At 41.7% G+C, this 72,089-nt stretch overlaps 1 protein-coding gene across 1 annotated transcript; it reads left to right on the top strand.

Moving 5' to 3' along the window:
* The first annotated feature begins 32,734 nt into the window (after nt 1-32,734).
* On the top strand, nt 32,735-48,821 carry LOC108719144 (B-cell differentiation antigen CD72). The gene is made up of 9 exons (XM_018267815.2): nt 32,735-32,840; nt 37,107-37,223; nt 37,922-38,014; nt 41,867-42,200; nt 44,639-44,910; nt 46,012-46,050; nt 46,792-46,946; nt 47,608-47,708; nt 48,542-48,821. Exons 1-9 carry the CDS (start codon nt 32,777-32,779, stop codon nt 48,765-48,767), a joined length of 1,401 nt encoding a protein of 466 aa, XP_018123304.2. The 5' UTR covers nt 32,735-32,776; the 3' UTR covers nt 48,768-48,821.
* The last annotated feature ends 23,268 nt before the right edge of the window (nt 48,822-72,089 follow it).

The following is a 72,089-nucleotide window of genomic DNA, read 5'->3' as shown; positions in this document are numbered from 1 at the left end:
CCCTCTCTTGGTAGGAATCCCATAACCTGACTGCCCTTACAGTAAAGAACCCCTTCCTATGCTGATGGTGAGATCTCCTTTCCTCCCCACCAATGAATCACTCATTCCCCCTCTCTTGGTAGGGAATCCCATAACCTGACTGCCCTTACAGTAAAGAACCCCTTCCTATGCTGATGGTGAGATCTCCTTTCCTCCCCACCAATGAATCAGTCATTCCCCCTCTCTTGATAGGGAATCCCATAACCTGACTGTCCTTACAGTAAAGAACCCCTTCCTATGCTGATGGTGAGATCTCCTTTCCTCCCCACCAATGAATCACTCATCCCCCCTCTCTTGGTAGAGAATCCTATAACCTGACTGCCCTTACAGTAAAGAACCCCTTCCTATGCTGATAGTGAAATCTCATAGAGAGCAGTGGAGAGAAATGGAGTATCTTGATCCAACCGAGCTCCGCAAAAGAAATCTTGGAGGGGACCCAGCACACATACAGAAGACAAGACTTCCTTCCATCGTCCCCTCCACCCACTCACTGTAAATAAGCATTTGGGCAGCAACATTTAATAAGGGAAAATATCATATGGCAGATGCCTCAGTTGTGGGTGGCCAAGGGGGGATTGGATGGTGGGGTTTGCTGTACGGTAGTTACACCACTGATAGAGACATTATTTGCACTGGGCAATTTATTCCCATGATGCTTCAGCTTTTAATGGATCTTTCTGCCTCTTCGTGTGCCCCAAGAACATCTGCCCATGTTTGAATATTAACCTGAACTCATTCCCAAGGTCCATGTCATTGATTCTTCTGTTGAGAACATATGGGGGTCTCTATTGCTCCATGTGCCATTGTCAGGGGGCTTCCCATTCCCATTATTAGTTCACAGGGACATATTGGAACCACTTTATAAATAGTGAGGAGGAACTTTACTGAATGGAATTTGCTCCAAAGGAGAAATGTCACATTTATTTAAATGCTGAATGTAAATAAATATAAAGAGATGTAATTATACAGGTTGTGAGTCGTCTGTGAGTATTAAGGAATTGCACAGAATAGTAGGAGTGGGAGCAGGTTACTATTGGTTTAATACAAGTTTGCATTTAACAATATGTGAGTAAATTTTATCCACACAGTATCTTCTCTTGTCATATTTATTAAGTTAATTATACAACGGAAATTTGCTGCACTAATTCCATTTTCACTTTCTGTTTAGCTCAGCTATAAAAACTAGTAATTTAAATGGAAACCTTTGCACTAATTAAAATTTTGCTTAGTAGTAAAACTATAATTTTTTTACTTTTATTCCTAAGCAGAAGAACATCAGCCTCTTTCTTTCTCCTGACAACTTCCTTGACTACTTGCTGGTCAGACTGGTGGGAAACTGACCAGCAGGTGGCGCTGTTGGAACAAAATTCATTCATATTAACAGCACATGTATCCCTTAATATCTTGGATAAGTAAAAAAAGTAACAATAAAACTAGTGTTTTGACTGTCAGGGTCACTGACCCCCATCTGAAAGGTTATGAAGAGCCAAAAGAAACCTAAATAAAAATGAAAAACTATTCAAATGTTGCTAAGAACTGGCCGTACTATTACATGCTAAACATTAAATTAAAGGTGAACTAGCCCTTTAATATATTTGTGATATTTAATGTGGTAACTTGTGTGTGTAGAGTGTGTGTAGCACAGCAGGTGGTGTGGAAACTTCTGAGAATAGTGAGTGTGTGTCTGTACATCCGGCCGCTGTATTTCTGACCAGTCTATTTGCAGCCGGGGGTTTCAGTTCATATTTGTACATTTTATCTGCGGGGCTCAGTGATAATGGACAATGTAACCGACCCTGGGAGAGTGACGTGTCCAATCAAAGGCCGAAAATGTAAGTGATCGATTTGTATTATTCATAAAGCTGCCTGTCATGTCTCTACTGTGTCACATTAAATAGAATTATGTATCACAATCATATAGTCTCTGAACTTGCCCCAGCTCCATGTTATAGGGAATTTTATTTCCCCTTTATTATATACTATAATACAGGGGAGCCCAAAAGGTAGATGGGGATCACTGTTAACAAACAGCTTGTCTATATCATCCTCCTGTTTCATTCTTTTCATTCACTTATTTATTATATTAAGGTTATATAAGAAATAATTTGTTAAATATCCATTTTCACATAAATCATTTCTATCAAAGGTATAAATCAATATTAAAGTCATATTTTCCATGGAGGAGAATGCTAACAAAGCTTTTATGAATGTAGATCATAATGGGAAATTATGACTAAAAGTAGACCTCTCATTAGTAAAGTACGGACACTCCTGCTTTAATGCATTTCATTCAGCAACATTCATTCTCATTGCCAGGCCAAACAGTCACAAATCAAGTTAAATATCTGTACTAATGTATATTCAACTGCTGAAGATAAAGAGGTGGAATTAGTTCCTATCTCCAGAACTGTCAGTTGTAGGACTCAGCAGATGACACCCAGGAGTGACGATAAATAAGACAATGGGGCAGATTTACGTAGGTGTCAATTTTCACCTGTGAAGGCTCAGCCACACTTTGCTCAACTTTGTCAGGCGTTAATTCACTTATTCATCAAAATGCAAAGTTACATCTCGGCCGACGAACGCTGGTGAAGTTTCGCCATTATTTCAAAGCAAACTTTTGCTAGCGTTACTTTCTTCCTAGTGAAACTTCATTAATACACTTACACTTAGGGGCCGATTCACTAACTTCGAGTGAAGGATTCGAAGTAAAAAAAACTTCGAATTTCGAAGTGTTTTTTGGGCTACATCGACCATCGAATGGGCTACTACGACCTTCGACTACGACTTCGAATCGAACTATTCGAACTAAAAATCGTTCGACTATTCAACCATTCGATAGTCGAAGTACTGTCTCTTTAAGAAAAAACTTCGACCCCCTAGTTCGCCATCTAAAAGCTACCGAACTCAATGTTAGTCTATTGGGGAAGGTCCCCATAGGCTTTCCTAAGTTTTTTGATCGAAGGATATTCCTTCGATCGTTGGATTAAAATCCTTCAATCGTTCGATCGCACTATTTGCGCTAAAGTCCTTCGACTTCGATATTTGAAATCGAAGGATTTTAATTCCCAGTCGAATATCGATATTTATCGATAAATATCGAATATCGAATACTCGATATTTGACCCTTTGTGAATCGGCCCCTTAGGTCAATGTGAATAGGGCGGGTACATATAGGTCATATATATATATATATATATACGTCTTTATTAGAGATGTTGGTGCAAATGAGTGAAGCGACCTCTTATTAGTACACGTCCAAGAAAAATAAAGACAAAAGATCCTCTAATGCCCTAGACATGAGCCCATCCTAAAACAAATGCCCCTCAAATGGTTTAAAAAAATTTAAAAAAATATCTAACAGTTACAACTTTTAAACATAATCAAACATTAAAATATGAAAAACATTTTTTTACTGTTTTTCATATGTTTTTAGCATACAGGATATGATGTCACTGACACAAGCTTGAGGAGGATGTAGCCTCATCTTATCTTAAACTCTGGCGAAAGGGGTAACGTAATGGAATATTCACACTTTAGTGAATTTGTGAACAAAAATTTACCTGGCGAAAAGGCACGAAACTTCTCTAGCGATGAACTCTAACGCCAGCGAAAATTGTCCTCTACGCCTGATAGTAAATTGGCGATGTATCTGCAAAGTGTTGTTTTGGTGAATTTATCGCTAGCAATGGCCACTTTGCCCTTTACTAAATTTGCCCCAAATAATCTGGACAATATTCTAGTTTATTTGCTCAGATTCTGGGAAAATACTGTATTTTGCTCAGTGAGTAGTGATGAGGGAATTGTTTTGCCAGACATGGATTTGCAGTGAAATTATGCGGCTCAAGACAAAAATGTTGTCGAGACAAAAGAGACGCCAAAAGAAAAAAAAAAAACGCCTATTGACTTCAATGCATTATTTGCAGTTTTGCAAATTTTTTGGCAAAGGCAAAGCAAAATGGCACAAAGTTGCCCATCATTAGTGAGTGAATGTACCTATGTGTATCCAGCATTAAAACAATGAAGATACAGCGAAGATTAACGGGAATGTTCACCTTTAAATTAACAGTTATTATGATATAGAGAGGGATATTCTGAGACAATTTGTAATTGGTTTTCATTTTTTATTATTTGTGGTTTTTGACTTATTTAGCTTTTTATTCAGCAGCTCTCCGGTTTGTAATTTCAACCATCTGGTTGCTAGGATTCAAATTCCCCTAGCAACCATGCACTGATTTGAATAAGAGAATATGAATAGTGAATAGGAGAGGCCTGAATAGAAAGATGAGCAAGAAAGAGTAGCAATCTAAAAAACAATCTAAAAATTAAATCCTCAGCAAAAAATATATTATTATTGCTACTTTTTATTCCTCCTTCTATTCAGGCCTCTCCTATTCATATTCCAGTCTCTTATTCACATCAGTGCATGGTTGCTAGGGGAATTTGGACCATGGCAGCCAGATGGCTGAAATTACAAACTGGAGAGCTGCTGAATAAAAAGGTAAATAACTCAAAAACCACAAATAATAAAAAATGAAAACCAATTGCAAATTGTCTCAGAATATCCCTCTCTACATCCTACTAACAGTTAATTTAAAGGTGAACAACTCCTTAATCCAATTGCCTACTGTGGTGAAAGCACAACAATTGGTAATACCCAATGGGAAATATATATTTACCGTAATACTTATTAGGCACTTGGGCATTCAGTTAATATAATAACTTTATTCTTTTTCATGTCTTACTATAGACAAAGTTCCCAGTGTTCTGATATGTAGATGTAACATGGGGGAAAACTGGTGGCACAAAATAAAATGTCAATATGTCTTTCTGTAAATATTGTTGAGTGAACTATAAACAGGCTTTCTATGTATTTAACTTTATATATATGTGATGTAGTAAGCCACTTTATTTCTAACCTTGTTCTATATACTTGTCAGCCTTCAATTACAAACAAGGGAAACTTGTGCTCACCACTCATTTTTAAAACCATAAAGTGGCAATGAGGCTGTGACCACAAAATTCACATAGACAAATACAAGAGTCCTCTGCACCCATTATTATTTTTTTTTTTTAAGTATTGATTTTTCAAGAAAAGTCAAATATTCCATGCTTATGATATTGCATATTCACATTATATAATAAAGAGCTGGTAGAACAATAAATATAAACACTGTCTCAGGTCTGTATTACGAGCATATTCTGTTCTGGATATCTTCATACATCATACATCATACATCATACATCATACATCATACATCATACATCATACATCATACATCATACATCATACATCATACATGCTGTAACCTAAATAAACAAACAAAAAACAAAGCTACACCTTGCAGAATTACGATTACTGTTTTGATTGGTTAAATATTGTACATTACACAATTTAGCAATTCTAATGTCCGATTTCCATTTCTAAGGAAACATCTTGTTAGAGATTAAGAATATACGGCATCTAGGGATGAACCGAATAAAGGATTTGGTTCGGGATTCTGCCTTTTTCACCAGGATTCAGATTCGGCCGAATCCTTCTGCCCGGCTGAACCGAATCCGAATCCTAATTTGCATATGCAAATTATGGGCAAGAAGGGAAATTGAGTGACTTTTTGTCACAAAACAAGGAAGTAAAAGATGTTTTCACCTTCTCACCCCTAATTTGCATATGCAAATTCAGATTCAGTTCGGTAATCGGCCGAATCTGCCAAAATGGATTCGGGGGTTTGGCCGAATCCAAAATAGTGGATTCAGTGCATCCCTAACGGCATCAACATCTCAACATATACAACCTGATTATCTTTGGAATTAGTTAGGAATTCTGTGGTTTTGCCAGTAGGGTTCCCAAATAGCTAAGAACGTATGTGTCCTATTTTGAGTATATACAATTATGCTTTCAAAGATCATATTTGAAATAAGTTTTCTCGGAACCTCTTGAATAGATGGGAAACCCAGCCGATTTCCATTTAGCCCCTAACATTATTAAAGCCACTGTTAATATATGATTAACCAATACCTGTGATGATCTAGAAATATTTTCAATCAACCCATTATTAGGGATGTAGCGAACGTCGGAAAAAAAGTTCGCGAACTTGCGCAAAAATGCGAGCGGTTCGCGAACGGTTCGCGAACCCCATAGACTTCAATGGGAAGGCGAACTTTAACATCTAGAAAAGACATTTCTGGCCAGAAAAATGATTTTAAAGTTGTTTAAAGGGTGCAACGACCTGGACAGTGGCATGCCAGAGGGGGATCAAGGGCAAAAATGTATCTGAAAAATCTGCCTGTGTGTGCTTGGAAGAGATAGTGTAGGGGGAGAGCTGTTAGTGATTTCAGGGACAGATGATAGTAAGTTTGCTGGCTAGTAATCTGCTTGATACTGCTCTGTATTGGAGGGACAGAAGTCTGCAGGGATTTGAGGGACATTTTAGCTTAGGTAGCTTTGCTGGCTAGTAATCTACTGTTCTCTTTAAACAACTGCCATACGTTGACCTTGTAGGCATTGTTTGCCCAGTTTTTTTGGACGCAGCCACTGAAGCACAGTTGCCAGAAAAAATATGCCATATAAATGCTGAAAATAGTAATTTTTCGCCATACGTTGACCTTGTAGACATTGTTTGCCAAGTTTTTTTGGTTGCAGCCACTGAAGCACAGTTGCCAGAAAAAATATGCCATATAAATGCTGAAAATAGTAATTTTTCGCCATACGTTGACCTTGTAGACATTGTTTGCCCAGTTTTTTTGGTTGCAGCCACTGAAGCACAGTTGCCAGAAAAAATATGCCATATAAATGCTGAAAATAGTCATTTTTTGCCATATACGTTGAGTCAACGTATGGCAAAAAATGACTATTTTCAGCATTTATATGGCATATTTTTTCTGGCCTCTGTGCTTCAGTGGCTGCGGCCAAAAAAACTGGGCAAACAATGCCTACAAGGTCAACGTCGTTGACCTTGTAGGCATTGTTTGCCCAGTTTTTTTGGCCGCAGCCACTGAAGCACAGAGGCCAGAAAAAATATGCCATATAAATGCTGAAAATAGTCATTTTTTTGGTCGCAGCCACTGAAGCACAGTTGCCAGAAAAATTATGCCATATAAATGCTGAAAATATAAATTTTTTTGGTTGCAGCCACTGAAGCACAGAGGCCAGAAAAATTATGCCATATAAATGCTGAAAATATGCATTTTTTTGGTTGCAGCCACTGAAGCACAGAGGCCAGAAAAATTATGCCATATAAATGCAGAAAATATGCATTTTTTTGGTCGCAGCCACTGAAGCACAGTTGCCAGAAAAATTATGCCATATAAATGCTGAAAATATAAATTTTTTTGGTTGCAGCCACTGAAGCACAGAGGCCAGAAAAATTATGCCATATAAATGCTGAAAATATGCATTTTTTTGGTTGCAGCCACTGAAGCACAGAGGCCAGAAAAATTATGCCATATAAATGCAGAAAATATGCATTTTTTTGGTTGCAGCCACTGAAGCAGAGAGGCCAGAAAAATTATGCCATATAAATGCAGAAAATATGCATTTTTTTGGACGCAGCCACTGAAGCACAGTTGCCAGAAAAAATATGCCATATAAATGCTGAAAATAGTCATTTTTTGCCATACGTTGACCTTGTAGACATTGTTTGCCCAGTTTTTTTTGGTTGCAGCCACTGAAGCACAGAGGCCAGAAAAAATTAAACCAGTAGGGTTTGCACCCTAGTTTGTAACGGTGGCGGAGGGAGGAGGAGGACGCTAAAGGACAGCTGTGTTTGGAGTCATGAGGCTTGAAGAGAAGGACAGCTGCATAGAAGTCAGAACAAGTCTTCCGGCGTGCAGTAACCCTCCGAGATCCACCCCTCATTCATTTTAATAAAGGTCAGGTAATCGACACTTTTGTGACCTAGGCGAGTTCTCTTCTCAGTTACAATCCCTCCTGCTGCACTGAAGGTCCTTTCTGAGAGCACACTTGAGGCTGGGCAAGACAAGAGGTTCATGGCAAATTGTGACAGCTCTGGCCACAGATCAAGCCTGCGCACCCAGTAGTCCAGGGGTTCATCGCTCCTCAGAGTGTCGATATCTGCAGTTAATGCCAGGTAGTCCGCTACCTGCCGGTCGAGGCGTTCTTTGAGGGTGGATCCAGAAGGGTTGTGGCGCTGCCTTGGACAGAAAAACATTTGCATGTCTGACGTTACAGACTGGCCAAAGGGCTTTGTCCTTGCAGGTGTGCTCGTGGCAGGATTACTGGCACCTCTGCCCCTGGAATGTTGATGAGTTCCTGAAGTGACATCACCCTTAAAAGCATTGTACAACATGTTTTGCAGGCTGGTTTGTAAATGCCGCATCTTTTCGGACTTGTGGTATGTTGGTAACATTTCTGACACTTTATGCTTGTACCGAGGGTCTAGTAGCGTTGCGACCCAGTACAGGTCCTTCTCCTTAAGCCTCTTGATACGGGGGTCCTTCAACAGGCATGACAGCATGAAAGACCCCATTCTCACAAGGTTGGATGCAGAGCTATCCATCTCCGCTTCCTCATTATCAAGGACTGCATCATCCACGGTCTCCTCCCCCCAGCCACGTACAAGACCAGGGGTCCCCAAAAGGTCACCACTAGCCCCCTGGGAAGCCTGCTCCTGTTGGTCCTCCTCCTCCTCCTCCACAAAGCCACCTTCCTCCTCTGACTCCACTTCTGGCACCTCTCCCTGCGTTGCAGCAGGTGCCTGGGTTCGTTCTGGTGATTCCGACCAGAAATCGTGCGCTTCCAGCTCCTCGTCACGCTGGTCTACAGCCTCATCTGTCACTCGTCGCACGGCACGCTCCAGGAAGAAAGCGAAGGGTATTAGGTCGCTGATGGTGCCTTCGGTGCGACTGACCATATTTGTCACCTCTTCAAAAGGTCGCATGAGCCTGCAGGCATCGCGCATAAGCACCCAGTAACGGGGGAAAAAAATCCCCAGCTGTGCAGATCCAGTCCTACCACCCAGTTCAAAAAGGTACTCGTTGACGGCCCTTTGTTGTTGCAGCAGACGTTCCAACATAAGGAGCGTTGAATTCCAGCGAGTCTGGCTGTCAGAAATCAAACGCCTGACTGGCATGTTGTAGCGCTGCTGAATGTCAGCAAGGCGTGCCATGGCTGTGTAGGAACGTCTGAAATGGGCCGACACCTTTCTGGACTGGGTGAGAACGTCCTGGAATCCTGGGTACTTGGAGACAAAACGTTGGACTATTAAATTTAACACATGTGCCATGCAGGGCACATGTGTTAAATTGCCCAGTCTCAACGCTGCCAACAGATTGCTTCCATTGTCACACACCACTTTTCCGATCTGCAGTTGGTGTGGGGTCAGCCACCGATCGGCCTGTGACTGCAGAGATGACAGGAGTACAGATCCGGTATGGTTTTTGCTTTCCAGGCACGTCATCCCCAAGACAGCGTGACAACGGCGTACCTGGCACGTCGAATAGCCTAGGGGGAGCTGGGGGTGCACAGGTGTGGAGGAGGAGAAGGAGGACCCAGCAGCAGAGTAAGAAGAAGAAGAGGAAGAAGACGAGGTAGAGAGCGATGGAGGAGTAGAGGTGGTGGCATAACCGCGTGCAATCCATGGCGGTGACACCAACTCCACTGTTGTTGTTGAGCTACCCATTCCCTGCTTCCCAGCCATTACCAAGTTCACCCAGTGGGCAGTGTAGGTGACATACCTGCCCTGACCATGCTTGGAGGACCATGCGTCAGTAGTCATATGGACCTTTGGCCCAACACTAAGTGACAGAGATGCGGTAACTTGGCTCTGCACATGTTGGTACAGGTGTGGTATTCCCTTTTTAGAAAAAAAATTGCGGCTGGGTACATTCCACTGCGGTGTCCCAATTGCTACAAATTTGCGGAAGGCCTCAGAGTCCACCAGCTGGTATGGTAAAAGCTGGCGGGCTAAGAGTGCAGACAAGCCAGCTGTCAGACGCCGGGCAAGGGGGTGACAGTCAGACATTGGCTTCTTACGCTCAAACATGGCCCTCACAGAAACTTGGCTGGTGGCAGATGACTGGGAATGGGAACAGGTGGTCAAGGTGGAAGGCGGAGTGGAGGGTGGTTCAGACGGGTCAAGGAGAGCAGAGGTAGAGCAGTAAGATGCTGGACCAGAAGGAGTGTGGCTTTTAGTTTGCCTGTTGCCTTTGAGGTGTTGCTCCCAAAGTGCTTTGTGCTTGCCGCTCATGTGCCTTCGCATAGAAGTTGTACCTATGTGGCTGTTGGGCTTACCAAGGCTCAGTTTCTGACTGCACTCATTGCAAATTACAATGCTTTTGTCAGAGGCTGTTGATAATTTTATTGCTATGACCTCGTTATATGGAAGGCAAAACATCGAGATAAGGCTATTTCAAATAAAATGAGGTTTATTGAGTTTAACAAAGAATTTTTAATGGTTTTGCCTTGGGAAAATGATCATGTTACACCGAAGTGTCCCACGAGCATTTTGCCAAAGACATTCCACTTTTCACAAGCTTTTATAGATTAAAATGGGAGTACACATACATACGTTATATAACTTGAACCCTCCCAAAATGTTGGAAGAGGACTGATGTTCTTAGCTACAGATATTGCACTGAAAATAGTTTCCCACTTACAACTGTCCCTCAGCCTTGCAGTTCTTTATCTGTTAAAAGCAGACACAGGGAGGAATCAGCAAATGAAGAAAACACTTCTGTAAAAAGGGGCCTCATCTAGTATCTGCTGACACTCTGAATTCTGTCAGTAACTTACAAAGTGACCTCTCATCACTGGGTGTCATTAATAAGAGAATAAATAAATGGGGGAACATCACCCCTCCCTTCACCTTTCCTGCCTTGGGCATGTGGTTATTGCTGAGTCAGAATGATAGGGGCATTTGTTATTAGACTTTATTATTCTTACACTCTGACACATAACCATTTGTCCGTCATTGGAATAGGCTGTTCTCATATAAATGTGGTCATATAAAAATATATTATCAAGGCACACACATTAAAAAAATCCCACACTGCTGACTTTTTGGAAGTGTGCGATCTGGCGGTAACAGTAGAAGTTGGCGGTATTGGCGGCAATGGCGGGTGCGTTGGCCGGCTGAACACAGGTGCCGATACATGTTGTTGCCCTACTGATCCCTGCGGGCTGTCCTCCCTGCTTCTTCTAAGTCTTATTCTCCTACTGCCTCTCTGACTCTCCGTCTCTCCATCTGAACTACCCTCCTCTTGCTCTCTTCTACTAGGCACCCACAAAACATCAATCTCCTCATCATCATTCTCCTCAGATGCATCAATTTCTTCTGACACATCACAGAAGGAAGCAGCAGCGGGGACCTCCTCCTCATCACTCATTATGTCCATCTCTGTCGTGTTCTCTGCCAGAATTAAATCTGGTGTAACGTCCTCATCTCCTTCATCTTCTTCTGGCAATAATGGTTGCGCATTACTCAGTTCAAGAAACTCATGGGAAAATAACTCCTCTGACTCCAGTGAAGAAGGGGCACCGGTGGTGGAGGAAGTGTTACGTGGGGTGGCCATAGCAGTGGAGGATGAGGAGGATGTTGTGGTAAAGTTAGAAACGGTAGAGGATGGGGTGTGCTGTGTAAGCCAGTCAACTACCTCTTCAGCATTTTGGGAGTTCAGGGTCATTGGCTTTTTAAAACTGGGCAATTTGCTAGGGCCACAGGATTGCATAGCAGCACGGCCCCTAGCACGGCCTCTGCGTGGTGGCCTGCCTTTGCCTGGCATTATTTTTAAAAAAACAACAACAACAAAAACTCAGTTGGTTTTTCTGGAAACGATAATACACACAGCTAGATGGCAGTTTGAAGAAAACAGTGTGCAAATAATGCCTACAAGATCAACATATACACTACTACAGCGGTGGATACGGATTACGTAAAATATATGAATGCTACTTGAAAAAAAGTAACTCAAGTGGTTTTTCTAGAGACGATAATATTATCAATATTTAGACAAAATGTGAACAAGCTCACACAGCTAGATGGCGGTTTGAAGAAAACACTGTGCAAATAATGCCTACAAGGTCAACGTATACACTACTACAGCGGTGGATACGGATTACGTAAAATATATGAATGCTGCTTGAAAAAAAGTAACTCAAGTGGTTTTTCTAGAGACGATAATATTATCAATATTTAGACAAAATGTGAACAAGCTCACACAGCTAGATGGCGGTTTGAAGAAAACACTGTGCAAATAATGCCTACAAGGTCAACGTATACACTACTACAGCGGTGGATACGGATTACGTAAAATATATGAATGCTGCTTGAAAAAAAGTAACTCAAGTGGTTTTTCTAGAGACGATAATATTATCAATATTTAGACAAAATGTGAACAAGCTCACACAGCTAGATGGCGGTTTGAAGAAAACACTGTGCAAATAATGCCTACAAGGTCAACGTATACACTACTACAGCGGTGGATACGGATTACGTAAAATATATGAATGCTGCTTGAAAAAAAGTAACTCAAGTGGTTTTTCTAGAGACGATAATATTATCAATATTTAGACAAAATGTGAACAAGCTCACACAGCTAGATGGCGGTTTGAAGAAAACACTGTGCAAATACTGCCCACAAGATCAACGTATACACTACTACAGCGGTGGATACGGATCTCGTAAAATTTATTATGGCTGCTTGAAAAAAGTCACTCCGGTCTTTTTTCTGGAGACGGTAATATTATGGATATTTAGACAGAATGTGAACAAGGTCACACAGCTAGATGGCAGTTGGTTGAATAACACACTGGGCAAAAAATGCCTACAGGGCAAATAATGCCTAAAAGGTCAATTTATACACTAATACAGCGATGGATACGGATTACGTAAAATATATTATGGCTGCTTGAAAAAAGTCACTCCGGTGTTTTTTCTGGAGACGGTAATATTATGGATATTTAGACAGAATGTGAACAAGGTCACACAGCTAGATGGCAGTTGGTTGAATAACACACTGGGCAAAAAATGCCTACAGGGCAAATAATGCCTAAAAGGTCAATTTATACACTAATACAGCGATGGATACGGATTACGTAAAATATATTATGGCTGCTTGAAAAAAGTCACTCCGGTGTTTTTTCTGGAGACGGTAATATTATGGATATTTAGACAGAATGTGAACAAGGTCACACAGCTAGATGGCAGTTGGTTGAATAACACACTGGGCAAAAAATGCCTACAGGGCAAATAATGCCTAAAAGGTCAATTTATACACTAATACAGCGATGGATACGGATTACGTAAAATATATTATGGCTGCTTGAAAAAAGTCACTCCGGTGTTTTTTCTGGAGACGGTAATATTATGGATATTTAGACAGAATGTGAACAAGGTCACACAGCTAGATGGCAGTTGGTTGAATAACACACTGGGCAAAAAATGCCTACAGGGCAAATAATGCCTAAAAGGTCAATTTATACACTACTACAGCGATGGATACGGATTACGTAAAATATATTATGGCTGCTTGAAAAAAGTCACTCCGGTGTTTTTTCTAGAGACGGTAATATTATGGATATTTAGACAGAATGTGAACAAGGTCACACAGCTAGATGGCAGTTGGTTGAATAACACACTGGGCAAAAAATGCCTACAGGGCAAATAATGCCTAAAAGGTCAACTTATACACTACTACAGCGATGGATACGGATTACGTAAAATATATTATGGCTGCTTGAAAAAAGTCACTCCGGTGTTTTTCTGGAGACGGTAATATTATGGATATTTAGACAGAATGTGAACAAGGTCACACAGCTAGATGGCAGTTGGTTGAATAACACACTGGGCAAAAAATGCCTACAGGGCAAATAATGCCTAAAAGGTCAACTTATACACTACTACAGCGGTAGTAAAATAAAAAAAAGTAAAATAAAAAAAAATGAATATTAAAAAAAAAAAATTAAAGTTGGTGCTGCTGAACTACTAGGAGCAGCAGATTAGCACACCAGTCCCACTCCCCAACACTGCTAGACTAATAGCACTGGGCTCTTATAGTAGTAGTAGTAGTAGTAGTAGTAAAACAACAAAAAAATAAATAAAAGCAGTCCTTACAAGGACTACTGTTATTGCAGCAGTCAGCAGATGAGATCAGAAGCAGGACAGCTGCCCACTGCAGCTACATACAGAGCACTGCAGTAGAAGGTAGATTACTAGCCAGCAAAGCTACCTAAGCTAAAATGTCCCTCAAACCCCTGCAGACTTCTGTCCCTCCAATAACAGAGCAGTATCAAAACGATTACTAGCCAGCAAACTTTCAACTGTCCCTGAAATCACTAACAGGCAGCAGCTCTCTCCCTACACTATCTCTTCAGCACACACAGGCAGAGTGAAAAAACGCTGCAGGGCTTCGGTTTTATAGGGAAGGGGAGTGGTCCAGGGGAGAGCTTCCTGATTGGCTGCCATGTACCTGCTGGTCTGGGGTGAGAGGGCAAAAAAAAGCGCCAACAATGGCGAACCCAAAATGGCGAACGTCGCGCGACGTTCGCGAACTTCCGGCGAGCGCGAACACCCGATGTTCGCGCGAACAAGTTTGCCGGCGAACAGTTCGCGCCATCTCTACCCATTATTAATACATTAATGACATTGAAACCTTTTGTGCCTTAAGCTACTAAATATGCCTTACCCTTTAAACAAAACAGGGATTGATTGCAGGTAAAACTTCGTCCCTGTGTAAAATGTATAATGAAGCAATTGAATTCTTAATGAATCAGATAAAATTTGAGAGTAGGACTGGCCAGATATGGGATGACTTTGACGTAGTTGTTCAGCTTAAATATATTGTAATATATGTGTAGGGGGCCCTCCGGTGGAATTAAAGGGCAAGTACACGAATTTTCCAACTTTGAAGAAAAATAACTTTTATTCACACGGGTCACAATGTACTCACACAGTGCACTTCAGGACATCACCAGGGACACATTCAGGATTTACAAGAAGCCTCCAAGTTTGCCAGGATCCACGAACCCAACCAAGGTCTTTTGCACCACCTAGTCGGTCAGGCAGTCCGTCACACGACCTGCGACCCTCCACCTCGCCCCGACTCAGGACTTTTACTGTGTGCCACCTCCCTCCTTCAGCCAGGCCGACACCGCTTCCATGCCTCACTGACCTTTCCGGGTAGGACTTTTCCTTGACCTTCTTCTTGGGTTGTCCGCTAGACCCTGCCTAAGCACTTGGTCCCTCACTTTGGCTGAACCACGGCTTCTAAGCCTCTAATGCTCCTCGTTGGGGTAACAACTACCCGTTCTCACTTAGCTATCACTAGCTAGCTTAAGTACCTAGTACTTTTACTTATATTTCCTTAGCACTGTCTACTTCTAGACTTCACGACATCCAACTCTCAACAACACCGTGGGTGTGTCTCCCCTTTAAATACTTTTCCTTCTAGCATTAACTACCCACTAGCTAAACATGTGTTTCCCCAACTCTTGTGCATGTGCCTATCACTCCTTAACACATGAACCATTCCAACTGTAATACAGCCACATTTAAACATTACATGAAGATTTTCAAACACAATTAAATCACATACACATTTAACATTTCACATTCATACAACTTACATAATTCACATGCAATTTTACATACATCACTCGAACACCCTCTTACATATGGACAAACAATCCCCGTTTTGTTTAAAGGGTAAGGCATTTTTCAGTAGCAGTAGCACAAAATGTCGCTGTCTTAAATATATTGATAATGGGTTGAGTCTCTCATATTAGTCTTAAATCACATCAGCTGCCGGCAGCTTCTTTTCCTACACAACTCTCTATACCCTCATTGCTCAAACCTAGCGAAGCACTCACCCCAAATCTCCCCCTAACTGACCTTCAGACTGGGCCCCCTTAGCTCATAACAAGGTTACAGATATATAGAAACATTGGGGTGTCACCCTGCTATAGTTCCAGGGGTACCCAGGGTACAAATAAGCACTCACCCCAAATCTCCCCCTAACTGACCTTCAGACTGGGCCCCCTTAGCTCATAACAAGGTTACAGATATATAGAAACATTGGGGTGTCACCCTGCTATAGTTCCAGGGGTACCCAGGGTACAAATAAACACTCACCCCAAATCTCCCCCTAACTGACCTTCAGACTGGGCCCCCTTAGCTCATAACAAGGTTACAGATATATAGAAACATTGGGGTGTCACCCTGCTATAGTTCCAGGGGTACCCAGGGTACAAATAAGCACTCACCCCAAATCTCCCCCTAACTGACCTTCAGACTGGGCCCCTTTAGCTCATAACAAGGTTACAGATATATAGAAACATTGGGGTGTCACCCTGCTATAGTTCCAGGGGTACCCAGGGTACAAATAAACACTCACCCCAAATCTGCCCCTAACTGACCTTCAGACTGGGCCCCCTTAGCTCATAACAAGGTTACAGATATATAGAAACATTGGGGTGTCACCCTGCTATAGTTCCAGGGGTACCCAGCGTACAAATAAGCACTCACCCCAAATCTCAGACTGGGCCCCCTTAGCTCATAACAAGGTTACAGATATATAGAAACATTGGGGTGTCACCCTGCTATAGTTCCAGGGGTACCCAGGGTACAAATAAACACTCACCCCAAATCTCCCACTAACTGACCTTCAGACTGGGCCCCTTTAGCTCATAACAAGGTTACAGATATATAGAAACATTGGGGTGTCACCCTGCTATAGTTCCAGGGGTACCAGGGTACAAATAAACACTCACCCCAAATCTCCCCCTAACTGGCCTTCAGACTGGGCCCCCTTAGCTCATAACAAGGTTACAGATATATAGAAACATTGGGGTGTCACCCTGCTATAGTTCCAGGGGTACCCAGGTTACAAATAAACACTCACCCCAAATCTCCCACTAACTGACCTTCAGACTGGGCCCCCCTTAGCTCATAACAAGGTTACAGATATATAGAAACATTGGGGTGTCACCCTGCTATAGTTCCAGGGGTACCCAGGGTACAAATAAACACTCACCCCAAATCTCCCCCTAACTGACCTTCAGACTGGGCCCCCTTAGCTCATAACAAGGTTACAGATATATAGAAACATTGGGGTGTCACCCTGCTATAGTTCCAGGGGTACCCAGGTTACAAATAAACACTCACCCCAAATCTCCCACTAACTGACCTTCAGACTGGGCCCCCTTAGCTCATAACAAGGTTACAGATATATAGAAACATTGGGGTGTCACCCTGCTATAGTTCCAGGGGTACCCAGGGTACAAATAAACACTCACCCCAAATCTCCCCCTAACTGACCTTCAGACTGGGCCCCCTTAGCTCATAACAAGGTTACAGATATATAGAAACATTGGGGTGTCACCCTGCTATAGTTCCAGGGGTACCCAGGGCACAAATAAGCACTCACCCCAAATCTCCCCCTAACTGACCTTCAGACTGGGCCCCCTTAGCTCATAACAAGGTTACAGATATATAGAAACATTGGGGTGTCACCCTGCTATAGTTCCAGGGGTACCCAGGGTACAAATAAACACTCACCCCAAATCTCCCCCTAACTGACCTTCAGACTGGGCCCCCTTAGCTCATAACAAGGTTACAGATATATAGAAACATTGGGGTGTCACCCTGCTATAGTTCCAGGGGTACCCAGGTTACAAATAAACACTCACCCCAAATCTCCCACTAACTGACCTTCAGACTGGGCCCCCTTAGCTCATAACAAGGTTACAGATATATAGAAACATTGGGGTGTCACCCTGCTATAGTTCCAGGGGTACCCAGGGTACAAATAAACACTCACCCCAAATCTCCCCCTAACTGACCTTCAGACTGGGCCCCCTTAGCTCATAACAAGGTTACAGATATATAGAAACATTGGGGTGTCACCCTGCTATAGTTCCAGGGGTACCCAGGGCACAAATAAGCACTCACCCCAAATCTCCCCCTAACTGACCTTCAGACTGGGCCCCCTTAGCTCATAACAAGGTTACAGATATATAGAAACATTGGGGTGTCACCCTGCTATAGTTCCAGGGGTACCCAGGGTACAAATAAGCACTCACCCCAAATCTCCCCCTAACTGACCTTCAGACTGGGCCCCCTTAGCTCATAACAAGGTTACAGATATATAGAAACATTGGGGTGTCACCCTGCTATAGTTCCAGGGGTACCCAGGGTACAAATAAGCACTCACCCCAAATCTCCCCCTAACTGATCTTCAAAATATGTGACATCACAGCATTATTATTATTAATGTTATTCTGATATTACACCATTACAATGCTTATTTATTTGGAGAAGAACACAGATGATTATGAATCTCCCCTTTCCCCCCAGTGGTACAGCCTTGTTTAGTGTGTGGCACTTATCTGCTCCTGATGGCCACAGTCATATGGATACGATTTAACTGTAAGTAATTCCTTTCCATTTTACCATAATTATTGGGGATAAATGAATAAAAAGTCAGGGTCATGAACAGCTTTTTAATATAAGCTATCTGTGAGTAAGTGTATCTATGAGTAAGTGTAAGTGTGGGTATCTGTGAGTAAGTGTATCAATATGTTTCTATGAGTACAGTATTTGTGAGTAGGTGTATCTATGAATATCTTTAAGTGTTTCTATGAGTATGTGTGAGTAAGTGTGAGTTTCTGTGAGTAACTATCTATGAGTATGTGTGAGTAAGTGTGAGTATCTGTGGCTAAGTGTATCTATGAGTATCTGTAACTGTGAGTAAGCATATCTGTGAGTAAGTCTGTCTATGAATATCTGTAAGTGTGAGTATCTGCAAGTGTTTCTATGAGTATATGTGACTAAGTGTGAGTAAGCATGAGTATCTGTAAGTAAGTGTATCTATGAGTATCTGTAAGTGTGAGTAAGAATGAGTACCTGTGAGTAACTGTAAGTGTGAGTATCTGTAAATGTGAGTATCTGTAAGTGTTTCTATTAGTATCTGTGAGTAAGTGTGAGTACTTGTGACTAAGTGTGAATAACTGTGAGTAAGTGTGAGTTTTGTGAGTTTGTTAATCTCACCAAAATAATTGCAGTTTGTTGGGGGATTTGGCAGGATGGGGGTTAATGGGGGTTAATGAGGGGCTTCCCTGCCGCTTATTCAGATAGTAAATATATTTGTTTTTGTTTCAGTTCCTCATAGTGTCAGAGATACAGTATTATCTATTGTCTATTCTCTCCCCAACTCTACATCAGACATTTGCCCACGACCTACTCACCCCTGATAATAATATTCCCTTTCATAATGTCATATATTTAATATTAAGTCCCAGTGCCAGTCCCACAGGCAGATGTGGAGATGTTTGTTAATGACTTTTACCGTCCCAGTACTGAGGTCTTCTATTCACTCTCATATTAATAGTTAGTTACACAGTTACATTGTTAGATCAGCTTGAAAAAAGACCAAAGCCCTTCAAGTTCAACCCCTCCACATACTCACACTATCCCCTCCCTACTGTCACATTAATTCTATATACTCATATCCTATATACTAACCGAAGGCCTATCTATGTCCCGAGTGGAGGGGAGGCAGATGCGCACGCAACTTCGGTTAGGATCTATGAGATGCGCGCGCAACTTCAGCCGAAAGACATAGATGCGGCCTTCGATTAGCAGATGTGCTGGAAGGTTAGGATCAGAACAGGTTAGGATCGGGGAGGCAGATGCGCTGGAAGGTTAGGATCTAGGGAGGCAGATGCGCTCACCGTCTCCTTCTGCCTCCCGCCGCCTCTTCTTTCCTGCTCACTCAGGCGGCGACCGCTGGAAGGTTAGGATCTAGGGAGGCAGATGCGCTCACCGTCACACTAGGGGAACCGGTTGCGTACCTGCACGAAAGTCTGTATAAGCGTCGGCCATCTTGCTACTCCTCTGCGACTTTGTCATCCGCCCACTGCCAAATCCGCCCACTAAAGTCTGTATAAGCGTCGGCCATCTTGCTACTCCTCTGCGCGTTTGTCATCCGCCCACTAAAGTCTGTATAAGCATCGGCCATCTTGCTACTCCTTTGCAAGTTTGTCTAATGGCGGCGCTAGCGTCACTCTAGGAGGGGAACCGGTTGCGTACCTGCACGAAAGTCTGTATAAGCGTCGGCCATCTTGCTACTCCTCTGCGACTTTGTCATCCGCCCACTGCCAAATCCGCCCACTAAAGTCTGTATAAGCGTCGGCCATCTTGCTACTCCTCTGCGAGTTTGTCATCCGCCCACTAAAGTCTGTATAAGCGTCGGCCATCTTGCTACTCCTTTGCAAGTTTGTCTAATGGCGGCGCTAGCGTCACTCTAGGAGGGGAACCGGTTGCGTACCTGCGTGGGTGGCCATTTTTAGCAAAACGGGCTATATTATCTCCAAAAAATATTGATGTTGACATGATAAACAACCAAGTGATTGCATTACTTCCTGGACAAAGCTGTGTCTTTCTGAGTACTGACTGTATTGATTCTGAAGACGAAAGTGAGAAACTTAACTTCCCATTAGAATATTTAAACACTATCAACAATGCTGGATTACCACAACACAATCTTATACTCAAAGTAGGAACAATAGTCATGCTGTTAAGAAACCTTAAGGGTAGGGGCACACGGCGCAATTTCGCCGCGATTCTGCGCTAAGCGAGTTGTCGCTGCGTTTTTTAAGCCGAAATAGCTTTGCTAACTTTGGCGCTGGCGTCAATGCAAATCGCGGCGAAATCGCTGCGCTAATTCACACGCGGCGATTCGTTTTCTATTGTCGTCCGAAGTTGCCTCGCTGAGCGTTTCCGGGCGTCAGTAGAAAAAGAATCGCCGCGTGTGAATTAGCGCAGCGATTTCGCCGCGATTTGCATTGACGCCAGCGCCAAAGTTAGCAAAGCTATTTCGGCTTAAAAAACGCAGCGACAACTCGCCCAGCGCAGAATCGCGGCGAAATCGCGCCGTGTGCCCCTACCCTAACACTAAGCAAGGTTTATGTAACGGTACACGGTTGGTTGTGAAGAGCATGAGACAAAATGTTATCAAGGCAGAAGTGCTTACAGGATCCCATAGCGGTGATACTGTTTTGATTCCCAGAATTGACCTTACCAGTTCTGACCAGGAATTACCTTTTAAACTTAAACGACGACAATTCCCCATTAAGGCTGCATTTGCCATGACAATCAACAAATCACAAGGACAAACATTGGATAAAGTCGGCATTTACCTATCTGAGCCTGTGTTTGGTCATGGTCAACTTTATGTTGCATTTTCAAGAGTGCAGCGTTCATCTGATGTTAAAGTCAAGATTTTAAGTACAGCTCACCAGGGAGAACTCATTCAAGGACAGGAGAACATTTTCACAAAAAATGTTGTTTATAAAGAAATTTTTCAGTAACACTTTACTACCAATAAACTCAAAATTTAAGAATTCTAATAGCAGATAGGTAATAACAAGCAATAGGCACAGATTCACTCTACATCCCCACAAATTAGCGTCGCCAGTTGCTGCCTGGGGATGCCGAGTGAATCAGCACCCATCGCATTTTGCTGCCTCACTGTTGTTACCATTCTTTCATTAACGATTCTTTAGAGAATCGGGGGTTTACTGGTTTATACTAATTGTAGAGTTTAGTATCACTATAGCCTTGGATATTATTCATTGTCTCTAGTAGAGTTTGGAATCATTAGACATTACTGGACTTATCTGAACATCCATGGCCCAATCTATATGGACACAAAGGTTGATGGTTCTTCTCCAGGGGGCGTATTTGGCCTGACCTGTAAATATTAATAATTAATGATGATAATAAACCCATGATAGACACATCAAGGTTTAGCAGTAAGAACATTATACAAACGTCCCTGGTTTCTAATTCCTATAATATATATATTTATTTCCTATGAAGGTTCTTCAGAGAACAGTGAAAATGGATCAGTAAGAGAAGCTCTGCTGAAATGTGTCTTTTACCCCAATATAAAGGGTAAGTGCTGACTGGCAGGGGCTCCAATGTACAGATAGAGAACAACCAAGAGTATCAGGGAAGGACTGGCTAACATGTTGCCCCCATCAAAAGCCAAGTCATTACGAGCTTAGAGAGGGGTGCAGGGAGTGTTGGGAGAAGAGACAAGGGGGCAAATTCACTAAGATTCAAAGTTGCACCAGGCGAAACTTCGCCGCACTTCGCCAGGCGTATTTTCGGCAGCGCTCCGCAAATTCACTAAAATCCGAAGTTGCGCACAGGGGTAGCGTAAGTTTGCGAAGTTGCGCTAGCGTTAATTCGCCAAGCAAAGCGAAGTTTCGCTAGCGATGGTTCATTTGCATACGGCGCCAAATTCAAATTTCAATGGAGGAATACGTATCACCACTACAAATGCCTAGAAAACCTTCAAAACATCAAATAAAAATGTTTATTTTGCCCTACACATGTGCCCACTGTCTAGGTAAGTTGCCATGGGTCAGGAAATGTAGGGGGGAAGGAGGGGAGCCCCAAAAAATTTTTTCGATCTTTTTCAGCCTATCACCCATAATGTAGAAAACACGCCAGCGTTTTTTGGGACTTAGAAAAATTTTTGACTTTTTTTGAAGCAATCCCTATCTACTCTATTGCGCTTCGCCTGGTCTGAGGTGGCGAAGGAAGTCTAGCGTAAAAGGTGGCGTAAAGAACAATGCGCATGTTAGTGAATTTGCGTAGTTTCGTTCGTTGCGCAAATTCGCCAGGCATAAGGGTGCTAAGTTACACTAGCGAAATTACGCCAGCGTTCGTTAGTGAATTTGCGAAGTAACAAAAATGCCAAACGCTAGCGAATTAACGCTAGCGTTCGGCGCTTCGGCGCATAGTGAATTTGCCCCAAGAAGTGGAGGAGAGAAGAATTATCTGTTCTACACTTTTGTGCACATAAAGGTGTGTCCTGTACATACAGTACATGTGTATTTTAGATAGAGGAATAAAACAGGATGAACTAATACTCAGCACCCACTTTGCCCCCCAACTGATTATTAATTAATTATTGAGCAAAAACACCATTTAACCAATATAAGAATTCCCACGGAGAATACGATTGGATGGAAAGATGCCAAGGAATGAAGGTTGACACAAGTATCTCCATAACGACTCGTCCATTTGCAGGTACATCCGATGGGTTCATTTATATTTGCACTCTCGTTTATTTATTAGAGATGTTTGTCTTTCAGAACTTTCCGGGCTGTGCCCTTCAGACTGGGAGTTTGTGAGTAACAAGTGCTATTATTTCTCGAAAGAAAAGAGAAGTAGAAAATCCAGTGAAGAAAACTGCAGTGCGAGCGCCTCCAGACTTGCTGTTGTGTCACAGAGAGACACTGTGTTACTGGTAAGTACTTACATGTACACCAACCTGCTGTGTGGCCCCCACTACACTCACTGTCCAATGGCTTGTTCTAAGGGGAAGGCAGAGACCATCATATTTCATTTCACTGGCCGTTACTTTATGTAACTTTAATAGGGGAACTATCATGAAAATGAAAATGTAATATAAGCTTCATCATACTGAAATAAGAAACTTTCTAAATACAATCAAATATTCTGTAAAATTTCTGAAATAATCAAGTTTATCGTCACTATTCCTCTCTCAGCATCTGTTTCTCTTATTCTGTCTTCATGCAGCAGTTGGGTGTCAGATATTCACTGACAGTTAGATCCAATATATCTTATAGGGGGGCTCCTTTCCTAGCAGATGTATTAGAGCTCACTCAAATAACTGATTCCAGTACAAACAAAATGTAACAAAATAACTGCCTTTTGCACAAATCCTGCATGTAGAGAGACATGATGTCTGGTGAGTTTAATAGAGTGACCTCTAATACATCTTCTAGGCAAAAGGAGCCCCCTATAAGATATATTGGATCTAACTGTCAGTGAATATCTGACACCCAACTGCTGCATGAAGAGAGAATGAAGAGAGACAGATGCTGAGAGAGGAATAGTGAAGATAAACTTTCAGAAATGATACAGAATTTTTAATTGATTGTATTTAGAAAACGTATTATTTCGGTATGATGAAGCTTATATTAAATTTCCATTTTTGCGATAGTTCCCCTTTAACTTCTAAGGAGATCATCAGTTGGCCTGCAGACTGATCCAAGAGGTTCAGGAATCAGGGGGGGGGATAAATCAATCTGTTCCTGGCCTGCAGAGTAGATACGAGGGGTCACTAATTAGTGTCCATGGTCATTATCATTCTTAGCTCCTGCAGCTTTGTCACAAATGAACTTTTTTCACCTGCACAGTTTGAATCACTTTCCGGATGGACACTTTTTGTAAATTGTTACTGTTTCTACCAGATGGAATAATGTGTTTCACAGGATTGTTACTTGTTTAAATAGTGGTGTAATGATTGTCAGTTTAGCTTGAGAAAGTTGTGAAACGTTGCCGTAATGCCCCATAAGTCTGCAATAAAGGCATTTTTAATTTAATAAGATAAGTGGTGCTGTTATCGAATCTTTGCATTACCATTCTTAGCGACAAATAGGTGGGCTTATGATTAGTACTGCTAATATTTTACAATTAGGGGGTTTAATGTAGGCTTAGTGGGTGTAAGAGGATAGTAAATTGGTATAAATAGTGTATCTGAGTGATTAAATGGAATATAATGGAAGCTGGTGAATGGGAGAGATTCTTCTGAAGAAGTGAGTCCAGAGGGAGAATATGGAGAGAAATTCTAATGAAAGGCACAGGCCCGGATTTGCGGCAAGGCCGCATAAGCCCGGGCCTAGGGCGGCAAAAATAGGGGCGGCATGCCTCCCAGCCGCATTATTGGGACGTGTGCGTCCCCATTCAATTACACCAGCTGCGCCGGCTTTTTTTTCGGCTCACTGGGAAGAGGACGTGTAGGCGGGCGCTAGGACCGCGCGGCCGCCTGGTCGGACCGTGCGGCCTAGGGGCGGCCGGCAAAGAAATTCAGTGCTGGAAAGGCACATGCTATCAGATGGAGTATGATCTGTTTCCCAACTCTAATGGCCATACAATCTATATTGCCCTCATTATCAACAACTGTGGGAAAGTGGAGGAGAGCCACCGTGTTAGATGATAGATGATAACAAATCTGTTTATTAGTAAAACCATCAGGGCCAGTCATTGTAACGAATGATATCCCAATGAACCAGGACTTTACCTGTCTGCTCACAAAGGGCAGAGGTAATGCAGACAGCATGGAAACACCAGATCACTGGTTAGACTCCAGGAAGGATGTTAAATTACCTTTTCTCAAAGGGGTGCATTGAACCCCCTAGGCTTGCTTGGGAATTTAACTTGAAAATGTTTTTTGAGATGGTCAGCAAGGACAACAGAGACTGGAACCCAAGATCTCTCCTCAGGACCAAAGCCTTTCCACTATACCAGATATTGTAATTTACCTCTAGAAAAGTGAGAATCCACCGACCTCTGTACAAAACATTCACGCTGACCTTCAACAGAAACCGGAGGAGGAGAAGACTTCTGTTGAACAGCTCTGACTGGCTTTAACAGAGAAACATGAAAAGAGTTAGTAAATTTAAATTCTGAGGAAGTTCCAAGATGACAGTGCTTGGATAGATGACTTCGGATACAGAAAATGAACCTATGCATTTGGGTCCTAACTTGACAGGAGGAACTTCCAAAGGAAGGCGGAAATTTTAGTATGGTCCCCACTGAATCTTTCAGGGAAGGAGACCTCAGGTTCCACTGCAAAGTTACCCGGGAAAGTAGATAGTCGGCTAATTCCCAGGACAGAAGCTAGAGCAGTAGCAACCGGCTGTTGCAGACAACCTGTGGAGACATTGGACAATTTGGTCTTGCTTACCCTCTTGTTCCTTGAGACACTGGAGAAAACAGCTGCTCCTTCAACGTCCATGTCGGGCCCAACATAATGTAACATATGGTATCCCAGAACAAGCACCAAGATCTCGGTCTCGGCTCATGTTTCTGCCTATAAAACCCGCCTTTTGCTTCGGGAGGAGCCCTCCACTACTCTGATGCCTATAGGTCTTAGAGTGAGAGAACCAGGGGTTATACAGTAAGGACGGGGGACAGGGAGTGTAGTCGAAGGTCCTGCCGGGGTGATAACAATAAGGTAGTGCAGTACAGAATCAAGAACCAGGAGCAAAGTCAGGACAGAGGCCGGGGTCAAACCAAACAGTAACACAGCAAAAAGTCAGTATCTGAGAGAATGGTCAGGTACAGGCAAAGTTCGGTAAAGGCAGAAAAACAGCAAAGGTCAGGGACAGGCACGGGCAAGAACAGTAATCTAAGTGAAGATCACACCCAGGAACTATCAGGAAATAGACCTACATTGGGTAATGAGTCAATGCAGTGCAGCGGGTTAATTAGTCAGACTAATGACACTGATCATTTGTGACTAGATTGGCAGCAGGTGAAACAAGCCACACCTACCTGCAATTAAATGGAAAGCAATAGGAGTGAACCAGGGTCTTAGCTGGGCATAAACACACAGTCCCTGGTTCGACTCAAGGCCGGATGTTACAGTCAGTAAGTGGCAAATACTGGTCTGCTGGTTGAAAACAAATATCTGATTGGCTATAATGGTTTAGTAAATGCAGAGTGATCTTTGTGTCAGTTATTACACCCCCTTGCAGTAATGAAAACAATGGAAGACAAAGCTGTTCTGTCCAATCAATAAAAGTCTGGCAGCAAAGCTAACACTCTACTCACTGCTAAAGCCTTTATCCTCTTTATTATGGTAATTCACTTCATTCCTTGTCTTCAGTAAAGGGCAAGGAATGGTAAAATTACCAGGGGAAGCCAAATTGTTAGGTACTACCAAGTAATTCTACTCACGTGATACCCAAGGCTGCTGCTCCTCTTCTTCAAACAATGCCCCAGCCTGGGGTACAGTCTGCTGAGCACTGTGATACCATTATCTGCTCCCTTCAGTCTGTTGGGTGTATGTGCAATTCCCAAGGTTCCCTACTATGTGCTTGTCCTGTAGAATTGCTGAACTGGATCCTGGGAGGAGAAAGAAGATGGTGGCTGGGCTTGTGTGTTTTTTGAACAAGAGAAGCATCATCCTGGGTTGACAGGTAAGCATTGGGTGTTTAATAACTTGGCAACCCCAGGGATTCTACCTTTCCTTTTCTGAGACTTGATCCAGTGATGTACAGGATTAGCATAATTCTTATTGAGATGTCCACCATCAATACAGAGATTCAGCAACACTACATACTGTTTCCTACAGCATCAAACTGATCCAACGTTGCTTCCTCTACAGAACTTCATGAACATGTCCCAGGAGTATTGGGTCGGACTAACAAAAGCAGACAGTGGCTGGAACTCCCAGCTAAACCGCTATGAATGGACAGGCAAATGGAATGATGGAACCACTGAGTATGTATCTCCTTTCATTAAGGAACTATTATGTAAATGAGAGTAGGAGGAGCCTATCCTATCTTTGCTAGATTTCAGGAAACTAGTGAAGTTCAAGTAGAATCTTCTTCACTATAAATACTGCAGTTCAGAGATACTGTAGATAGATAGATATAGTTTAACTGTAAATAGGAAATAAACCAATACACAGAAGTAAGGTCAGTCAGTCAGTATATTGTGATTCTCTTTCAACCAATCAGAGCTCTGTATTTAGTTAATAATCAGTCAATACAAGTACAGAATCCCCTGCAGTAAATCTACACACAAAGATTTTTGTCAGCCAATCAGGACTCAGTGTCAGAAGTTCAGGTCTCGCTCTGATGGGTTTCAGCCAATGAAAATGTCAGGTTTCATCGAGACTCTGCGCCTTCTCTTTTGTTTGTGAAAGTGAAATTATGTTTAGCAACAGAGACATGGGACTGGGTGGGGGATGTCTCAGAGTTATACCCTGTTCTAATTATACACCTGAAACTACATTCACTTCCATTTTTTTTAAAAATAACCACTGCTGTTTGTCGACTTCTGAGAACTCTTTCCAGAACATTCAGATGAGGGTTAGTTACATGGAACATACTGTACCTGCATCCTGAGAATGTAACAAACACTATAGAGTTGAGGGGACATCTAAGACTTGTTTACTGGATAGGAGAGGATGGGGTAGAATAGAGTAGGATAGGCTAAGTTAGGGTAGCATAGCACATGATAGGATGGAGTAGGGTAGGGTCGGATAGCAATGGTTAGAATATGGTAGGTTGGGAATGGGAAGGATAGATTAGGGTAGGATAGGCTATCATGAAAGTGCTACTTAATCTAGTGCTGATATACAAGCGTTTAGTGTAAGATCTACTATACTGTACATATCATAGGGCTGGGACTACACACACTGCTTTGGAACCCACATTGAGGACCTCTACTGACAGATGAACCCCAATGGGCAGTTGTTAAGGAGGTATTTGTGCATATTTGTGCCTGTCCATGTGTTGGAGCAATGCAAAAATATCTGGATGCAAACCAGTGATTTATTAAGCCCGTGTACATAATGTATATGGTCTTAATAAATCCATTTTGACACAATTCAAATAAAATGTGTGCATCCAGAAGTTTTTGTATTATTATTATTCTTATTCTTGCTCCTCCTCGTTGGATACGTTTTCCGCGGTTGTTGGTAGGAGGGATATATATTTATATATTTTTGAAGCTTTTAAGGAAGAGCTATTAGTGCATCATGTGTATATATTTCTATTTATACATAGGAATACAAATAATAAAAATGAAGCTCAGCATTTATCCAGTAAAAGGAATGTGTGTGTTGATTGATGATTAGGGTGATTATCGGGAATGAAGGCACCTGTGCAAAGCTGGGGAGACGCCTTCTGCTTGAGAATTGCTTCACGGATCTGCACTGGATTTGTGAAAGAGAAGTGTCGATCCAGAGGCTGCTGCAAAGCATCCGGAACTGTGTGCGAATTGCAATGGACCAGCACTGAAACCTGCACCATAGAACTTGTCTTGGTTATCTGGTGGCCCAACTCAGGACCCCAAGACTCAAGAAGAAAAGACTACCAGTGTCTATTATCTCTTTGCTGCTCCAATTGTATGTGTCCTGCAGTCAACTCCAACATAAGCGCCTTTTACTTGACTTCTTATCTGATAATGTTTCTTCTATTCATTTTTTTTCAGCGTATGTTGTAATACATAATTTAGAACCATACTTTCCATTGAATGTGTCAATGATATGACGTACAGAATTGTGTATATTAAAAGAACAGATTATATTTAGATGTTGGCGATATACAAAGAAACTATAGAGGCCTCGGACTTCAGAAAAACATTTCCATCCTTCAGGTGTCTAGTAAGGCGGCACTGATACAGAATTGGCCTCATTCTGTCATTCTTCAAGGGCTCTTCTTCAGATGTCTTACTCAATAAAAAGGGTTTTCTTTTTAAACTTCATGTCCTTTATCTGAGATTTTAAGGTAATTTTAATTATTAATTGAATTTTACCCAAAAGTTCATACCAGACTTGGCTAGTTCAGCATACTGAACCGCATCAGTCTTACAATAACTACTGGCCAAAACCTAAACCGATTCATCCATATCATAAAGCCCAAGCTAACATCTAAAACTGTGATTTATCCAAGAAGGAACAGGCTTATTTGATGCATCAAGAGCAAGTATTGACATGAGTGGCCAGCAACTTACTTTTTCACCCCAGATAAAATAAAATCTTTAGTTTTCTCTATTAAGGGGCCGATTCACTAAGGGTCGAATATCGAGGGTTAATTAACCCTCGATATTCGACTAGGAACTAAAATCCTTCGACTTCAAATATCGAAGTCGAAGGATTTAGCGCAGATAGTTCGATCGAACGATTCGAAGGATTTAAAGCCAACGATCGAAGGAATATCCTTCGATCAAAAAAAGTTAGCCAAGCCTATGGGGACATTCCCCTTAGGCTAACATTGACTTCGGTAGCTTTTAGATGGCGAACTAGGGGGTCGAAGTTTTTTTAAAGAGACAGTACTTCGACTATCGAATGGTCAAATAGTCGAACGATTTTTACTTCGAATCCTTCGATAGTGGTAGTCGAAGGTCGAAGTAGCCCATTCGATGGTCGAAGTAGCCCAAAAAAAACTTCGAAATTCAACGTTTTTTAACTTTGAATCCTTCACTCGAAGTTAGTGAATCGGCCCCTAAGTGTCACATCTGTTCACTGTGCCACGACTAACCTGTATACTGATGATATTGAAATATTCCAGCACCTTCTACATGGATATCTCATTGACTCATATATAAATCATGTTTAGGGAGATAACTACTCTCCAACATTTAGAATATTCCTGAAATCTCTAATGATGGGAAAAAGGGGGACACTGTTCTTACCTCACCTCACTATTAATCCAAATCTTCCCCCTTTTCTCTTCACTCCCACACTGACAGTGATTGGGATACAGAAATGCACATGAATCAAACTAAAGTCATTAATATATAATGTTTGTTGGAGCATTGATGGGTTCAATAGAGACCCAGATACACCACAGTATTCCTTCATTATTCTGACTGTTTTCCCTTATTATTCCTACTCTGTCCTCTCATTTTTCCCTCTTCATCTCCTCATCATTCCCTCTTAATCCTCTCATCATTCCCACTCTATCCCTTCACTTTCCCATTGAATCCCCTCAGCATTACTATTATATCTTCTCACTGTTCCCACTGTATCCCTTTATTATTCCCACTGTATCCCCTCACCATTCCCATTGTATCTCCTCATCATTCCTTTTGTGAGCCTTCATTATTCTCACTTTTTCCCTTATCATTCCCAATGGTTCCCTCATCATTACACACAAGCTTTAAATTCCCTGCTTCAAGCTTCTCCAGTCTCAGTCTTCTTCATCTTTTACTCACAACCCCCCAGTCCATCTCTTCTACTGTCCCTCTTGAATTCACCCTGTTTTACCTGAATCCCCCTCTCTTCTCCAACTGACCCTTTAATTTCCATTGTTCTCATTTGAAACTCCCCCCCCATACAGTGCTGTAGACCAATGTGGGAGCTGAGGAGGGAGGTAACAATCTTTCACTCGTACAGATTTGGAGCATTTACAGACTGAGAGTGGGGAGCTGAGAGCTCATTGGATACATTTTATTTATCTGAAGACTGATGACTTCTGATTTAGCCAATCACTAGGGCCCATTTACAGACTGACAGTGGGGAGCTGGGAGCTCATTGGATACATTTTATTTATCTGAAGACTGATGACTTCTGATTTAGCCAATCACTAGGGGGGGAGGGACACAAAAAAGGAACCGCCGCTCAATATAAAGAGATTAACCACAAAAAAGAGGAAGAAAAACTTTTTGTCAGATTAAAATTGAAAAGTACAAACGTCTTGGTGGCTTCCTGTATAATCCAATCAATGGAGATGTTTCTTGTCCTGTAGAATGGATTGTGGGTAAAGGCTGCAGCTCTCAGATTATAGGCAGAGGTGATGTCACTCTTTGTACAGAAAATAGGAAAAGGGGCTAATTTAAGGTCACTAGGAAACCAAATATGCCCCATGTGCACTCTTTTACCCCTGTTGTGGCTCCAATGATTATTCACAAGGAGCCTGAGCATCTGCCCCAAATAACCCAGAGCCCCTTTGCTTGTTGTGCCACAGCCGTGAATCACATGCGCAAACTGCGTTCCTGATGCTGCACAACTGGCCACGCCCACATTAACAGAGAATTAGGGGCAGTAATGTCTCAGATAAATCCAAGATTGACACACATGTAAACTGCCACTAATTCTGTTGCCCAAACACTTCCTTTGTGGCCAATAAAAATCACTGGTTAATTGAAAGTCCAGACGGATGATCCCCAGAACTGTTCCCTGTGAGATTTTAGTGTCTCCCCCCTCTGTACCATATTGTCACCTTTTCTGTAAAAAAAAGCTCTGTCTTCATTATTAATAATAATCATTATAATAATAATCATTGTTACCAGCCAGGCTTGTAGCCACCAATGGCAACCCTACCTATCCCACCTTGGGTTTGGCTCTGTTGGACGTCAGATGTTGGTTCTGATGGATTTCTTTGAACAGTCCTGACAATTTAGTAACAAATTCTTCCCTTTTGTTATAAGAGGAAATATTTATCATGTCTTTAATATATGTGCAGTCATTTGATTGGCTCTCCAGTATAATAAGTTGTAATAGCGGCAGTTTTTGTCTTTTTTTCTTATCCAATCACTGCTCAGCTGAGACTGTATCATCTCATGGTCCATGTCTACAAAATCCTTAATGTCAGAGATAGGGGGCTACTTGGGGATCACTAGTTGTATTCCATGAGGGGCCCCAGTAATATTATGAGTTTCCCTTTGAATATGACATGAGGATAAAGGGATGACATTGCATTTTGTTTCCTTTCTACATTTGTATTGTGATTATTTTGTATCACTTTTGTATCACTTTTTCCAATGCCTTTTATTTTTACCTTCCAGTCTTTAATTTACAGATAAGGGGAATTATCCAAAACTCAGAACAGTTGGGGGGGGGGGGTCTTGTGCATCACACTGTTGCCTAGTTGCTAGGTTAAGCAGGACCTTAGCAACCACATAAGAGGTTAGAGCTGCAGAGTCTGTGCCCAGACAGGTTATTCATTATGTGCAACACTATTGCTGATGATAAAAAGGGGTTATTGGGGTGCTGGTTTTGTAGGGTGACAGTTAGAGCAGCACAAATAACCAGTGTTGGGTCTGGGGGAGCAGCAGGAGGGTGTGAGACTCTCAGTAAGTGAAGGAAAATTTAATGTAAATTTACACACTCGCCACTTTCATTTCCTGCTGGAATATCACATCTGTGTCTCACACCCACTGACTTTAGTTCCTCTCTTGTAACTCAGCAGAGCAGCACCCGTCATTATGTGATATCGCCCACCATGGCTGTGGTGTATGCAGACTTGAGGTTTGCACGGTCTCCGGCACAGGAACCTCCTCCAACAGGTAAATCTGTATTTGTTTTATAGGTCAGAGGCTCTGAGTGAGAAAGGGGCTCGGCTGGGACCCAACGGGGGTCTCTTATATCAGAGACTGGTGCGTGTAGTGACCACCTATATCTGGGGCCCTGGTCCGGACTGAGAATTAAAATAGGCCCTGGCATTTCAGCTACACAGAGGCCCAAACAGCCCCCCACCAGCCCACTAAATAGTGACTTTCTATGGAACCTTATAGCAGCCCCTCTGGCATTTGCCACAACCCACAGATTGTCAGTCCGGGCCTGCTGGGGCCCCTAACAATAGTGTCAGGGTGTTACTGCTCTGAAACCCACGGAACAATATTAATAATATTAATTAATATTTAGCCCCAGAAAAAAAAATTCTCCATTTCAAATGTCTCGTTCTGTATTTGCTAAATAGAGTTTGTATTTCTCCCAATTGTATCCATTGAATGCAGATTCATTACATGTAGCCACACGGGAGGAGGAGACTGTGTATTTCTTGGGGTGCACAGCTAATTGTCTCTTACATTAGGGGGTTATTTATCAAGGTCTGAATTTATCTCAGTATTTCTAATATACAACTTCGAGCAACTCCGAATTCCCGAATAGACCTTATTTATGAAGAAACAAGCCCAAAAAAATAGGGTCGGAGCTTTCCCTGAAAACTCAGAATTGTTCTGAGTTTTCCAAGAAAACTAAGATTTTTGTTGAGTTTTTTGCTCCGAATCCCCGAAATCATCAGATATTAGTACGGACATCAGCTCAGACAATGGGACTTTGAGAGCTTTGGATTCTGAGTTTTTAGACCATCGGACTTTAATAAATATCGAATAATTTGTAGGGTTTTTTTTTGCTCTAAAAACTACAAATTATTTGAGGTTCGGATATTCGGAGCTTGATAAATATCCCCCTAAATGTATGGAACGTCAGTGGTAAAGTTAGAGAACTGCACTTGATTGTAAAAAAAATCTCTATACTAAATCTCCACTAGAATTATTATACACACGAGGGTGGGGATGATTGGTGTCAAGTAGTTCAGTTAAAGGGATGGTTCACCTGTCAGTTAACTTTTAGTATGTTATGGAATTGTCATTCTAAGCAACTTTTCAATTGGTCTTCATTATTTTTTTTATAGGTTTTTATTACTTACCTTTTTCTTCTGACTCTTTCCAGCTTTCAAACAGGGGTCACTGACCCCATCTAAAAACAAATGCTCTGTAAGGCTACAAATATATTGTTATTGCTACTTTTTACTTCTCATCTTTCTATTCAGGCCTCTCCTATTCATATTCCAGTCTCTTATACAAATCAGTGCATGGTTGTAACCAGACGGCTGAAATGACAAACTGGAGAGCTGCTGAATAAAAAGCTAAATAAGTCAAAAACCACAAAAAAAAACCAAACAATTGCAAATTGTCTCAGAATATCCCTCTCTACATCATACTAACTAAGTCAATTTAAAGGTGAACAACTCCTTTGAGAAGGGTTTTCTACATAGTCAGACACATTGAGGCTCATTTATCAACACTGGACAAATTTGCCCATGGGCAGTTACCTATAGCAACCAATCAGTGATTAGGTTTTTGAAGCCAGCTGCAAGTAGAACAATGAATGCAGCAATCTGATTGGTTGCCAAGAGTAACTGCCCAGGGGCAAATTTGCCCAGTGTTGATAAATGACCCCCAATTATATATTATTCGAAAGGAGATTAAGTTATACATTATATGATGCATTTTCATTTTTATCCTTTATTTATATATGTAGTACTGACATATTCCCCCGAACTGTTCAGATGTTATACATTAGTCATATCAACCCCTATACCAATGATCTTATAATCTAAATCCCTATTACATTCCCATCAGTCCCTGTCTCAGTGAGCTAATAATCAGATGTTCCTTTCAGTCCCTGACCCAGTGAGCTTACAATCTAAGGTCCCTATCACATTCCCATCAGTCGCTGCCCCAGTGAGTTTACAATCTAAGGTCCCTATCACATTCCCATCAGTCCCTGCCCCAGTGAGCTTACAATCTAAGGTCCCTATCACATTCCCATCAGTCCCTGTCCCAGTGAGCTTACAATCTAAGGTCCCTATCACATTCCCATCAGTCCCTGTCCCAGTGAGCTTACAATCTAAGGTCCCTATCACATTCCCATCAGTCCCTGCCCCAGTGAGTTTACAATCTAAGGTCCCTATCACATTCCCATCAGTCCTTACACCAGTGAGCTTACAATCTAAGGTCCCTATCACATTCCCATCAATCCCTGCCCCACTGAGCTTACAATCTAAGGTCCCTATCACATTCCCATCAGTCCTTACACCAGTGAGTTTACAATCTAAGGTCCCTATCACATTCCCATCAGTCCCTGTCCCAGTGAGCTTACAATCTAAGGTCCCTATCACATTCCCATCAGCTCCTGCCCCAGTGAGCTTACAATCTAAGGTCCCTATCACATTCCCATCAGTCCCTGTCCCTGTGATCTTACAATCTAAGGTCCCTATCACATTCCCATCAGTCCCTGCCCCAGTGAGTTTACAATCTAAGGTCCCTATCACATTCCCATCAGTCCTTACACCAGTGAGCTTACAATCTAAGGTCCCTATCACATTCCCATCAGTCCCTGCCCCAGTGAGCTTACAATCTAAGGTCCCTATCACATTTCCATTCGTCCCTGCCCCAGTGAGTTTACAATCTAAGGTCCCTATCACATTCCCATCAGTCCGTGCCCCAGTGAGCTTACAATCTAAGGTCCCTATCACATTCCCATCAGTCCGTGCCCCAGTGAGCTTACAATCTAAGGTCCCTATCACATTCCCATCAGTCCGTGCCCCAGTGAGCTTACAATCTAAGGTCCTTATCATATTCCCATCAGTCCGTGCCCCAGTGATCTTACAATCTAAGGTCCCTATCATATTCCCATCAGTCCCTGCCCCAGTGATCTTACAATCTAAGGTCCCTATCACATTCCCATCAGTCCCTGTCCCAGTGAGCTTACAATCTAAGGTCCCTATCACATTCCCATCAGTCCCTGTCCCTGTGAGCTTACAATCTAAGGTCCCTATCACATTCCCATCAGTCCGTGCCCCAGTGAGTTTACAATCTAAGGTCCCTATCACATTCCCATCAGTCCCTGCCCCAGTGAGCTTACAATCTAAGGTCCCTATCACATTCCCATCAGTCCCTGTCCCTGTGAGCTTACAATCTAAGGTCCCTATCACATTCCCATCAGTCCGTGCCCCAGTGAGTTTACAATCTAAGGTCCCTATCACATTCCCATCAGTCCCTGCCCCAGTGAGCTTACAATCTAAGGTCCCTATCACATTCCCATCAGTCCCTGCCCCAGTGATCTTACAATCTAAGGTCCCTATCACATTCCCATCAGTCTCTGCCCCAGTGAGCTTACAATCTAAGGTCCCTATCACATTCCCATCAGTCCCTGTCCCTGTGAGCTTACAATCTAAGGTCCCTATCACATTCCCATCAGTCTGTGCCCCAGTGAGTTTAAAATCTAAGGTCCCTATCATATTCCCATCAGTCCCTGTCCCTGTGAGCTTACAATCTAAGGTCCCTATCACATTCCCATCAGTCCGTGCCCCAGTGAGTTTACAATCTAAGGTCCCTATCACATTCCCATCAGTCCCTGCCCCAGTGAGCTTACAATCTAAGGTCCCTATCACATTCCCATCAGTCCCTGCCCCAGTGAGTTTACAATCTAAGGTTACTATCACATTCCCATCAGTCCCTGTCCCAGTGAGCTTACAATCTAAGGTCCCTATCACATTCCCATCAGTCCCTGCCCTAGTGAGCTTACAATCTAAGGTCCCTATCACACTCACATACACGATAACATTAGGAGCCAGGGTTCCCTCCTTCTCGGTTATGTGCACAAAAATATTCTTTCGTGGGCACATTTTATATGTGTGTATATTTTTATAAACTGTGTAGTCAAGGCAAAATCCAGTGTTTACACACAATTCTTTGTCAGCACCACAATATGCACTGGCTGCAGAATTTGTGTACAAACACATGAATGTACGGCTTAGAGGGAACAGTGGAGCCAGTTTAGCTGCCATTATGTATTTGTAGGAGGAAACAAAGTGAACAAAAAACCCAACACAGATACAAGAGAACATACAAAGTCCTGCAGATTGTGCCCTGGCTGGAATTGAACTAGGACCACAGGGCAGCAGTGCTAACTACTGACTGAGCCATCGAGATTGACAAATCACATTGTTCCCAGTAAATAATCTGCATTTCGCTCATTTCCAGACCTGTCCCAGATTTACGGCGAGTGGGAAGTTACATACGAGAATGTGAAGCCTCTGAGAGAACAAGGAGAATGGAGGGGGGAGTCCAGCACCCCAACCCTACGTCACTGGCTGCACAGTAAGGATCCATTGCTCAGCCCAGAACTTCATATTCAAATGGGGGCACTGGTTCTCAGTTGAAGGGCCCATATCACCTACAAATCACATGACCACACAATGGTGATAAAGACTTTAGGAAAATTCCCTCTCAGTCCCAGAAGGCAGGAGACATGTCATTAAAACTCAAGGAATCTGTATTTAAGGCTTTGGGGAAGCAGGTGTTGCATATTATCTATGGCTCTGCTGAACCCAGGAGGCGGGGCTTTGCTCTCCCAGCAGATACAAAATGGCAGAACGCAGCAGAATTCACTATTTTAATATTTATGACAGAAATATGGGTTTAAATGAATACACAATGGTGCAGATACCAGGTCTAGATGAGGCTACTGAAACCTGGTACCAGCACCATCATGTCAGTTGTTAAAGGATCAGTAAAAGCAAAGGTGCTGGGGATGAAGAGTTATGTCTCAAGGTTGCCATTTGCCTTACATTTTTATTTAAAAAAAGTTGCTACTTGGGCTCCAGTTGAGATGATGGTGTCAGCTGTGCATCACATGTATATTTTCAGTGTCACATGACTGTACAGTATAATCTATAGCAGTGATCCCCAACCAGTAGCTCGTGAGTAACATGTTGCTCTCCGACCCCTTTGTTTTTATTGATATGTTTGTGCCCCTCTCGCTCCCTGTACATCAGTAATATGATTTTGTGCCACAGGATTTTCGGCTGTTCACTCTCCGTATGTCACTGCCTGTCTGCTGCCCATCTGCCTCGTCCTACTGGGGGCGACTATCAGACTGTCTGTGCTCTGTGAGTATAACCTGGTCATATGGGAACTGGGCACCAGAACAAAGTCTTTATGTCTTTTCTTCTTCCAACAATTTCTATATCACAGACTGCCCAGGTACAAAGACCAACCTACATCTACAGTTGTGGAAAATAATTAGGGTCTGTGGTACATAAACTGTTGAATAGGAACTTTAAAGTGGACCTGTCACCCAGACATAAAAAGTTGTACAATAAAAGTCCTTCTCAAATTAAACATGAAATCCAATTTCTATATTTATTAAAGTATTCTTAACTGTTGTTAACTCATTTAAACATCTCAGCTGTCAATCAGATATTGTCTGCCCCTCCTCTATGCCTCAGGCAATTACTTTCACTTTCCATTCAGCACTTCCTACATGTCACTGCTCTCCCCACATTCCCCCCAATCTCTTCACCATTTAATTGTGTAACCAGGACATGGGGATGGACATCAGGTCCCACATTCTGGTGCACAAACAAGATTCTGAGATGATACAAGACTTGTCTTAATAACAGTGTCCCACAAAATGGCTGTTATAATTATGAATTCCCAGACTGATGGAAACAAGATTCAAATAATTTATATAGTGTAATTAAAGTTCATTTTGCTTGACTAATGTGATAAAATAGGATTTTGAATAATTTTATTGGGTAACGGGTCCCCTTTAAGAGCAAATAAAGACTTTTGGTTGGACAACATAGGTTATTTATATACAGTACATAGTAATTTTGTCCCTATCTTGCCCTACTGTCTCCATCATGTCCTAATGTCTCCATCTTGTCCTACTATCTCCATCTTGCCCTACTGTCTCCATATTTTCCTACTGTCTCCATCTAGCCTTACTGTCTCCATCTTATCCTACTATCTCCATCTTGCCATACTGTCTCCATCTTATCCTACTGTCTTCATCTTGCCCTACTGTCTCTATCTTGAGCTATTGTCTCCATCTTTTCTTACTGTCTTCATCTTGCCCTACTGTCTCCATCATGTTCTACTGTTTCCATCTTGTCCTACTGTCTCCATCATGTTCTACTGTTTCCATCTTGTCCTACTGTCTCCATCTTGCCCTATTGTCTCTATCTTTTCTTACTGTCTTCATCTTTCCTTACTTTCTCCATCTTGCCCTACTGTCTCCATCTTGCCCTACTTTCTCCATCTTGCCCTACTGTCTCCATCTTGCCTTATTGTCTCCATCTTCTCCATCTTTTCCTACTGTCTTCATCTTTCCCTACTGTCTCCATCATGTCCTACTGTCTCCATCTTTTCCTACTGTCTCCATCTTTCCATATTGTCTCCATCTTTTCCTACTGTCTTACAGTCTCTATCTTGTTCTACTGTCTCCATCATGTCCTAGTGTCTCCATCTTGCCCTACCGTCTCCGTCTTATCTTACTTTCTTCATCTCTTCCTACTGTCACCATTTTCCCCTACTTTCTCCATCTTGCCATACTGTCTCCATATTGTCCTACTGTCTCCATCATGTCCTACTGTCTCAATCTTGTCCTACTGTCTCCATCTTGTCCTACTGTCTCCATCTTGCCTTACTGTCTCCACCTTATCCTACTATCTCCATCTTGCCATACTGTCTCCATCTTATCCTACTGTCTCTATCTTGAGCTATTGTCTCCATCTTTTCTTACTGTCTTCATCTTGCCCTACCGTCTCCATCATGTTCTACTGTTTCCATCTTGTCCTACTGTCTCCATCTTGCCCTATTGTCTCTATCTTTTCCTACTGTCTTCATCTTTCCTTACTTTCTCCATCTTGTCCTACTGTCTCCATCTTGCCCTACTTTCTCCATCTTGCCCTACTGTCTCCATCTTGCCTTATTGTCTCCATCTTCTCCATTTTTTCCTACTGTCTCCATCTTACCCTTTTGTCTCCATCTTGCCTTACTTTCTCCATCTTGTCCTACTGTCTTCATCTTGCCCTATTGTCTCCATCATGTCCTACTGTCTCCATCTTGTTCTACTGTCATCATCTGTCACCCCTCCTTGGCACCCCCTCTTTTTGAGACTCAACAATAAAAATGGTACAATAGGGCTCAAGTTCTCTTATTCTGTATGTAGTGCACCATTCTCTACTATGAGTTAGCACCTCCAATACTGTGCTCCTGATGAGACCTTAATGTGCGTATCACATCAAAATAGTTTCCCCCACTAGAGTTGCAGGATAACAAAGCAAACACTCCCATTGGTAGAAAAAGCAGTGTTTTATCAGTGAGCAATATGCCCTTTGCACCAGGAGGGATCTCCCAGTGAAATTTTGGGCACACACATGCACATCACAAGTCCAGCCAGCACTTTTGCAATGTACATTCAGTATTAATTTATTTTAATTCCAAGGTATTAAAGAAAACATGTACTGTTAATATGAATGCATTTTGTTACAACAGTCCTTAAGTCCTCTGTCCTTAAGGTTCCAGTGTCTCAAGCCACCTGGGAATTAGATTTCAGTAAAAAACATGGGTTTCATTCTTAACTTTGGGATTGATTTTCTAAATGCTCAAATCATGCCAACAGGGAGTGTGGACACAAACAAGCTAATTCTGTTGGAAAGAGGAGGAGAGCAACAACATCAAACAAATATTTATTTACAATGAGAGGAAATGATAAGAAAAAGCAGAATAGTAGGAAGATTTTGCTCTTCTCTGACTATAAAGGTATTTAGCAGTTTGTTAAAGGGATCTAGACCCCAAAATTAATTGATGTAAACTTATTCATGCGGCCCCTCTAAACACTTTTAGATTTTTTTAGTGGCTTCTGGGCTTTTAGCAGATTTAAATTCATGTAAAAAACAAGAATGTACCACTCATTTAGATGTAGAATGAATGTGCTTTAACAAGTGTTAACTCATGATCTGAGGAGACTCCTCGCTTATCTTTTGTGTCACGAGTGTTGGTGACCAACTGCCTTAAGGTTACCAATCCTGGCACAAACCCCCATATGCAATAAAAGACACTAAATTTGCATAGGTGCAGTAACCCATAGCAACCAATAACATGTTTTTTAAAAGGTGACCTGTAAACAGGTAAAACTACCTGCTGGTTGGTTTGTTGTGTATTTCTGCTCCTGGGCAAACGTTTTTTTTTAAATTCAGGTAGTTTTTATTGGCAAATTCCAAAATAGACAGTGACACGAATGATATTTTAGATTGCACAACAATCACAAAAACAATAAGCTCCTGGGCAAAATTAGTGCATTTTATTACATATCCCCCTAGAATAGTCTAAAATAAGCCAATATCTGACTGGGGCAAATAAAGTAAATACATGGCTGTGAATAGTTTATCCATTATCATATCCTGGGGTACACTGGGGTACATTCCCTCAGACAGCAACGCAAACTTGAACTCACCAGCAACACCAATGGGCCTAAATTATTTTCACCTTACAGACGGTGTAAATAGCAGCATAAAGTAAATGACAAATAAATAAATCAGTGTATTTTCTTTTTATGCCACCCTAACTGTGTTTTATGCAATTATCTTGCTCCGCTTTATTAATGGTGAAACCAGTTCAAGTCACAGGTCAGCCAGTTAATTCCTGTGATAAAAAATACTGATGGTTTTCCACTGTTGGACCTATATTGAAACACTATGTGCCATAGGCATTATAAGTCACTGAGAAGATACTGAATTCCTAGTCTGCACTTATCTGGCCTGTGTGGCTCCATAGAGTCCTTCTGACTCGCCCTTATGGTTATTTCAGGGGAAGGGACAGAAGAGCGGGAGAAGTTTGCAAAAGAAAAGTTCCCCTTTAAACTGTCACCTTTACAAACAGTGGTACAAAAAGATAAGGAAACCTTGTCTCTAGAGCTTACAATCTAATGATGATATATATGTGAATCCTGCCAGTGTCCCAGGTGTCTCAGCTCCATGAGGAAACTGCCGGCCAGTTGGAGAAGCTGCAGGAGGACCACAGGGCCCTGAATGCCACCCAGTTGGGCACCATCCTACAGCAAGAGCAGGACCTGCATTGGAAGGAGAAGATGTTAATAAATACGAGGGCAGAACTGGAGAAGATGCAGAACCTTCTGACTAACAGTAGGGGGAGTAACACTGAAATGAACCAATCGTTGGACATAACGGTCAAACAGAGGAACCAGCTCCAGTCTGATCTCAGTGGCTGCCGAACAGAATTGGAGACAAAAAAGGAGGAACTGGGACGGATGAGCAGCCAACAAACAAGGTACAACTCTACATTGTGTCCCATTGAGCCCTTAGTAAAGCAGTGCAGGGATACTGTTGTGTCAATTCACTAATTCAATGGGGGAATTCACAAAAAAAAGAAAAGATAAGCATCATAAAAATGTTGTGTAAAATTATCACAACTGGGCTAATAAATTCCCAGATGACATTTTGCCACCTTTTTATGTGCAAAAATGTTGTTAAAAGACGCCGGAGTTCTCTTTTTGTCCCAGCCACAACTTTTTGAACAAATTTTTTTCACTACAACTTCAATGCCACAATGAAAATGTCGCTACATTATGTGACGTATGTGTTACAATTTATTCAACTATTTTGAAAATCCATAAAAGTACCAGACACTTGCCATGAATTACTCACACTTTCATTTCTGAACTGCACTTTTACTGGGATTTTGGGCACAACCAGGCAGGGGTTTAAGGTCCCACAATTCTTGATGGAAATCCTGAGCTTAATGTAACCCTGGCATGTACAACCAAGAAGGCACGGAATGATATAGTTGTCAGTGCAAAGAATAAAGAAACAAACTCATCTTTGCAAATTCTGTGACTGTAGGAATTATCCTTGAATTCTGCTACAGGCATGGGATCCGTTATCTGCATCCCATAGAATCCATTATAATTAAATAATTCTACATTTTCAAAACATATTTCCTTCCTCACTAATAATAAAACATTACATTACTTGATCCTAACTAAGATATAATTAATCCGTATATTGGGTTGATTTAATGTTTAAATGATCTTTAAGTAGACTTTGGGGCACATTTACTTAGTTCGAGTGAAGGAATAGACTTAAAAAAACATTGAATTTCGAACGTTTTTCTTGGCTACTTCGACCATCGAATTGGCTACTTCGACCTTCGACTTCGAATCGAACGATTCTAACTAAAAATCGTTCGACTATTCGACCATTCGATAGTCGAAGTACTGTCTCTGTAAAAAAAACTTTGACCACCTACTTCGCCAAGTAAAACCTACCGAACCTCAATGTTAGCCTATGGGGAAGGTCCCCATAGGCTTTCTAACAAATTTTTGGTCAAAGGAAAAGTCGTTCGGTCGAACGATTAAATCCTTCGGATCGAACAATTCGAAGGATTTTAATCCATCGATCGAACGATTTTCCTTTGATCAAAAAATGATCGAACGAATTGCGGTAAATCCTTCGACTTCAATATTCGAAGTCGAAGGATTTAACTTCGACAGTCGAATATCGAGGGTTAATTAACCCTCGATATTCGACCCTAAGTAAATGTGCCCCTATATGTATGGAAATCCAAATTAAAGAAAGATCCCTTATCCAGAAAGTCCTGGTCCCATTTTTGTTCTTAAATGTAGCAACTGTCCTCTATGGGCAGTAATATGACACAGAGACCCCAGCAATATTTCACCAATTGCACATAGTGAACCATTAGGATTAAATGTCGCACATATGAATTGGGTAACACAGATTTCCTGAGGACAACAGACTGTAGCTCCCCGTGTGCCACATCACCCAAAGTGAATGGGAGGCAGGATTGACAATTTTTACTTTTTCCATGGGACAGTTTCTCCCCAGTAGTGCAATTAACCTAGAGCAGCACAGAAACATGGAGGTCGGTTACCTGCTCATTGTTCTGTTGCTCGGCTTCTAGGGGGAAGGGATATCTCTCTAACTTGCAGCACAGCAGTAAAGAAAGGCTGAAATTTATCAGAGCACGTCACCTGACTGAAGGCACATTAGAAAGTAAAAACATGGCCGACTCACATCAAATTTCCCAATTAAATATAAAAAAAATTATTTTCTAGTGATGGGCGAATTTATTCGCCAGGCAAGAATTTGAGGTGAATTTCTCTGCCATCTGCAATTTTTTTTTTTGTTTGCGAAACTGCTGCAAAATCTAGCTGCGAAAAAATTTGCTGCTACAAAAAAGTTGCCCATAAATTTTTTTGAGGCCAGTTTTGCAAATTTTTTCCGTGTTTAATTCGGTCATCACTAGTGTTTTCTGTTGACAAATGGATTTCAGTGACAGATTCTACCGTGTTTTGAAAAATATATATTTTCCTGTAACATGGAGGCTCATTTATCAACACTGGGCAAATTTGCCCATGGGCAGTTACCTATGGCAACCAATCAGTGATTAGCTTTTTAAAGCCACCTGCAACTAGAAAAATGCATGCAGTTATTTGATTGGTTGCCATGGGTTACTGCCCATGGGCAAATTTGCCCGGTGTTAATAAATGACCCTCAGTGTGTATAAATAGTTAGGATATTCACAGTATTTACTGGATAAGATGCCATCACAGGGCGAGGGAGGTGGAAACAATAAGATGCGGGGGATGGGACAGGGCAATGGGGCTTTACTTTCCATGAACTATTTGGAGCAGTTCTGTGCCCTTTGATTTTCTTCCTTCCATTGAGCCATAACTGTCTGTTTTGCAGCTGTCAGACTGAGCTGAGATCCTGCAATTGGGACAAAGAAAGGATAAATAATATTTACAAACAATCACAAAAATCCCTTTCTGACACAAACACAAAGCTGAAAGCATCAGAGGAAAACTTGGACTGGGCACAAAGGGAATTACAGAATGTGAAGAACAACTTGCAAGAGACGCAGAGAAATCTTGAGGAAATCAGGGAAAGTGATGAACAGAAAGGGAAGAATCTGTCGGCTCTGCAGAAACAATGGAGTGAAGTTCAGCAATGCGTCTCTTGTGAGTGTCACAGCCAGGGCCACAATCATAGGGCCACACATTGTACACATATTCATGGTTATTCCCTGTAGTTATTTCCTAAATTCCCAGCATAATTACAATGCTCACTAAGTAGTATGCCACTAATAGGGTGCAAGTTAGGGGTGAACGTTGTGGGTGGGGGTAGTTGGATGTTCCTTAGTGTTCAGTCACTAAACAGCCCAGGGAATGCTGCTCTCTGCACTGGGCCATAAATAGCATGGCTTGAATTGGAAGGACCCTGCCCAACCCAGACCAGCTAACCCCTAACCTGACCCCACCTGCCACCCAACACATCCCCCTACCCAGAACCACTACCCCTCCAGGACCCTATAAAGTAAAACTTACCTTCTGATCCGGGACCCGTGAAACCAAAAGTGCCGTCATTGCAAACTGCACATCTGCACCGGATCATCAGGAAAGGTATTTTTAAAAATTCTTACAGCTCTAGGGAGGGTGGGATTCAGCAGTCCCTCACATTCACAGGGTACCCAATGGGTTACACATGGACTGCCCCCATTCATCAGGGAATCAGGGATTTTCTACCCACATCCCAACCTCTTTGCTGGTATTCCAAATAAAAATCCAGCTGCACCTCCTGACATTGCTACTTGCTATCTATTGTTGCCCTGCACCTTGCAATGATAAGTCAATCCTCATATGTATATTTCCTGCAGCAGTCTTAGAGATTGTGCAACTACAAACTTGCATTGCTGGCATAGGCTTTGGAATTGGGATGGGTGGGGGAGGGGGCCCCCAAAATATTTTACCCTGGCTATAATTTTAGTTTTGTTAGGGTGCAGTTAACCTCTGCCCCACCATGCTGAAACATCTCCCTCTGATTGCTGCCATTATACAAAGTCGTGCCATTGTTTCAGACACTTCTCCTGCAAGAGCCAGTGCTTTCTACTGAACATGGGGGTCAGTGACCCTGGGAATTCCAACTACTCACATACTCTCACTGTACAAGGGGCGGAGCAGAAGGCACCCTCTAATTAGGAAACAGTAAGGGCCGTTCATACACAGACAATAAGCCACAGTTGCAGTTACGGTGCAAATAAACAACATTCCTTTATTTCACAGGTGAGAGTCACAATAATTTGGAGAGTGGACCCTACAATGGTAAGAGACAATCAGAAACGGCATTAGCCAAACTCCTTCTACACAAGTCATTGTTGAAACATGTTAAGGAATCTTGAGATCCCATGTGCAGGGTTTCTAGGGTTCTATAATGCCCATTGTTGCAGTTGCATATCATTAGGCTGAACAGGTGCATTGGGGGTCTCCGCTAGTTGCCACGCGTTGCTAGGAGAATATATTGGGGCAAAAACCTTTGTTAATTTTATCAATGTGCAATTAATTGTGTAACCAGATTTCCTCATTGCACTTATGGTCACAATCAGTCCCTAATATCAGATTTTAAGCCTTTACAGTATGTAATACTACTCGTGTGAGTTCTCAGATAATATATCATTTATTTAATATACTGAGTCCAGTGTCTGACAGAGTTGTGGCATGTGGGGGGGGGGGGCATTGCACAAAGGAGTTGCACAAAGGAGTTGCACAGCTCTGTGAATTCACATGAGGGCTATAATTTCATCCACATCTCAGCCACTGGACCTGGTCTTGGGTTTATAGGTAATTAGGGGATGAGTATCACATCTAATTATTGTAATTCTTTTTTCCTTGGGAGTATGGGTTGGTATTTAGATGCAGTCAATAAAGAAAAGGATTTACTGTAGCTTGGTGCCCCTTTCAGCCAAGAACATAAATAATGAAGGAGGAACATACAGTAGATTGTCAGCCTTACTGCCCAGCGACACAGTAACACAACCGGAGGATTTCTCCTCTCTCCTCCCACAGATCCTTTTGATTACTGTCCAGACATGTGGGAGCAGATTGAAGACCAGTGCTACTACTTCTCCAGTGAATCCCAGTACAGACTGCAAAGTGAAACTGCCTGCCGGAGAACAGGAGCCGTGTTGGCCAAAATAGAAGAAAGTGATGATATTTTAAAGGTGCAGACATGTCGGCGATGGGACAGATCCCATTTCATTTAACATTATATTTAACATTAAAGGGAGGATCTTGGGGGTCTAATGTTGGGCAATTATAGGGTACGTTTTAGTCATATATGTGTATAGTGTGACTTCTCTCTACCCAACAGCTGTGCCAATGGTTCTCAAAAATAAACACAGGGACCAATAATGTTGTTCCGCCCCTTTTGTTTAGGTGTTTCTTTCTGGCTAAGGTAATCCCAGGTGATTCTCTGCCAAAAGGTAATGGGGTCACAATAACAAAAGGGGCTCAGGTTATTACTATTCCCTCAGATTCCACTGAAAGGGAACCGGACCCCTAAAGAGTTCACAAGATGAACTGAAACTATCCCACCCCTTAGTGGAGCCAGAGTACTAGCTCTGTAACCAATTAAACTATAGCATCATATACTGTATATCCTATATGCAGCATGAGAGTTATAGTTTAGCAACACCATTGACTTCCTCCACACAGCAATACAAGGGTCCGGCCTAGAGAGGGAGTTATAGTGAAACTGTGTTTTACCTTCAGAATAGCCCAAGCTCCATTTGGACTAAAAAATGGTTACATTATACACACCAATATCTCTAGCTTTATAATACGCATGAATTTGTTGATCTGACCTCACATTATTCTCTACAGGACATGATTGCAAAGTCTTCTCATTCTTATTGGATTGGGCTGAAGAAGGTAGAACTCCCAGACAAGGCAAATATTTTCCAGTGGAGTGATAATACCAGTCAGTAAGTGACTTGCTATCAATGTCTGTCTGGAGCATCAGTAGCCAAAAGCATGAGATATGGGGCAAATGTGGAAAAATACAATTTCCCTTCTACTGATCATCAAGTAGAACTTGATGGACAAGTGTTCTTTTTCAACCTAACTTCTCTCCTTATTCTCCTATCCTCTCCAATTGTATGTCTGCTTCGTATACCCCTTTATTATTTCTTCTTCCCTCTTCTATTTCTTTTCTACATATTTGCACCTTTACCAACTTTTCTAGGTTTTCTTCTTCCCCTGCCTCTGGTCTGGCAGAAACATAACCCTGAACCTCCTGTAACATTTGAATTTGCCCCAAATTTGAGAACAGCAATGGCAGAGGGAGAGAAGAAAGGTTGGCTGCAGGGTGAAGCAGAAGATCCATTGGCACCTCAGCTTCAAGGAGATCTCTCGAGAAAGCAATAATTTCTTATAGATCTATTATTGCCATTGTGTATTCATGAAATTGAAGCCCTAAAACTATTCTTTACATAGAGCCTCCTGCTGTTACTCACTTTAAATACAAGAGGTCCTCTGCACTCAACCCATTATCAATATATTTAGGACATTCTTCAAATAAATTGATAATGAGTTGAGTGCAGAGGACTCTTGTATTTGTCTATATGTATTTTGTGGTCACAGTCTCACTGCAACCCTGCTTTATGGTTTTAACAATTAGTGTTGAGCACAACTTTCCTTTGTGTTACTCATTTCAAACTCAAGGTCCAAATGATGGGCTTTGGAGCAGTAGCGCATCCCTCTCAGTCAGTGTGCTGTGTCTCATCTCTGGATTCTAAAATCTCTCTTCTTATTTCAGGATTCTAGAGAGCTCACCAAATCAATTATGTGCCAAGGCTTCTCCAGAACTGAAGGCAGAAGTCTGCTCCAAAACATTGCCTTGGATTTGTCAGAAGAAAACAGAACAATGTCACAGCAACAGGGAACTTGTACAGTGCTTTGGGGAGAAACTGGGGGTATTTGGGAAGAGGCACCTTCCAGAGTTCAGTACTGAGAGCCTGGGCATGGGACAGACACTGACATGACATAGTACAAATTGTGACTTTATTATTTTCCAATAAATATGCCATTTTGGTTTCCATTCTGCCTAGTACACTAGTTACATAGTTAAATTGGGTTGAAAAAAGACACAGTCCATCAAGTTCAACCCCTCCAAATGAAAACCCAGCCCCATACACACACCCCTCCCTACTGTCACATAAATGATATATCCCCATATCTATACTAACTATAGAGTTTAGTATCACAATAGCCTTTGTATTATGTCTGTCCAAGAAATCATCCAAGTCCCTCTTATAGTCATTAACTGAATCATCACCCGGCAGTGCATTCCCCAACCTCACTGTCCTCACTGTCCTCACTGTGATGAACCCCCTACTCTGTTCCTTTAAATGAAACTTCTTTTCCTCTAGTCTGAAGGGGAGGCCTCTGGTACGTGATTCTCTTTATGGGTAAAAAGGTCCCCTGCTATTTGTCTATAATGTCCTCTAATGTACTTGTAAAGTCTAATCATGTCCCCTCACAAGCGCCTTTTTTCCCCCAGAGAAAACAACCCCAACCTTGTCAGTCTCCCCTCATAATTTAACTCTTCCCTCCCTCTAACCAGTTTAGTTGCACTTAGTCTCTGCACTCTCTCCAGCTCATTTATATCCCTCTTAAGGACTGGAGTCCAAAACTGCCCCCATACTCCAGATGAGGCCTCACCAGGGACCTATAAAGAGACACAATTATGTTTCATCCCTTGAGTTAATGCCCTTTTTTATACAAGAACTTTATTTGCTTTAGTAGCCACAGAATGACACTGCCCAGAATTAGACAACGTGTTATCTACAAAGACCCCAATATCCTTCTCATTTAAGGAAACTCCCAACACACTGCCATTTAGTGTATAACTTGCATTTATATTATTTTTGCCAAAGTGCATAACCTGCATTTATCAACATTGAACCTCATTTTCCAGTTTGCTGCCCAGTTTTCCAGTTTAGACAAATCACTGTGCAAAGTGGCAGCATCCTGCATGGAACCTATAGTTCTGCACAATTTAGTCTCATCTGCACAAATAGAAACAGTACTTTCAATGGCCACCTCCAGGTCATTAATAAACAAGTTGAAAAGCAAGGGACCTAGTACAGAGCCCTGCGCTACTCCACTAACAACACTGGTCCAATTAGATAATGTTCCAATTACCACCACTCTTTGTAGTCTATCTTTTAGCCAGTTCTCTATCCAGGTACAAATACTATGTTCCAGCCCAACATTCCTTATTTTAACCAGTAACCTTCTGTGTGGCACTGTATCAAATGCTTTAGCAAAGTCTAAGTAAATCACATCCACTGCCATCCCAGAATCGAGGTGTCACGGCCGGCACCCAATACCAGAACTAGAGCCAAGCACCGTGGTCAGAGCTCTCTTCACCAGTATGTGTGACCACTTTTGGGCTTCAGGAAGGCCCTCCGCCTACTGGGGTGCCACCTGGACTTATGAGTGGGCAAGGCTAGAGTTCTGGCAGGCAATGGGGCACGGCAAGTATCTAGAGTCTTTTGGGCCGAGGATCACGGTTACAGGCAAGGATGAGGCAGAGAGGATAGTCAGACAGGCTGGGTCGAGGCAGGCAGATAGCAAGGATCGTCAGGCAGGCAAGGGTCAAAACCGGGTATCAAGCAGAAGGGGTTCAGGCAATAGAGTAGTCGGGTATCAGGCACAGGTCAGGATTCAGATGGGAGCGTCGCCCAGGAAACAGGCAGAGGTCAAAAACCGGATAACTAGCAGAATAAACACGAACAAACAGCACAAGGCTTCAGGGAAAAACCACAGGATAAATCCTATCACGGGCAACCAGCAGTACCAATGAATGGGCTTAAATACCGTTTGAAATTCGCGCCATTGCGCGCTGACGTCATTACGCCAGCGCGCCTGCGCCTTTAAATAATGCGCATGCGCGCCGCGCGCGCACTAGGACCCGGAAGCCGACAGAGAAGGAGCGCGGCGGCGTGGCGGCCGTCCACGCCGCCGCGACTCAGGTAATTTTCTTACACGAGGTATCTACTTACATTCTCATAAAAAGAAATTAAGTTAGTCTGGCAAGATCTATTACGCATAAAACCATACTGGCACAAACTCATAGTATTATGATTTGCTATAAAGTCCAGTATCTTATCCTTTATTAACCCTTCGAAAAGCTTTCCTACCACTGACGTCAGACTAACTGGCCTATAGTTTTGAGGCTGAGAACGGGATCCTTCTTTGAATAGAGGCACCACATTAGCAATTCGCCGGTCTCTCTGCACTATGCCAGATCTCAATGAATCCTGAAAAATTAAGTAAAGAGGTTTGGCAATCACAGAGCTAAGCTCGCTAATTACCCTGGGATGAATACCATCTGGCCCTGGACCTTTGTTAATCTTAACATGTTCAAGTCTCTTTTGAATTTCCTCATGTGTGAACCATGCATCATTAGTTGTATTACTAGAATTGGGACTGTTAAGAAGGAAACCTTCACTTACTGGTTCCTCATTTGTGTAGACAGATGAAAAATATGAGTTCAGAATCTGCGCTTTTATTTTGTTTTCATCAACCAGCTGACCCCCCTCTGATAGTAAGGGTCCCACCCCTTCCTGCTTCATTTTTTTTACTATTAACATATTTAAAAAATAATTTTGGATTTTTTTTACTGCTTGCTGCAATATCCTTTTCTATAGCAATTTTAGCTTGCCTTATAGCTTCTTTGCATGATTTATTGGCCTCCTTGTACCTTATAAATGTTTCGGCTGTCCCAGCTAACTTGAAAGCCTTAAAAGCAGGTCTTTTCTTACCCACCTCAACACCAACGCTTCTATTGAACCAAAAAGGTTTTGCTTTGCAACGACGTTCCTTGCTTACAAGTGGAATATACTGACAAGTAGATTTATTAAGCAGCATTTTAAAGACTTCCCATTTTTGTTCTGTGTTTAACCCTGTGAAAAGCATTTCCCACTTAATATGTTTCAGAGATGCCCTTATACTGTCACAGTTTGCTCGTCTGAAATGTAGTGTTTTAGTTCGTCCCTTATAGAATTGCTTCTGCAACAGAATCTCAAAGGAGACCATGTTATGATCACTATTCCCTAAATGCCCCTCACCCACACAAATGTTAGAGATGAGCTCAGTATTGTTAGTTATTACAGGTACAAAAGAGAGTTATTCCTAGTAGGTTCTTGAACGAGCTGGAATAAAAAGTTGTCATTCAGCATATTTACAAACCTACGAGCTTTTTGTGTCTTAGCAACCCCATTACCCCAGTCAATGTCTGGATAATTGAAGTCACCCATAGTAACAACGTGACCCAGCTGTGAAGCCGCTTGTATCTGCAAGAGTAACTGGGCTTCATACTCGACACTTATACGAGGTGGTTTATAGCATACACCAATGATAATTCTTTTTGTTACCTTTTGCCCAGTCACAATCTCTACCCAAATTCACAATCCAGTCACATGTTTCATCCCACCAGGTCTCAGTGATACCAATTATATCAGAATGTTTAGAGCAATTAATTCCAGGTCTCCCATTTTACCTGACAAACTCCGTGCATTTGCAGCATACAGCCGAGGTTACTACTTTTACTTGTGACATTTGCATTACTTAGTGGAGAATTATATGTTAAGTTAGTATTATTCTGTTTTCCTTGTAACAGAGGGACCTCCTTAGCTGGTAAACTGTATGCCCCCCTCACTCCTCCCCCGTGATCCCTTACTAACCCCACTGCCCCGTCTACCCTAGCTCCCCCATAATCCTTTATCTCACCCCCCCCCTTGCCTAGTTTAAACACTCCTCCAACCTCTTAGCCATTCTTTCCCCTAGCACCGCGGTCCCCCTTCCATTGAGGTGCAAACCGTCCCGACTGTATAGGATGTACCCCAACGAAAAATCAGCCCAGTGCTCTAGGAACCCAAACCCTTCCTTCCTACACCAAGACTTGAGCCACACATTTAGCTCCCTAAACTCCCGCTGTTTTCCTAAACTTGCACTTGGCACGGGCAAAATTTCATAAAAGATGACATTGGAAGACCTTTCCTTGATCTTAGAGCCTAGATCCCTGAAATCACTCTTTAAGGTCTACCATCTACCATTTATTTTGTCATTAGTACCGATATGCACTAAGACAGTTGGGTCATACCCAGCCCCACCCAATAATTTGTCTATCCGATCAACCACATGCCCAACCCTGGTACCAGGTAGACAGCAAACTGTTCGGTTGTAGCGATGTGGACGACAAATTACCCTATCCACTTTCCTAATAATTGAGTCCCCTACAACCACAATCTGCTTAAGATTGCCATAGATGTTGAGATTTTTATAAGATCAGATCCTGATTGTGAGACCACGGTCTTCTCAGAACGATCATACGAATTGACCATCAACTAAAAAGACCAGTTTGCCAGGAAAACAAAGGGGAGCTGCCTGCTTGGCCCTGCAGACATAGATACATTGCACTGGGACCGACAAAGATTTTTTGACCTGGCCGATCAATTTCCTGACAGATGTCGGCCGAAAAATCATAAGATGTACGATCGTTCTAATCCCACTAACCGCACGATAATTTCGAAGGATTGGTCGGACTTCCCTAAAATCGGTCATTCGGCAAGAAGAATCGTCACGTCTATGAGGAGCTTTAGGCCTGACTCTACTCTCCTCCCCACCACTACTAGAGAAACTGGTCTCCCGGCTGTTAGAGAGATCAGCCCCATCTAGAATTGCCAATCCAGAGTTCATACTCCCATCATCTTCACACAATCTGGCAAATTTGTTGCGATGTATAAGCTCCGGATCAGCCTCCATTTTCCTTTTGCCCACCAATTTTCGCGGGCGTTTCGCAAATTTATTCACTGGCGGCGAATTCGCGCCTGGCGAATAAATTCGCCCATCACTAGTCTGTATGTTCTCCCTGTGTGTCAGACCTTGTGTTCCATTCTGCCCAGGGCAATATCTGTTTTCCCTGTGTGTGGAGGAGGGGTGGATAGTTGCACGGAGTCTGTCCTGTGTTGGGGGGCATTGGTTTTCATTCATGACCAGTGTAGGAGTCTGTATGTTCTTCCTGTGTGTTTTTATGGATTTTATATTTATAAATGGAGTAGTGGAGGCCCCTGACACAAGTATAGGTTGCACTGTGCCAAGCGAAACACTAGTGGATACTCAGTACTCATCTGTGGCTTACAGAGTGCCCATGAACCAAAAACAGATGAGGCCACATACATACTGGAGCTGGCTACTTGCACTGTGTAGAGAATGGTTGGGTAGCTACGTGGCACTGCTACTTCATAGAGCAAAAATATGTGGCTCCATTGGTGCCATGGAACCCAGCTTTGGCTGGCAAAGGATGCTGGGAGGTGTAGTGAAGAGGAGGTCTGCACGTTGAGTATACTTGCAAGTGTGAGAGTGTCCCAGGTAGGTATCCTCCAATCAGTGTCTCAAAGCTGCTCCCAGGATTTCATACACATGAATTGTGCAGCTTATCTAATGAGGCCAAAAACAGCAGGAGAGGTGAATGTAAATTTAGCAACTGCAACTAAATATTATCCCTTGTATTTTTGAAGCAGGTGCAGAATTTACTAAATAAGCTTTGGTCCATCTGCAAATGACAGGAAAAGGAAACATCTGTAGGTGGCTCTGTTCTGTCACTCTCAGAATTGAAAATAACTCTTGTGTGTTATAGAATTAAATGTATCAGCCCCATATACTGTAGTCTGTGCTGTTCTTATCAAGGGGCATGTTGTTAAGTCATGAAAAAGTGGCTGAAAAAATTAAAAATCATGTTCAGACTTGTAAAAATCTGCCCTGAATATAGGAATCTGTTTCTCGCTTCCTAAATAATTTTGGTTTTAGAAATGATTACATTGTATCTTACCAGTAAGGTACAAGTAAGACCCTGTGATCCCATTTTTACTCTGTTATTATTATTATTATTATTATTATTATTAATACATCAGACCACTGACCAACTTTCTGGCTCTGTATAAATAAACGATGATGATTATGATGTCCCACCAGCCCTAAAAATATACGAGTGCCCATGTAGAGGAACTGAATGAAGTTATCAGAGCTGATTGGCTCGTTCACCTTTCTATCTGCTCCATGATTGGTTCTGTCCCTGTGGAGTGATTGGCTGAGTTGGGTGAATGTGTTTGTTTTATATTTCTTCTTATTTTACCTTCCTCCTTCCACAGGAAATAATGGGATTTTGAGGTCAGATCTGGAGACCAAATATCACTGCTGCTTTAGCTTGAGGTAACATTAGAGAGACCTGAAAGTTTTGTGGACTCGAGTCAGGATGAAACAAAGCTTTTGAAGTTCTTTTTTTGTAAATAGGTGAGGTTATTTATAACTAGTCCCTATACTTATATTTTTAGAGACACCCCTATACTTATATTTATGGAGACTCCCCCATACTTATATGTATAGAGACACCCCTATACTTATATTTAGAGACTCCCCTATACTTATATTTATGGAGATACCCCTATACTTATATGTATAGAGACACCCCTATACTTATATTTATAGAGACTCCCCTATACTTATATTTATGGAGACACCCCTATACTTTTATGTATAGAGACACCCCTATACTTATGTTTATAGAGACTCCCCTATACTTATATTTTTTTGGAGATAAAATATGTTTATAGAGACTCTCCTATACTTCTATTTATGGAGACATCCCTATACTTAAATTTATAGGGAGTCGTCATACTTATATTTATATATAGACCTCACACAGTCAGGGAGTCTACTGTTGTATTTACTAACAGAGGCACACGGTGCAAGACATGAGCTACTATGTGTGCATGATAGCACCTTACATTAACTGGTTGCCATAGAATTCTTGCATTTATATTATTGTGAATGAGGTGCTAAACACAAGGGTGTTTTAAATGTTACAGCTACTACTGGCCAGACATAAAGTACGGGCCTTCCTTTGTGTATTACACTCATGCAGTTGTTGCATTCATTGGAGTGTCACATGGGGGCCTTTTGAATTCTGTTGGCCCCAAGCACCACACTCTTGTTTTGTGCTTGAAAAAAATGTGCCCTTTAGTAAAGTGGACTCAGTTTCTGAATTAAATGTTTTTTTCCAACAAAATTTCCACTTGTTAAAGGGAAAAGAGTTTTAGTTCAGTGTTGACTGGATGGCTTTGTGGATACAGTCCCTTCTGGATTAGTTGTCTTTCTCATATAAAGATGAACTGGTGACCTACTGAAGGGCTTCTTTACTTGCCTTGTGTGTGGAGTTTTAGAAAGGCTGAACCTGATGGACTTCTGCTGTTTATTCCAGTTTACTATGGGGCCACGGGGCCAATCCACACAACCCAACACAGGAGAATGGACATTGTTTCCCAGGAAGCCCCAGAAATGGACCCGTGTGCATTAATGCAAATGATTAACAGAATGTTAGTTAAAACCGTGCAAAGAGAAGGGACATTATCCGTAGAAAAGAATGTGGTTGATACACAGGAAGGAAAGAAACCACACAAAGCTGTGAGTAGAGTAATGACCATTTCCGTTAGATAGAGCCCATCAGTTTCTTACAGATATCAGGGCAGCACTGCGATATGGACGGACCTGACACCCCTGGGAAAGACAAGATTCCACCCTGTGACATGATCCCTCTTACCCTATCAAGGCAGTCAGGTAAATTACTTTTTGGGGTTCTTTAATGCGCTTGTATGAACTCTTAAGGTGGCCATACATGGGCCAATAAAATGTGCCGACAGACTGAGGCCCATTTATGGGACCCTCTGATGTCGGCCAGATGTCGATCAGGTAGGGGTAAAAATCCAGTCAGATTGGGGACCGAATCTGTTTGTTGATACGATCTTGTGATCCAACTGCCCGTATAACTTTCCTTATGATCCAATCGTTGGGCCCTAAGGGCACACAATTGGAAAAGCCCGATATCGCCGACCTTGAAGGTGGGCACATCAGGGAGAGATCCACTCGTTTGGTGTCATCGCCACCTTTAGCAAGAAGTAAGAATGTAACACAGCCTTAACAGCTGAAGCATTGGGTCCACTTAGACCTTTTCCTTTAGTGATAAATCATCTCTCATCAAATCTAAATTCCCAGTTGTCCCTAAAAAGCAATGGGCAGATATTTGGTCACTATAAACATTGAGCATCTACTTTTATCGGTTTATCTCTGCTGGGGTTTTCCCAAAAATCTGTCCATGCATATGAAGGGATATTCCTGCTATTTTCCCTATATATACATTATATCAGCTGGTTAGTGCAACTTTTATTGCTATAGATTTGCAGAGTTACTGGTATTATTATGCCTGGATCATTAATCCTATTAATCCTACTTTTCTGCTTGGTTATTGCCTCTGTCATCCCCATATCTATGCCAGAACATTGTTATCCAAGTGGCATGGGTGGACTCTGCAGTTGACCTTTACTCTCTCTCTCTCAGCACATGACTTGTGAGCTCTTCTGCCTAAAAAGCCCCCATCTTCTGCTTTGGGTTTAACCCTTCAAGACTCAGATTTAAATATATGGCAATTGGTGGCATCCAATTCCCATGTTTTTAATAAGACTTGTAATGAACTGAATTCCAGGCAACATTAGAGAGAGGAGAAGGAAGCTTTGCAGAAAAAAGTTGAATTGGAGAAATCAGTTGAATTGTATTTTAATTAATTTCTGAAGTAAAAAGTGTTCATAAAAGTGTTCAGTATTTGTTGCACCATTTCCCCCTGGAAATTCTAGGTTTGTTTGGGCCAAAAAACCAGTGGAATTAAGTTTGTTTATAATACTGTAGATCGTATCACGTATTATCAGATATAAAAGTTATTTGTTTGGTCACAAGAGTCTCACCGCAGTCCAAACGCAGACTCACATCCCAGCTGGGGAAACAGACAAAAAAAACCACTTACTGATTCCTTTTTGTACAATAAAAAGGAGGACGTTTAGATCTTTCAGTTCCTCACTTATCAATAGAAAATAAATGGCAAGTTGTTCTCAGTTGTGCCTTTAGGGTAGTGCCACACTGGCCAACTTTAAACCCTAATGGACATCAGCTCAGTCACACAGTTAATTTCAGTTGAACATCAAAAAGACAAATGTGTATCAAGTCCAACCCTTCCATTAGATCATCATCATCATCATCATCATTTATTTATATAGCGCTGTCAAGATACACAGTGCTTATGCACCAGCATCACTGACCCAAGAACCCGCACTGCACCACAGCACTCAACAATTATACACAGTAACTTAATAACATATTAACATAGGTTGACAAAAGACACACGTCCATGAAGTTCAACCTTAAGTCTATATATAACCTGTCTAACTGTCAGTTGATCCAGAGGAAGGTGCAAAAACCCTTTTGATTGAAGACTCTCCAATTTGCCTCAGTATTGTTCCCCCATACATTCCTAAATTATTACCAAGTTCTTTGTAACAATCTTTTTAATGTACTCGCAATGTATTGCTAAAGAGTAATCACGAGTCTTCACGAGCTCTTTGCTTCAAATAAACAATCCCAAATATCAAAATATGATGTCATTTCTGTTTAGCAATCGGTTGATTGATTTCCATGGAGATAAAAAAATACTAAACTAGGTAAAGTAATTCTGTGCATTTTCTCAAAACTGTCCAAAATGAATTCAGTTCAATTTGAATCCAGACCCTAATTATCACATTAAAAGCCCCATTTTGTTTTACAGTTTTGGCAGAAAGAGACTGAAACTTTAGAATGAGGCAATTTTGCTGGTATTGGTATGACTGGGACCCAGTGGCGTAACTACCGAGGAAGCAGACCCCGCAGTCGCGGGGGGGCCCTGGGTTCAGGGGGCCCAGCGGGGCCTGCTTCCTCAGTAGTATGCACAACCATCAGGGACCATTTTAGAGCATGGTGCGGCCAATCCGGACCGCTGCAAAGGGGGGGGGGGGCGGCGGGGCCGTGCCGTAAAAGGGGCGGAGCTACATCGCGCGAGCGCAAGATGAGGAAGGAAAGGTAAGTACAAATTCGGACATCTCCCACAGAGTGAGTGTGTGTGTGTTTACCAGTGTGACTTCTCACGTTTAGTTAGTAGAAAAGGTGGATAGTATAAGTATCCCTTTGTTGATACTGATTTTGTGCGTCTTTTAAGTTCCTGACTGTATGACAATGTGTGTGTGAAAAATATCAGCATTTGGTGGGGGTGTCGCCCTCACTGGCTCTCAGATAAAGGTGCTAGTGGGTGCGCCTCTTACCTTGATTTTCTCATATGTACCAGATTCATATAAATCTAAGTCTATTTGGAAACTGTGGGGTTACAACAAGTGTTGGAAGCAGTGAGTTTGTTGTTGTTCTGTACAAAAGATTAGGGTTCCCCTACCTCCGCCCTTGTATGTGCCCTACTTGTCCCCTGCCCCGAGTATTGCTGCCCTCTCACACACCCTGACTGCTCACTGCTGCCTTCTCACAATCCCAGCTTCACCTTCAAACTGTTGTAACAGCGCAGCATATGGCACCCTTTAAAACCAAAAATAGAGGATAAAAGCAGATATGATTAAGATGTATTTTATATCTTCAACCATATAGCACCTACTTCTTATTACTGGGACCCTCTAGAACTGCAACAATTTGCCTCTTGCGCCTCACTGAACAGAAATAAATACTGGTTTAAACACCCCAATGCTGATTAGGCCCCTACAATTGTTCCCCTCTACTGTCTGCTCTATTTACCTACATCTAACCAATCTATTCTCCTTTGCCCAACTGACCCTGCCTTTCCCAACACTCCATGACGTCACTTATGTCCCAATGCATTCCATTCCAGAGACTTCCAAATGACGTGATCACATGACAATGACGATTTCGCAAGAATGCCTGCCCTTCCTTCTGCAAAGGACCCCCAAAAAAGTACTTCGGACACCTAATTAAGGCAACGATGTAGTTACCCTGCTTGGGTACTCAGGCTGATTGCAGGCTACATTCCCCCCATCTCCTCTTGTTAAATATAAGGAGCAGCAGAAGAGCCAAGCGGTGACAGACTCATGATTTGAATTTCCCACCCACACTGGCTCTGTAAGCTGGGCTATGGACTTGCTAATATTGCATTTTCAAATCATGTGAAATTGTGACTGTACCATCCTTCTTTAGTACTGGGGTGTTTATTCATGGAATTGCTACTGTGCCATGCCATACTTCTATGAGTTCTGGGGATATTATGCATGACATTCTCCCACTATTTTGTGCAGAGGGGGCCCTGAAGATTTTTTTGCAGGGGGGCCCTGGCATCTGAAGTTACGCCACTGCTGGGACCTACAGGTCATAACTGATTACACTTTGAAGTTGGCTTTCTATCTGAAAAACACAGAATTTGGTTCAAGTTAAGATTGTTTATTTTGTCTTTTTTCTATCTCCAGAGCCATCTCTCGATCCATCTCCGGTCACATTTCAGGTGACATCTCCAGCACCATCTCTGGTTCCAACTCCAGTACCATGGACCAAGAAGACCGCCGGCATTGTTTTTGGTCTGACAGCAACACTCCTTGTTTTCTTCATAGTGTTGATGCGACTGAGACTGAACTGTAAGAATCACTTATCAAATATATATTTATAGTCTGTGTGGGAAAAAGAATGTGTGGAATGAAAAAGTCATAATACCAAGAAATTGCAACCAAATCAGTGCAATGTTGTAATGAGACACATATTGGTGAATGTTACAGGTGCATTACACTTAAAGGTTGTTTTTGTTTTACTAAAAGCTTTATCAATATAGGCTATAAATGGATTAAAAATGTATACAGAATCTTTCTTAATCCATGGCATTGGCACCAGTTAGGATTAGGGATGCACCGAATCCAGGATTTGGTTCGGGATTCGGCCAGGATTCAGCCTTTTTCAGCAGGATTCGGATTCGGCTGAATCCTTCTGCCGAACCGAATCCGAATCCTGATTTGCATATGCAAATTAGGGGCGGGAGGGAATTCTCATGACTTTTTGTCATAAAACAAAGAAGTAAAAATTTTACATATGCAAATTAGTATTCAGATTCGGTTCGGTATTTGGCCAAATCTTTTGAGAAGGATTCGGGGGTTCGGCTAAATCCAAAATAGTGGATTCAGTGCATCCCTAGTTAGGATAAGTCATAGTCTGATTGGAAGGGTCACATTGCCATCTGCTTGCTGGGTCTGTAACAGCAGAACATTAAACACACGCACAGTTGCAAACCTCTAATTTATATTTTGTACATCTATCCAAGGAAGTACTAGGGCTCTGTACAGTCTGGATCCATATTCCGAAATAAGCAGGGACTTTGGTTCTGTACTATGCATGTTATGAGAAAAGGGAACCCCATTCAGATGGAGCACGATTTTTAAATGATTTAATTCAATTTAATTAAAAAAAATAATTACAATATAAATGTGTTTCCAAAAATACTTAGTGTGAAGAGCATTACTTCCCCTTTAATATTAAACTTGTCTCTTTCAGATCAATATGAAACCAAAAAAGGAAGACCCTGCGGAGAATTATTGTACCACAAGCCCTAAATCAAAGCCTCATGTGGAGCCCACGGGGGGTCATTGTTGTTTCTAAAAAGGCCTTGAAATTTAGGAAAAATGACTCTGAACTGAGAAATACTGTAACTATTCCATGAAAAGCCAAAAGCTGAGAACCCCATAACAAGACATTCCAGAACCAGTATCTCTGGGAGGGAAACAGACTGTAACTTTGTTGCACATTAATAGGAGAATTTGCACATGAACTAGAGAATCCTGAGAAGTGGAATAAATAATAACGTGTAATAGAAATGTAAATTGTTTTTGCTCACATTGACTGAAACTGAGCAAAATATAACTTAATGACTGATACAAAGCCCCCCATTGTCCTCGCATCTCCCCTCCCCCACACACACTCACATACAATCCAAATGAATGGACATTAGACTATGGAGGCCATACTAACAATTTATGGTTCATCTCTCAGCTACAATAGAAATGCCCAGACGTGGCAGTTGGAAGGTGTTGCTGTAACTGGGTGACCAGGTGTCTCCTCCATGATTGGTTCTGTCCCTGGGGAGTGATTGGTTGAGTTGGGTTAATGGAGTGTAGGGAAGTGTTATTTGCCCTTTCCCAAACTGCATAACCCTGTGACTTTAAATCTGGATCCACCAAAAACATGGCGGCTGCTTGCACTGCAGTGAGACCGTTTTCAGCAACAGCCTGGCCAATCAGCAAGAAGGATTTGCTTCTGACCTTGTGACCTCTCTGAAAGAAGTTTGGAGCCAAAATGAAAGTGAGGCTGAGGTTAACCAGGAAGAAGAGAAGAGGAAAGCCTGGACTAATACACTGAGAACAGCCTGCAATCTCTCCTTCTCTCTTGTAAGTGTTCCTGCTGATTTATCTGAGTAGGAAGCCAGGGATTTCACCTATAGAACATTTACCCATATAGGGAATCCCATAGTCAGAGCACAGGGAGTTAACCCTTTCCAGTCAGCCATCATAGTGAGTGGAACTAGTGCAGCTGAGCTATTGCTGGGGAGTAATCACTGTAGGATAGATAGGACTTCAGCCCTGTAGTGAGTTGCCAGCGTGTACACCCGATCTGGACTGTGGATTTCCCATGAGCCTCTGTGACACGTACAGTGGATCCTCAGGAATTCAGGAAGCCTTTCCCTACACCAGCATTCCAAGCTCAGTGTGGATTAAAGCTGCCAGACTGCTTCCCTGTATCTGCTCTGCCTCACAGGATCCTTCTTCTTTCACTATCACTGGGAGTTGGTGAGACCTTCACTTTACACATCCCGGGGGCATCAATCTGGTGTTGCAACACATAATTCTCCTCATATTACTGTAGGGTTAGGGTTATATCCCCTCAGACCCCTAGTGTGCACACTCACCATTCTTAAAGTGACAGTGGACATTTTCATACAAATAGTGATACTTCTTATATTGTCTAATATTCATTGTATTATTGTTATTTCACTGTTCTTATTGCATTGCATATATTACATTATATATTACTGCATATCTGCTTATTGTGTGGTTTATTGTCTGCTACAATTGGTACCAAAATCACTGCTATTGCAGTTCCCAGTGAGTTATATGCCACCAACATCTGGTTTTAGCCCTGGCTGGAGGCACTTAACTTATCCAAACCCCTAAATCTCCCACTTAGAGGAGGCTTGGGATCTATACTGTTAGCGCCACAGTGTGGCCCTGGATATTCCTGACAAGAAAGGGTTACACTTGTTTTAAATGTCTTCCCATTTTGCCCAACAGAAGTTCCTCCTCCTCCCATACAAAATAATGGAATTTTGAGGTTGAAGCTGAAGACCAAATATCACTTCTGCTTTAATTGAAGAAGAACTTTAGGAAACATGAGAGACAAAAGTTCTGTGGATCGGAGTCAGGATGAAACACATCTTTTAACAGTGTTTTTTTCTAAATAGGTGAAGTTATTTATAGCGAGTCCCCTAAACTTATATTTATAGAGATGCCTCCTATACTTATGTGAAGCCCCTATACTTATATTTATAGGGATTCTTCATAATTATATATATGTATAGACCCCATACAGTCAGTCTACTGTTGTATTTACTAACACAGGCACAAGGTGCAAGACATGAGCTACTAAATGTGCATGATAGCACTTTACATTAACTGGTTGCCATAGTATTCTTATATTTTTTATTATTGTGAATTGGGTGCTAAACACAAGGGTGTTCTAAATGTTCTACTACTGGCCAGACATAAAGTACGGGCCTTCCTTTGTGTATTGTACTCATGTAGTTGTTGCACTTGATGGGCATGTAAGTGCCAATGACATTTCATCCCTGGAATCATTTGAGTGTCACTTGGGTGCCTTTGCCATATTGTACCATTGTTTTGTGCATATTTGCAACACTGGAAATTTGAGAAAAATGTGCCCTTTAGTAAAATGTACTCGGTTTCTGAATTAATTTGACTTTTAGAATGAAGTTTCCACATGATAAATGGAAAATGCTTTCAGTTCAGTGTTGACTGAATGTCTTTCTCATATACGGATGAACTGGTGAACTACTGAAGGGCTTCTTTACTTGCCTTGTGTGTGGAGTTTTAGAAAGGCTGAACCTCATGGACAGAGCTTATTATGGGGCCACGGGGCCAACCCATGAAACACAACACAGGAGAATGGGAATTATATCCCAGAAATGGACCTATGTGCATTAATGCCAGTGCTAAACATAATGTTAGTTAAAAATGTGCAGAGAGAAGGTGATTTATCAGTAGAAAACATTGTGGTTAATACACAGGAAGGAAACAAACCACACAAAGCTGTGAGTAGAGTAATGGCCACTTGCGTGCAAAAAGAGACAATGGGCAACGTGTATCTAAAGTGACAGTTTCTCACAGATATCAGGGTGCTGCCGACATATGGACGGACCTGACACTCAAGGTAAAGACAGGATTCCACAATGTGATATGATCCCTCTTACCCCATCAATGCAGTCAGGTAAATTCGTTTTCGGGGGTTCTTTAATGTTCTTGTATGAACTCGTAGCAAGAAATAAGAATGTTACAGAACCCCAACAGCTGAAGCATTGGGCCCACTTACATACCATCCCTTTGTGAATTGTCGTCTCCCATCAAATCTCCTGAATTCCCAGCCTTTCCTAAAAAGCAATGGGCAGCTATTTGGTCACAATATACATTGAGTTTACACTATTATGGTCATCTCTCTACCAGATTGTTATCTCCTTGGATATTCCTGCTATTTTCCCTGTCTATATATACATTATATCAGTTGGGTTATTACAACTTGTATTGTTATAGTATTGCTGGGTTACTGTTATTATTATGCCTGGGTCATTGATCCTATTAATCCTTTATATCTGCTTGGTTATTTATGGCAGACTATTGTTATTTTTAGTGGAATGCAAATTCTTGTGGCACTTGGGTAGTGACACAACTGACATGGTAACAATCTGCATTTGCACTTTCTGCTTACAATAAACCTTGTGAGCTCTTCTGCTTATAGCCCTCGTCTTCTGCTTTGGGTTCAACCCTCCAAGATTCAGATTTAAACATATGGCACCTGGCAGCATCCAATTCCCATGTTTTTAATACAACTTTTGAAAAATAACATTCCGGGTGACAGTAGACAGAGAGGGAAAGAAGCTTTGGAGAAATAAAAGTGGCCAAGAGACTTCTAGATTAAAATATAAACTGCCTACTGGGGGAAGAAGTCATTGGGGGTCATTTATAAACTTGGCGCAGGGCAGATTTGAAGGTTCGCAAAGTGAATATATTTGCCCAGCGCATGGTTATATTTATAAAGCTGAATAAGTGGGTGCAAACAGAATTGCAATTTTTTTTTTCACAATGTGAATGGCTTTTTAAATATGTCACAATTCGCAAATTGCGTATCTTTATGCGCACTCTCTGCGACTCAATTACGCCACAACTTTGGTGGCAGATAAAATATCCGAAAAACAGTTTCGCAAACTGCGAATTTAAGTTACTGTCAACGCTATTTTCAAGCACAACAACCTCGCACACTGGGTGCGCTCGCGCAAACTCCCGTCTCATTTGCGCGTCATTTGCGAAAATTTATTCACACTGCGAATTCTCAAAAACTGGAAAGACGAACAGAGCAGTGCAATATATTAGCGTTCAGGAAAAAAACATGCGCAATACAACCATTTGCGAAAAATATGCGCTGCGCAAACTTTATAAATGACCCCCACAGTAGAATAAATACTGGGTTGAGGAAGCTGAGATAAAGCTGATAGGACAGGACTCAGACCAGTCTGAAACTGAATAAAAAGTGGATGGAAAGAAGGAGGATAGAGCAAAGTATTTCATTACAAGACTATAATGAGGGAGGCAGAGTAGGAGCTGAGATTGATTCTAACCTTGACATTATCTGCACTGATGAATGTTCTTCCCATGTCTGTGTGGGCCACAGCAAAAAGAAGAATGAGTATGGGGTGCCGTTTGTCCCAAATACATTCTGTATACAAAACTATCCCTAATACACAGAATGAATGTCTCTCATGGTATATAAGTATTTGTGACCATACACAGATAAAAAAATATACAAAAGACTTATTTCTATTAAAGAAAGAGAACAAAATCTGGTTAGTGCACAAAAGGATGTCATTATATCACAAACTCCATTCTGTACAGTTTAACAAGCAATCTGTCTCACAAATGTATAACCTCCATGTAACGGACTCACTTATGTGCAAAGTTACTTACAGAATGAATTATGTAAAAACAAAGTTGGACATAATATATAATAGTGTAACTAACTAGTGCTTGTCAAGCTAGATTTGACTGACAAAATAGATATCTGTGACAGAAAGCAAGATTTTATAGTCCATACCTCCCAACTGTCCCTTTTTTGGAGGGACAGTCCCTCTTTTGACAGCTCAACCTGAGGTCCCTCATTTGTACTGGAAAGTCCCTCTTTTCTCTGCACTGAACAGCCAGAAACAGAAACAAAGTTTCTCACTTAATTGGCTTTTAGCAGAGAGGCCAGAACAGCTAACAGGTGCAAATAAGATACTTTGTAACAATTTTTGAGATAAGAAAATAAGTAAATTTAATAGTTTAGATAAGGAGAAATATTTTCAAATTTTTATAATGAACATGGTAATTACGGGTTGTGGCCACAAAAATGGGTGTGGTCAAAACAGTTGCCTCACTACATACAGAAAACATTTTTGTCCCTCTTTTTACTTCCAAAAGTAGAGAAAAGAGGGAATTTCTGGTACAAATGAGGGACCTCAGGTTGAGTTGTCAATGGAGGGACTGTCCCTCTGAAAAAGGGACAGTTGGTAGGTATGTCTGCACATGATCAGTCCCAAGTCTCTGGCTAAAGCTATTATGTAGTAGTTGAACTATAGCTAAGCACATTATTTAGAGACTACTACAAGCTAATTGGTGCAAGATTACAGCTAGGAGGAGACATAGGAGTCTAACTATCATATACAAAACTTATAACTGACTCTGAGAGTCAGGCAAAGCAGCCAGACAAGCACAGTAACTTCTGGTACATTTAATACAACATCGCAGGTGGGTGTAGCCTGTCCCATTATTGCTCTCAGCTAAAGTTGGCCATAGATGCAAAGATTGGATCGTATGAATCGAGGATTCGTACGATTTTCGAACCGTGTGTGGAGAGTCCCGACATTTTTCGTCCAGTGGAGATCGGTCGTTTGGTCGATGGGACAGGTTAGAAGATTTCTGTCGGCTGCCGATAATATCTCTGTGTGTATTGCTGATCATACAATTTTCAGTGGGAGACTGTCACTTTGGTTGGACATAGATATCGTACGATTACTGTCAGGGGCAGAACATTGCTGATCTGTTCTTTAACTAATCTGACTGGTAAGACTTTGATCTGAATGGTTAGTGGCGGGTCGGGAGATGGGAAAGTCCGATCGTACCATGATTCCTACCATCCGATCTTTGCGTCTATGGCCAGCTTTAGACAGGAAGAGGAACAGGAGTGAGTCATAAGATAATGGCAAAATAGCAGGAATGCCCTTAACCAAAATGGCCACACAAGCAGGTTACTACAATAAGAATAGCCATATCACTTAAAATGATCATATTTATATAAGTTTTGCATACTTTTCTTTCTCTACAATCATTATAAGTGCAGCATTATATTTCTCGGCCATTTGTAAAAACTTCCATTTATGAACCTGTAGTGTTTAACAGCAGCTCTTTTAGGAAATGTTTGTTCATGTTTATTACTGTGCAGCACAGGGGACATTAGAGGGCGCCCTCTATAGCAGACCAGATACTTTGCCTTAGCCATGTGGAGCAGAGCTGGCCACTTCTCATCTTGTTTGTATATGACAATAAGCTTTGTTCTTATTGGTTCAGGAATGTGACTGACAGTGTTGCTTCACAGAATGGTTATTTTATCTGTTTTGGGAAACAAAACTGTCATTTTGTGGAAAGAATGAATCCTGTACTATAAAATCTTGCTTTCTGTCGCAGATATCTATTTTGTCAGTCAAATCTAGCTTGACAAGCACTAGTTACTTACACTATTATATATTATGTCCAACTTTGTTTTTACATAATTCATTCTGTAAGTAACTTTGCACATAAGTGTGTCCGTTACATGGAGGTTATACATTTGTGAGACAGATTGATTGTTAAACTGTACAGAATGGAGTTTGTGATATAATGACATCCTTTTGTGCACTAACCAGATTTTGTTCTCATTCTTTAATAGAAATAAGTCTTTTGTATATTTTTTTTCCTCTGTGTATGGTCACAAATACTTATATAACATGAGAGACATTCATTCTGTGTATTAGGGATAGTTTTGTATACAGAATGTATTTGGGACAAACGGCACCACATAGAATGGCAGATATATAAGGTTTATGTCCAATCTGCATTTAATCTTTCACTGAGAGAAATACCTGTGGCTTGGTCTCCATGAAGATATAAAAGTCACAAGAGTCTCACCCCAGTTCAACCGCACAATTACATCTCAGCAGGGGAAACAGACACACCACATAGCGATTCATTTTGTACAATCAAAGGAGAACGTTTAGATCTTTTTCATTACATCTAGAACCTACTAGGAATAACTCTCTTTTGTACCTGTAATAACTAATAATACTGAACTCATCTCTAACATTTGTGTGGGTGAGGGGCATTTAGGGAATAGTGATCATAACATGGTCTCCTTTGAGATTCTGTTGCAGAAGCAATTCTATAAGGGACCAACTAAAACACTAAATTTCAGACGTGCAAACTGTGACAGTATAAGGGCATCTCTGCAACATATTAAGTGGGAAATGCTTTTCACAGGGTTAAACACAGAACAAAAATGGGAAGTCTTTAAAATGCTGCTTAATAAATCTACTTGTCAGTATATTCCACTTGTAAGCAAGGAAGGTCGTTGCAAAGCAAAACCTTTTTGGTTCAATAGAAGCGTTGGTGTTGAGGTGGGTAAGAAAAGACCTGCTTTTAAGGCTTTCAAGTTAGCTGGTACAGCCGAATCATTTATAAGGTACAAGGAGGCCAATAAATCATGCAAAGAAGCTATAAGGCAAGCTAAAATTGCTATAGAAAAGGATATTGCAGCAAGCAGTAAAAAAAAATCCAAAATTATTTTTTAAATATGTTAATAGTAAAAAAATGAAGCAATGAAGGAAGGGGTGGGACCCTTACTATCAGAGGGGGGTCAGCTGGTTGATGAAAACAAAATAAAAGCGCAGATTCTGAACTCGTATTTTTCATCTGTCTACACAAATGAAGAACCAGTAAGTGAAGGTTTCCTTCTTAACAGTCCCAATTCTAGTAATACAACTAATGATGCATGGTTCACACATGAAGAAATTCAAAAGAGACTTGAACATGTTAAGATTAACAAAGGTCCAGGGCCAGATGGTATTCATCCCAGGGTAATTAGCGAGCTTAGCTCTGTGATTGCCAAACCTCTTTACTTAATTTTTCAGGATTCATTGAGATCTGGCATAGTGCCGAGAGACTGGCGAATTGCTAATGTGGTGCCTCTATTCAAATAAGGATCCCGTTCTCAGCCTCAAAACTATAGGCCAGTTAGTCTGACGTCAGTATTAGGAAAGCTTTTCGAAGGGTTAATAAAGGATAAGATACTGGACTTCATAGCAAATCATAATACTATGAGTGTGTGCCAGCATGGTTTTATGCGTAATAGATCTTGCCAGACTAACTTAATTTCTTTTTACGAGAATGTAAGTAGAGACCTCGATTCTGGGATGGCAGTGGATGTGATTTACTTAGACTTTGCTAAAGCATTTGATACAGTGCCACACAAAAGGTTACTGGTTAAATGAAGGAATGTTGGCCTGGAACATAGTATTTGTACCTGGATAGAGAACTGGCTAAAAGATAGACTACAAAGAGTGGTGGTAAATGGAACATTTTCTAATTGGACCAGTGTTGTTAGTGGAGTACCGCAGGGCTCTGTACTAGGTCCCTTGCTTTTCAACTTGTTTATTAATGACCTGGAGGTGGCCATTGAAAGTACTGTTTCTATTTGTGCAGATGAGACTAAATTGTGTAGAACTATAGGTTCCATGCAGGATGCTGCCACTTTGCACAGTGATTTGTCTAAACTGGAAAACTGGGCAGCAAACTGGAAAATGAGGTTCAATGTTGATAAATGCAGGTTATGCACTTTGGCAAAAATAATATAAATGCAAGTTATACACTAAATGGCAGTGTGTTGGGAGTTTCCTTAAATGAAAAGGATCTAGGGGTCTTTGTAGATAACACGTTGTCTAATTCTGGGCAGTGTCATTCTGTGGCTACTAAAGCAAATAAAGTTCTGTCTTGCATAAAAAAGGGCATTAACTCAAGGGATGAAAACATAATTATGCCTCTTTATAGGTCCCTGGTGAGGCCTCATCTGGAGTATGCAGTTCAGTTTTGGACTCCAGTCCTTAAGAGGGATATAAATGAGCTGGAGAGAGTGCAGAGACTAAGTGCAACTAAACTGGTTAGAGGGAGGGAAGAGTTAAATTATGAGGGTAGACTGTCAAGGTTGGGGTTGTTTTCTCTGGAAAAAAGGCGCTTGTGAGGGGACATGATTAGACTTTACAAGTACATTAGAGGACATTATAGACAAATAGCAGGGGACCTTTTTACCCATAAAGTGGATCACGTACCAGAGGCCACCCCTTTAGACTAGAAGAAAAGAACTTTCATTTGAAGCAACGTAGAGGGTTCTTCACAGTCAGGACAGTGAGGTTGGGGAATGCACTGCCGGGTGATGTTGTGATGCTGATTCAGTTAATGCCTTTAAGAATGGCTTGGATGATTTTTTGGACAGACATTGTATCAAAGGCTATTGTGATACTAAGCTCTATAGTTAGTATAGATATGGGTATATAGAATTTAATTAAAAGTAGGGAGGGGTGTGTGTATGGATGCTGGGTTTTCATTTGGAGGGGTTGAACTTGATGGACTTTGTCTTTTTTCAACCCAATTTAACTATGTAACTAACTATCTTCCTCACTTATTGTTCTGCCTCCCTTTCTAAGCATTGAAAGTATGATCTCTTTAACTTATCAAGTTGTCTTGTGATAACAATAACTTACACCACCAGGAATGTCAGCAGACAATTGACTCAATCAGAATGGCACCTTGAAGATCGTTGAGAAGTTTATTTCAAAACTGTGAGGATCTTGACAACAGTGAACATCCGGACAGGTCAAAAGATTATAATATGATCCACTCTAGCAATATACATGCAGTTCAACATGGAGCCTAGCATTTACTACATACTGTATACTATATACTACCGGACACGTGGAGTAAACCAAGAGACAGAGATCAGAGGGGACAACAGGAGGGGAGATGGGACAAAACAAGAAAAGCAGCCATGATGATGCATGTGTAACACGAAACTTAGCAATATAAAATAAATGCCAAATCTTGCTCAGTTGTGCCTTTAGGGTAGTGCCACACTGGCCAACTTTAAACCTTAATGGACATCAGCTCAGTCACACAGTTAATTTCAGTTGAACATCAAAAAGACAAATGTGTATCAAGTCCAACCCTTCCATTAGATGCACCAGTATCACTGACCCAAGAACCCGCACTGTGTCAATATACACTATTATTAGTGGGGAGCTGATCAGCTCATTCAGGTGTCAGTATGGTATATACTATATATATATTTAGTTGATACTCAGATGTACCTCTCCTCTCCAGACCTGCCCTGGCTCCTGTCACTGACTGTCTAATGGCAGTCTCTTCATTCATGGGGTATATTTATAAAAGAGTGACAGATTCACTCATCACTACTTGTCAGGAACATATCCCATGTTTGACTCTCATCCATGCTCTCGTTATATCCCCAATAGACTAATGTAACTTGCTGAGGATCCCCCTGTCTAAACTGCCCCCACTCCAACCCATCCAATTAATTCCCCTCTCTTCCTGCTCCACAAGTGCCACCCCCTCTCTGCCAGTCCCTGCACTGGCGCCTGTCATACCCACAATCCACTTCACCATTCTTGTTCTCACACATCACTCATACTGTATAGCCCTCATATATTCTCAAGTTCTTTGTAACAATCTCTGTGAAACACTTGCAATCTGTTTCTACAGAGAAATCATGAACCCTCAAATGCTCCTTTTCTTCAGAGAAGAAACCCTAAATACCACAATTTATTGTAAATTCTATTAAATTACTATGAAAAGTCATTCTGTGCATTTTCTCAAAACTGTCCAAATTGAACTCAACTGTATTTGAATCCAGACCCTAATCATCACATTTAAACCCCAATTTTGTTTTACAGTTTTAGTAGCAAGAGACTGAAACGTTGGCAATTCAGGAACCTCAAAGATTTCTAAGCAGATCTTTTTTTCCCTCTTATA

Source organism: Xenopus laevis, chromosome 1L (assembly GCF_017654675.1).
Source record: "Xenopus laevis strain J_2021 chromosome 1L, Xenopus_laevis_v10.1, whole genome shotgun sequence".
Lineage (NCBI taxonomy): Eukaryota > Metazoa > Chordata > Amphibia > Anura > Pipidae > Xenopus > Xenopus laevis.
This window is presented reverse-complemented; position numbering and strand designations above follow the sequence as displayed.

Coding starts and splice junctions, on each gene's coding strand:
- LOC108719144 (XM_018267815.2), top strand. CDS start 32,777: ATGGCTGTGGTGTATGCAGACTTGAGGTTTGCACGGTCTCCGGCACAG. Junction 38,015..41,866: donor TATCAGACTGTCTGTGCTCT/GTGAGTATAACC, acceptor GAATCCTGCCAG/TGTCCCAGGTGTCTCAGCTC. Junction 47,709..48,541: donor TGGAGTGATAATACCAGTCA/GTAAGTGACTTG, acceptor TTCTTATTTCAG/GATTCTAGAGAGCTCACCAA.